General features: G+C 50.2%; 1 protein-coding gene and 1 long non-coding RNA gene across 2 annotated transcripts; both read right to left on the bottom strand.

Moving 5' to 3' along the window:
• Positions 1-21,370: 21,370 nt before the first annotated feature.
• Positions 21,371-46,803, bottom strand: LOC120374493 (zinc finger protein 271-like). Its single transcript, XM_039494240.1, has 4 exons — positions 46,749-46,803; positions 37,542-37,655; positions 36,159-37,121; positions 21,371-21,855 (listed from the first exon to the last, which is right to left on the bottom strand). Exons 1-4 carry the CDS (start codon positions 46,780-46,782, stop codon positions 21,371-21,373), a joined length of 1,596 nt encoding a protein of 531 aa, XP_039350174.1. The 5' UTR covers positions 46,783-46,803.
• An 18-nt stretch (positions 46,804-46,821) lies between these two features.
• On the bottom strand, positions 46,822-56,062 carry LOC120374621. The gene is made up of 3 exons (XR_005586176.1): positions 55,853-56,062; positions 51,951-52,026; positions 46,822-46,875 (listed from the first exon to the last, which is right to left on the bottom strand). It is a non-coding gene; the product is annotated as an uncharacterized LOC120374621 (long non-coding RNA).
• Positions 56,063-71,444: the final 15,382 nt, after the last annotated feature.

Here is a 71,444-nt window from a genome sequence, read left to right as displayed (position 1 = left end):
TGTCTCACCCACTCTGCTATCCGCTCCTCTGTGTCACCGACTCTGCTATCCGCTCCTCTCCGCCAGCCACCCTGCTATCCGCTCCACTCCGCCACCCACCCTGCTATCCGCTCCTCTCCGCCAGCCACCCTGCTATCCGCTCCTCTCCATCAGCCACCCTGCTATCCGCTCCACTCCGCCACCCACCCTGCTATCCGCTCCTCTCCGCCAGCCACCCTGCTATCCGCTCCTCTCCACCAGCCACCCTGCTATCCGCTCCTCTCCGTCACCCACTCTGCTATCCGCTAGTCTCCGTCACCCACTCTGCTATCCGCTCCTCTCCGCCAGCCACTCTACTATCCGCTCCTCTCCGCCAGCCACCCTGCTATCCGCTCCTCTCCACCAGCCACCCTGCTATCCGCTCCTCTCCGCCAGCCACTCTGCTATCCGCTCCTCTCCGTCACCCACTGTGCTATCCGCTCCTCTCCGCCAGCCACCCTGTTATCAGCTCGTCTCCGCCAGCCACCCTGCTATCCGCTCCTCTCCGCCAGCCACTCTGCTATCCGCTCCTCTCCGTCACCCACTCTGCTATCCGCTCCTCTCCGCCAGCCACTCTACTATCCGCTCCTCTCCGCCAGCCACCCTGCTATCCGCTCCTCTCCGCCAGCCACTCTGCTATCCGCTCCTCTCCGTCACCCACTCTGCTATCCGCTCCTCTCCGTCACCCACTCTGCTATCCGCTCCTCTCCGCCAGCCACCCTGCTATCCGCTCCTCTCCGCCAGCCACCCTGCTATCCGCTCCTCTCCGCCAGCCACCCTGCTATCCGCTCCTCTCCGCCAGCCACCCTGCTATCCGCTCCTCTCCGCCAGCCACCCTGCTATCCGCTCCTCTCCGCCAGCCACCCTGCTATCCGCTCCTCTCTGTCACCCACCCTGCTATTCGCTCCTCTCCGCCAGCCACCCTGCTATCCGCTCCTCTCCGCCAGCCACCCTGCTATCCGCTCCTCTCCGCCAGCCACCCTGCTATCCGCTCCTCTGTGTCACCTACTCTGCTATCCCCTCCTCTCCGCCAGCCACCCTGCACTCAGGTCCTCTCCACCAGCCACCCTGCTATCCGCTTCTCTCCGCAAGCCACCCTGCTATCCTCTCCTCTCCGCCAGCCGCCCTGCTATCCGCTCCTCTCCGCCAGGCATCCTGCTATCTGCTCCTCTGTGTCACCCACTCTGCTATCCACTCCTCTGTGTCACCCACCCTGCTATCCGCTCCTCTGTGTCACCTCCCTGCTATCCGCTCCCCTGTGTTACCCACCCTGCTATCTGCCCCTCCCTGCCAGGCATCCTGCTATCTGCTCCTCTGTGTCACCCACTCTGCTATCCGCTCCTCTCCGCCAGCCACTCTGTTATCTGCTCGTCTCTGCCAGCCCCCTTGCTATCCGCTCCTCTCCCCCAGCCACCCTGCTATCTGCTGCTCTCCGTCACCCACTGTGCTATCCGCTCCTCTCCGCCAGCCACCCTGTTATCAGCTCGTCTCCGCCAGCCACCCTGCTATCCGCTCCTCTCCGCCAGCCACTCTTCTATCCGCTCCTCTCCTCCAGGCACTCTGCTATCCGCTCCTCTCCGCCAGCCACTCTTCTATCCGCTCCTCTCCGCCAGGCACTCTGCTATCCGCTCCTCTCCGCCAACCACCCTGCTATCCCCTCCTCTCCTCCAGCCACCCTGCTATCCGCTCCTCTCCGCCAGCCACTCTGGTGTCCGCTCAACTCCGCCAACCACCTTGCTGTCCGCTCCTCTCCGCCAGCCACCCTGCAATCAGGTCCTCTCCACCAGCCACCCTGCTATCCGCTCCTCTCCGCCAGCCACCCTGCTATCCGCTCCTCTCCGCCAGCCACCCTGCTGTCCGCTACTCTCCGCCAGCCATCCGGCTGTCCGCTCCTCTCCGCCAGCCACCCTGCTGTCCGCTCCACTTTGTCACCCACCCTGCTATCCGCTCCTCTCCGCCAGCCACCCTGCTGTCCGCTACTCTCCTCCAGCCATCCGGCTGTCCGCTCCTCTCCGCCAGCCACCCTGCTGTCCGCTCCTCTTTGTCACCCACTCTGCTATCCGCTCCTCTGTGTCACCCACCCTGCTATCCGCTCCTCAGTGTCACCCACCCAGCTATCCGCTCCTCTCCGCCAGCCACTCTGCTATCCCCTCCTCTCCGCCAGCCACTCTGCTATCCGCTCCTCTCCGCCAGCCACCCTTTTATCCGCTCCTCTCCGCCAGCCACCCTTTTATCCGCTCCTCTCCGCCAGCCACCCTGCTATACGCTCCTCTCCGCCAGCCACCCTGCTATACGCTCCTCTCCGCCAGCCACCCTGCTATTTTTTCCTCTCCGCCAGCCACTCTCCTATCCGCTGCTCTCCGCCAGCCACCCTGCTATCCGCTCTTCTCCGACAGCCACCCTGCTATCCGCTCCTCTCCGCCAGCCACCCTCTATCCTCTCCTCTCCGCCAGCCACTCTGCTCTCTCCTCCTCTCCTCCAGCCACTCTGCTATCCGCTCCACTCCACCACCCACCCTGCTATCCGCTCCTCTCCGCCAGCCACCCTGCTATCCGCTCCTCTCTGCCAGCCACCCTGCTATTTTTTCCTCTCCGTCAGCCACCCTGCTATCCCCTCCTCTCCGCCAGCCACTCTCCTATCCGCTCCTCTCCGCCAGCCACCCTGCTATCCGCTCCTCTCTGCCAGCCACCCTGCTATCCGCTCCTCTCTGCCAGCCACCCTGCTATCCGTTCCCCTCCGCCAGCCACCCTGCTATACGCTCCTCTCCGCCAGCCATTCGATCCTCTCCGCCAGCCACCCTGCTGTCCGCTCCTCTCCGCCAGCCACCCTGCTGTCCGCTCCTCTCCGCCAGCCACCCTGCTGTCCGCTCCTCTCCGCCAGCCACCTTGCTGTCCGCTCCTCTCCGCCAGCCACTCTGCTATCCACTCCTCACCGCCAGCCACTCTTCTATCCGCTCCTCTCCGCCAGCCACCCTGCTATCCGCTCCACTCCGCCAGCCACCCTGCTATCCGCTCCTCTCCGCCAGCCACCCTGCTATCCGCTCCTCTGTGTCACCCACTCTGCTCTCCGCTTCTCTCCGCCAGCCACTCTGCTATCCGCTCCTCTCCGCCAGCCACCCTGCTATCCGCTCCTCTCCGCCAGCCACCCTGCTATCCGCTCCACTCCGCCAGCCACCCTGCTATCTGCTCCTCTCCGCCAGCCACCCTGCTATCCCCTCCTCTGTGTCACCCACTCTGCTCTCCGCTTCTCTCCGCCAGCCACCCTGCTATCCGCTCCACTCCGCCAGCCACCCTGCTATCCGCTCCTCGCCGCCAGCCACCCTGCTATCCGCTCTGTTGTTGATGTCATGACTTCCTTTCCCAGTGGGGAGCAGCCTCAGGGTCCCGGCGCCCCTATCTCCCTCCCAGCCTCCGTGTAGCGGAATGGGAGTTGAGTATCTGTTCTCTAGGGATGCTGCCACCCTGTACTCATTGGCCAGCTTGAAATTCACAAGGAAAACAAGCAAACCTGGGGATTTTTACCAGGTCTTCAGTCTCCCTGCTCTACAGTCCAGTGGACATTTCGGGTGGCTCTCAGTAGCCTGACCACGAATCAGCCTCTGGTTGCTGGTCTCTGTGGCTGACACACATGGCCCAGTGGCCACCAATACGGTTCAAAGTCTCCCTTTGTATAAGCATGGGAAGGTCAATGGGCACCTCCAAGGCTGTGATGTGTCTCCCTCCACTCCACCAACAGCCAACAACTGAATGTAAACCAACCCCTTTGTCTCTGAGCTCTGCCTTCTGATTGGTTCTGGTGGTAGCCAAACATCTAACCACACCAGCGTGTTCCACCTCCGCCCTCCATTCCAGGCATTCTGGGAAGCGGCATCCTGAGCCTCTGCAGTCATCGCTGCTGTAGCCCAGGGGTAAGTCCCCTCCAGGCTTAATGCAATGTCTAGGGAACCACCAGCGGCAGAGACGGTTCTAGGCCAGACTCCTAGTCTAGCCAATAGAGGATAAATACCACCAAAGACAGGGCTAGATCCCAGGGCCCCTGACTCCCCGCACCCTGCTGTAATCACTGCACCCCCCTGCTTCACAAGTTGCACAAAATCCTCCATCTTCCCACCAGATCATCCTTCCTAGGCTGGAATCATAGAAACTCAGGGTTGGAAGGGACCTCAGGAGGTCATCTAGTCCACCCCCCTGCTCAAAGCAGGACCAAACCCAACTAAATCATCCCAGCCAGGGCTTTGTCAAGCCTGACCTTAAAAACCTCTAAGGAAGGAGATTCCACCACCTCCCTAGGTAACCCATTCCAGTGCTTCACCACCCTACTAGTGAAAAAGTTTTTCCTAATATCCAGCCTAAACCTCCCCCTCTGCAACTTGAGACCATTACTCCTTGTTCTGTCATCTTCTACCACTGAGAACAGTCTAGATCCATCCTCTTTGGAACCCCCTTTCAGGTAGTTGAAAGCAGCTATCAAATCCCCCCTCATTCTTCTCTTCTGCAGACTAAACAATCCCAGTTCCCTCAGCCTCTCCTCATAAGTCATGTGCTCCAGCCCCCTAATCATTTTTGTTGCCCTCCGCTGGACTCTTTCCAATTTATCCACATCCTTCTTGTAGTGTGGGGCCCAAAACTGGACACAGTACTCCAAATGAGGCCTCACCAGTGCTGAGTAGAGGGGAATGATCACATCCCTCGATCTGCTGGAAATGCCCCTACTTATACAACCCAAAATGCCATTAGCCTTCTTGGCAACAAGGGCACACTGTTGACTCATATTCAGCTTTTTGTCCACCGTAACCCCTAGGTCCTTTTCTGCAGAACTGCTGCCCAGCCATTCGGTCTGTAGTCTGTAGCAGTGCATGGCATTCTTCCGTCCTAAGTGCAGGACTCTGCACTTGTCCTTGTTGAACCTCATCATATTTCTTTTGACCCAATCCTCTAATTTGTCTAGGTCCCTCTGTATCCTAGCCCTACCCTCCAGCGTATCAACCACTCCTCCCAGTTTAGTGTCATCTGCACTAAAGGCATCATTTACTGCTGTTCTTTGCAGAGAGAGTTCCAAAGGCTGCACAGACACTTGAATGGATCCTCACAGCTGCCCCACCCAGTGAGAGAGGTAGGGGAAGACTAATGTCCCCCATTTCTTGATGGAGAAACTATGGCAGAGGAAGGTGAAGTGACTTCTCTAATGTCAAATGGGCAGGCAGTGGCAGAGTCCTGCCTTCCCTTGGGAGACTTTCCCCAGGCTCTAGGAGGAATGGGACCCAGGAGTCCTGACTTCCAAACTTACTGACTGCTCAAATTTCAAACACCAAATGCTCACAATAAAGTGCTCTCAATGAGCTACACGAATTGTACATTGAAAATATGCAGCAAGTAATTTGGAAGAACTAACATACTCAAGACAATCAGATTCCTCCCAGACATTACTGGAGTGAAGGTGGTAAAACATCAACAAACATCTTTGTTATGAATTGTTGCTCAGTTTTCAAAGTGAAGAACTAGAGGGTGGAACACTTGGTTGCTACCAGAGGCTGAGCTGGCAGGGAGTGGAAGGGACAGGAACACAGTCTTTACCTTTGAGCCTGTAGCAATTCTTGTCTGAGTGAAGTGAGGCTACCATGCAACTCAGTGGCAGTGAGAGAGATGGTAATTTCCTGCGATATCCTTTTTCTTATGGCTGATGTAACAGTAGAGCAACAACTATAATTTTACATGGTCTGTTCTGAGGGAGCAGTCGCATGATGGAGTCTTTAATTTGGATTTGTTCAGTAAGTATCCACATCTACCATGGTTTGTGTGGACACGGCTTAGGATTGCCCATGAGCTTCGTGGGAGATCAAAGCCAGGGATCTGCTGCATCAGGTCTTTCATGAGGTGTTTGTTTGTGACTTCTTGTGAACGCCACGTGGCTCTCCAAGCTTCATCAGGGTTGAAGTTCCATTGTTGAAGGTTCAATGCGTGAGTTCAAAAGGGCTTACGCGACTTCAAGCGGTATATCAATGCAATAGCCTGAGTGATCCCTGCTGAATGATGTTAAACCTGATTGAACAGTGTTTTAGGAGATCATTGTATTGAAAAGGCAAACGTTTCTGTATTATGGTGGGTAAAAGAGTGACTCACAGATTCCTGGGTGTACTTGTTCTGGGCCATGGTGGTTATGGTGAACTAGTAACCACAGAAACCCACCTGGGAGGGGTTTGAAGGCCTGGTCACAGGCCAGAGCCTTTGCTGGAGTGGGGTGATCTCTGGGAGGCTTAGCAGTGCGTGTGTAGGTTCCTCATACAAAGGAAGCTGTTTTGGGGTACCCGCTCCAGGATAATGTACATGTGGCAGCTTCCACATTCAGTCATCTTCACTGTCTCACTCCCACTGCAGCCTCTGTATCTGTCAGAGCCCTTCCAAAAAAACAACCTAACCAACCAAACACCATCCACTCCCTCCCCCCAGCTCCCCTTACCAACTCCCACACAACCCCCCCCCCTGTATTCAGCTGCTTGCTAGCTCCTCTACTGAGACTTTTATACTTAATCATGTAACGCAGACGAGAGTACAATCATACAAAACAATGAATACTAACCCAGGTCCCTGCCTCAGTTTCCTCATCACTCCAGGGAATTATCTGTGCTGGGTCCAAGACCCTGGGTTAGTCAGAGTCCTGGTCTGGGCTCAGGACAGTAGGCAGCTCCTCCCCTCCACACTCCTCATGAGGCTTCTACATGTTAGGTGACCTCTCTCCTGGACCCTTCATCCAGCTTCTGTGACCTTGTTCTCTCTCCCACTCCCCACCCCTCACTTCCTCTTCCTGTCTGGCCCCTGGTCCTGTGTGTGTCTTTATTTTAAACCCCTCATTCTCACCTGGTCCCTTTTGTTCTTCTCCTTATAAGGTTCCACTTTTCCTGCTTTCCCTCCTCCCTTCAGGAGCCTTCTATACTTGTTTTCTAAGGATGCAGCTTACCCATTGTCCCAGATGTTTGCACCTCAATAGGGTCATTCTGTCCTAAGCACCTTGTAGCTGTTTGGTGCATGGTGCTACAGGGCTTGTCAGCACTGGGGGCTCCACATACTTACAGGCTCTCCTGAAATAGCAGATTTTCATAGCACAACTCCAGAAAAAGAACCACAGTCCATCACTTGTATTGCCATAGCCACAAACCATACAGATGTGGTGGGAAAACGGCAGCAAAAAGAGAAATAGAACCACTCGTGGCCTGACACTGATTAACTGACTTCAGTTCTGGGCGATGGAGGGAATGAACTGAACTGACTGAAACACAAATACACACCCAGCGCTATAACGGTACAATAGTATCACCTACCAGCAGTGCAGACAAATCACTGAGGCCGAACAGGCAGTGTCAGTGCCTCAAATGGCTTCCTGCTTCTCCTCTCTTTGTATTTCTCCTTCTTCCCCTCCACCAGAGAGGCCTGAGACACAGGACTCTGGGGAGTCAATACAGCCAAGCAAAAAGTAGGTTTAGCCTGAACTGGGAAGTTCCTTGTTCACCGGGAGATAGGAAGCTGGGGCATTGGAGCAGGGGGAAGGGGAAAGCAATGGACATTACTCATCAGCTCCTAAGCACATTGAAACTCTGGAGGGGGCACAGCTAGGGCGTGTTACTAGACGTAATTCAGAGCAATGGGAGAAGTTAATTATAAAGCAAAGGTGAGTGTGTGTAGAACACAGTTTGTTCTCAGGGGCCTGGGAGGGGAAGGAAATCTGCTAATTTCTTCCTGTTCATTCCGTTTGCTTTGCTTGTTCTCCTCTCTTATCCTAAAGACTCTCAGGGTGGAAGTGGTGAGACTTCTCCCCTGAGAGAATGGCTTTGAGTCACTTTCCTTTGCTTCTTCCCACCTTTACCAGGGCAGCTGGCAGGAAGATGATCCTGACTGATGGCTATTTTCATTATTTTCTTTCTAAGTGTTTTGCTCTGTAACTGGCCTTCCTAGATGGCTAATATCTAGTGAAAGCAGCAAAGAATCCTGTGGCACCGTATAGACTAACAGAAGTTTTGCAGCATGAGCTTTCGGATGCCGACGAAGTGGGCATTCACCCACGAAAGCTCATGCTGCAAAAAAGACGGTTACTCACCTGTAGTAACTGGTGTTCTTCGAGATGTGTTGCTCCTATCCATTCCATGTAGGTGTGCGCGCCGCGCGTGCACGGCTCTCCGGAACATTTTTACCCTAGCAACTCCGGCGGGCCGGCTGGCGCCCCCTGGAGTGGCGCCGCCATGGCGGCGTATATATACCCCAGCCGGCCCGTCCGCTCCTCAGTTCCTTCTTGCCGGCTATTCCGACAGTGGGGAAGGAGGGCGGGTTTGGAATGGATAGGAGCAACACATCTCGAAGAACACCAGTTACTACAGGTGAGTAACCGTCTTTTCTTCTTCGAGTGATTGCTCCTATCCATTCCATGTAGGTGATTCCCAAGCCTTACCTAGGCGGTGGGGTCGGAATGAGACGTGGCGGAGTGTAATACCGCAGAGCCGAAGGCTGCGTCGTCTCTAGACTGCTGCACCAACGCGTAGTGGGAAGCGAAGGTATGGACTGAAGACCAGGTGGCCGCTCGACAGATGTCCTGGATGGGAACGTGGGCCAGGAAGGCGGCTGACGAGGCGTGCGCTCTTGTCGAGTGTGCGGTAAGTCGGCATGGGGGGACGCGAGCAAGCTCGTAGCACGCCCGTATGCAGGATGTCACCCAGGAAGAAATCCGTTGAGATGAAACAGGCTCGCCTTTCATGCGCTCCGCAATTGCGACAAAGAGCTGGGAGGAACGCCGGAAGGACTTAGTTCGGTCAATGTAAAAGGCGAGGGCCCTACGGACGTCGAGGGTGTGGAGCTGCTGCTCACGAGGTGAGGCGTGCGGCTTTGGAAAGAAGACCGGGAGGAAGATCTCCTGATTAAGATGAAAGGCCGACACCACCTTTGGGAGGAAGGCCGGATGTGGCCGAAGCTGCACTTTGTCCGCGTGGAAGACGGTATATGGGGGACCCGCCGTCAGGGCGCGGAGTTCGGATACTCGTCTGGCGGATGTGATTGCCACGAGGAAGGCCGTCTTCCAGGTGAGATGGACGAGGGAGCAGGAGGCCATGGGCTCGAAGGGCGGGCGCATCAGCTGGGTGAGAGCCAGGTTCAGATCCCACGTAGGAGCCGGCGGACGCACTTGCGGGTAGAGGCGGTCCAACCCCTTGAGGAAGCGGGCGACCATGGGGTTGGAAAACACGGAGCGACCATCTACAGCAGGCCGGAAGGCCGAAAGCGCCGCCAGGTGTACCCTCAGGGACGAGATCGCGAGACCTTGGCCTTTCAGGTACCAGAGGTAGTCGAGGACCGTCTGGATCGGGGACGAGAAGGGGTTAAGACCTTGCTGATCGCACCAAAGGGCAAAGCGTTTCCACTTTGCCAGGTAGGTAGAGCGTGTGGACGGTTTCCTGCTTTCAAGGAGAACTTGCTGTACCGCCGCGGAACAGGTCCTCTCCGTCGGTCAACCACTCAGGAACCAGGCTGTAAGATGCAGCGACTGCAGGTTCGGGTGACAAAGCCTGCCGAGGTCCTGGGAGATGAGATCCGGCCATAACGGTAGGGGAATGGGATCCCGGATCGATAGCTCGAGGAGCAGGGTATACCAGTGCTGCCTCGGCCAGGCCGGAGCGACGAGAATGACGCGGGCCTTGTCCCTCCGTAGCTTGAGCAGTACTCGGTGGACTAGCGGGAACGGCGGGAAGGCGTATAGAAGGGGACCCGTCCAGGACATGAGGAACGCATCGGAGATGGAGTCCGGAGCCCGACCCTGGTACGAACAGAACCTGTGGCACTTCCTGTTGGTCCTGGAGGCAAACAGGTCTATTTGGGGAAATCCCCACCTTTGGAAGATGGTGTGGGCCACGTCGGGGCGAAGGGACCACTCGTGGGAAGCGAAGGACCGGCTGAGACGGTCGGCCAGCGTGTTCTGCACCCCTGGCAGAAAGAACGCTTCGAGGCGAATCGAGTGGGTTACACACAGGTCCCATAGGAGCATCGCCTCCTTGCACAGCGGGGAGGATCGGGCCCCGCCCTGTTTGTTCAGATAGAACATGGCTGCCGTGTTGTCCGTGTACACCGCTACGCAGCGGTCCCGGAGGTGTGCAAGAAAGGCGAGACAAGCCAGGCGGATCGCTCTCAATTCCCTGACGTTGATGTGCAGGGAGAGCTCCTGGGCCGACCAGAGGCCCTGAGTGTGCAGGTCTCCCATGTGAGCCCCCCATCCAAGCGCCGAGGCGTCTGTGGTCAGGGTGACCGACGGGCGAGGGGGGCGAAACGGAACCCCGGCGCAGACCACCTCCTGATGCAGCCACCAGGTGAGCGTCTGGAGAGTGGGGTCTGAGACCGTGACCACCAGATCTAGGGGGTCGCGGTGGGGCCGGTACACCGAAGTCAGCCACATCTGGAACGGACGGAGCCTCAGCCTCGCGTTCGCGGTCACAAAGGTGCACGCAGCCATGTGGCCCAGCAGGCGAAGGCAGGACCGGGCCGTCGTGGAAGGGAAGGCTTGCAAGGTGCGAATGAGCGAGGCCATCGTCTCGTGTCGAGAACGAGGGAGGCAGGCCCTGGCGAGGGTGGAGTCGAGGACCGCTCCTATGAACTCCAATCGCTGTGTCGGCAGTAACTGGGACTTCTCGGCATTGACGAGGAGGCCGAGAGACCGGAACAGGTGCAGTATCTCTGACACCTGAGCTGTCACCAGCTCGTGAGAGCGCCCACGGATCAGCCAGTCGTCGAGATAGGGGTATACGTGGATTCTGCGACGACGGAGAGCTGCGGCCACGACCGCCATGCACTTGGTGAACACCCTCGGGGCAGTGGAGAGGCCGAAGGGTAACACCGCAAACTGGTAGTGGGTCTCGTTGACCGTGAAGCGCAGGAAGCGTCTGTGGGGGGGGTAAATCGCCACATGAAAGTAAGCATCCTTCATGTCGAGGGCGGCAAACCAATCTCCCGGATCCAAGGAAGGGATAATGGACCCCAAGGTTACCATCCGAAACTTGAGCTTGCAGAGATATCTGTTCAGCTCCCGGAGGTCCAAGATGGGACGAAGACCTCCTTTCGCCTTGGGGATGAGGAAATATCTGGAGTAGAATCCCCTGCCCCGCCTGCAGGGAGGCACCTCCTCGATAGCACCCACGCTCAACAGAGCCTGCACCTCCTGTATGAGGACTTGCTCGTGAGAGGGGTCCCTGATGAGGGACGGGGAGGGTGGGTGGGAGGGGGGGGGCGAAAGAAACTGTAGGCGGTAGCCGTGCTGGATGGTGCTGAGGACCCAGCTGTCCGATGTTATAGCAGACCACGCCGGAAGGAAGCGGGCAAGGCGATTGGAAAACAAAAGGGATGGATCCTGGGGGGAGAGTGATGGGCCGTCCTCGGGCGTCCCGTCAAAAGGCCGGCTTTTGGCCTTGCGGAGCCTTGGACGAGTTCTGCGCCTGGTTGCGCCGCCCTCCTGACGGTCTACGGCGGAAGGGGGCCGTTCGGCGGTTGTTAAACGGCCGAGACCTGGCCTGGTTGAAGGGGCGGTAGGGCTGCTGGCGGAACGAACGCCTCTGCGTGGCCGGCGTGTGCATACCCAGAGTTCGTATCGCGACCCTCCCATCCTTTAGGGACTGGATTCTGGCATCCGTTTTCTCAGAAAACAGCCCCTGCGTGTCAAACGGGAGGTCCTGGAGGGTGTACTGGACCTCAGGTGGGAGGGTGGAAGATTGTAGCCACGCAATGCGGCGCATCGTCACCCCGGATGCTACCGTTCGAGCCCCTGAGTCTGCTGCGTCCACGGCCGCCTTGATCAGAGTTCTGGAGGCTAACTTGCCCTCCTCCAGCAGCGCTGAGAATTCAGGGCGGGATTCCTGAGGGGTTAGCTCTGTGAACTTCGCAAGGCACCCCAAGATATTAAAAGTGTATCTGGATAAGAGGGCCATCTGGTTGGCGATACGGAGTTGGAGGCCTCCCGCCGAATAGATTTTTCGCCCTAATAAGTCCATGCGCCGGGCGTCCTTCGCCTTCGGCGCAGCGGCAGGTTGACCGTGTCGTTCGCGGTCATTGACCGATTGGACCACCAGCGAGTCCGGGGCGGGGTGGACGTACAAGTATTCGTAGCCCTGGGGCGGGACGGAATACTTCCTTTCGACGCCTCGCGCCGTGGGGGCAACGGAGGAGGGCGACTGCCAGATAGTGGCACTGTTCTTCTGAATGGTGCGAATGAACGGGAGCGCCACTCTGACAGGGGCGTCATCTCCCACAACGTCCGTAATCGGGTCCTCGACTTCTTGCACCTCCTCTATGGGCAAGTTAATGGCCTTTGCCACCCTTCGGAGAAGGTCCTGATGTGCCCTGAGGTCAATGGGCGGGGGCCCTGATGGCGAGGCCCCCGCTACCGCCTCATCTGGAGAGGACGATGAGGAGTGGCCAGGCAGCACCTCCTCCTGTTGGTGCTCACCCCCCTGGCGATTTGGCGGGAGCGAGTCCTGGCCCAAAGAAGGGCCGTGGGCGGCGGCCTGCGGCGGTGGGGACGGGGGGGCTCGACTGACGGTGGCCACCGGTACCGATGGTGCCGAGCCCGGTTGCCTGGGTGGCAGGGGAGGCCCCTGTTCATATTGCGCCCAGGGCACCCAATGTCCCCAATACTGGGGTCCATGATCCGGGGGAACGGAACCGGCTCTGAAATCCACCGCACTGCCTTGGGGTGAGGCTACAGAGGGTTCCCTGGAGGGCCAGGGTGGAGCCGTGGCGGCGCCTGGGCGGGCGTCCAGCGCCGGCGTGAGACGATGCTCCGGTGCCGAGGTTCGGTGCCGGGCATCTCGGGGGTCCAGTGGCGAGCGGGACCTGTGCTGCACATGGTGCCGGGAGCCGGATCTCCGGTGCCGGGAGCCCGATCTACGGCGTCGGGAGCTGGATCTCCGGTGCCGAGAAGGGGAGCGGCGGCGGCGGGAGCTCGACCGGCGGCGGCGGGAGCTCGACCGGCGGTGCCGGGAACCGGACCTCGAGCGGGATCTGCGGCGCCTCGAACGGCTGCGCGAGTCCCGATGTCCACGGTGCCTGGACGCGGACCTGCTGCGGTGCCGGTGACTTCGTGACCGGGACCTAGAGCGCCGCCGGGAGTACGACCGGCACCGCGATGGAGAGCGGTGCCGGGACTGCGACCGGTGCCGGGACGCTGAGCGGCGTCGCGATGGCGATTTTCGGCGGGATGGGGAGCGGTGCCTCGGTGACCGTCGCCGGGAGATAGACCGGGATCGAGACCGGAATCTGGAGCCGCGGTCGCCACGGTCGCCCGGAGATAAGGGGCGCACCATCGCTGGCTTGCCGAGGGACTTGAATGTCCGCACCGGTGGTGCCGGCGGCTGATATGACGGGCCCGTCGCTTCGATCAGCTCTCTTGCCGTCGCGAACGCCTCCGGCGTCGACGGGATCCTCAGCTCCTCCTCGGTGGGCACCGGGGAGCTGGGCAGAACCGGACTCGACGGGCCAGGCGGCGCCGGAGTCAACGGTGCGGTGCACTTAGCGTGCATTGCCTCAGCCTGCACCGTTTTCGTCGGAGGCGGCTGGGCGGACGGCTTTCGCTGCTGTTTTGCGGCGGCCGTCTTCGGCGCCTTGCCGGAGCGGCTCGGTGCAGCCGGAGCGCTGCTCGTCGAGGCGGTTTTCGGTGCCGCTGGAGCTGGCGCCGGAGGTTGGAGCGCAGACTCCATCAGTAAGTGCTTCAGCCTAGAGTCTCTCTCTTTCCTCGTACGAGGCTTAAAGGCTATACAAATAGAGCACTTATCTGGCCGGTGCGATTCTCCGAGGCAGCGGAGGCAAGAGTCGTCTTGGTCGCTAACCGCATAGGCCGCTGGCAAGCCGCACAGGCTTGAAACCCGGTGCTCGGGCATAAGCTCGCACCGGGCGAAGAAGAGGGGCAACCCCTCTAATTCCGTAACTATTAACACTATTAACACTAAATATATATACAACTACAACAAGAACTGAACTAACTACTAAAACTATCTACACTAGAACTATGGAGAAACACTAGGGTTGTGGAGGTAAGGGAGCACTCCACTGTTCCAACTGGCCGTCACGGGCGGGAAGAAGGAACTGAGGAGCGGACGGGCCGGCTGGGGTATATATACGCCGCCATGGCGGCGCCACTCCAGGGGGCGCCAGCCGGCCCGCCGGAGTTGCTAGGGTAAAAATGTTCCGGAGAGCCGTGCACGCGCGGCGCGCACACCTACATGGAATGGATAGGAGCAATCACTCGAAGAAGAACTTCTGTTAGTCTATAAGGTGCCACAGGATTCTTTGCTGCTTTTACAGAACCAGACTAACACGGCTACCCCTCTGATAATATCTAGTGGGCAGTCAGGGGAAAAAACTTCTTCAATGCAGAGTTAAGGTTGCCTGGTGAGATGTCGTCATCTTGCAGAACCTTAACTTCACCAGAACTCAAACCTCTGAACACCAGGAAATGCCCACACACCCTTAACTCTGCCCTCTTTCGGCAATGTGCCAATATGCTGCTTTAACACACATACATTTTGCTCTGCCAACACCATAGTGGCTGAAATGTGCGTGTTTTTCACCTCCATTTACAGCCCTTCCAAACAAACCCACACACTCAGTTGGGCCTGACACAGCACAACCCCTGGGCAAGCCAGATGGGGGTGCAGGCTGGACCTGACCATGAGAGTGACTGCAGAGCCAGCCACCCCCCACTCAGAGGAATACCCCCACCTCACTGACCCCTGCTCACTCACCCACATTGCCCCCCTCAATTCTGAAAGCCTGGGTGGGGAAGCTTATTTTCTCTTGTGATGCTCTGAGCCCCCTGGGATGCAGCTGGATCTGAGAATGATGCCCCCTCAGCTGTTCCCCTGGGGAAACCAAAGGGTTAATTTTGAGATTAACTGATTAGGCTCCAGGCTGGACCAGATGATCTCCACCTACGCTCTCTATGGTCCTGGCCTATGTTGCTTATTGAAAGAACCATGATCCCTTTTATACAGTTTATTAAAACGAACCTTTGGTTTGACCCAGTATGGCCGTTCTTATGAACAAATCAAGACCACATATCACTAAGGCTAAATTACTGTAAACACTATACAACTAAGGGTTAAACAATACATTTATACAGTAGCGGCCAAATCAGTGAATTAACAATGATACTGCATTGGAATAAAGTGTCATCAATTTGGTGAAATCATCATCATAACACAGCAGAACATCAGCCCTTATAAACCCTAAAACAGGAATCCAAGGAAGTGGTTATGTATTGAGTTATAAACCCCACTCAGAGACCTTCACCCAGGCAGGGCAATCCAGAGCTAGCCAGATAGTTCAACACTGAAACCAAATTATTCCTTTATTTAAGGCTCAATCTCAAAGCCAGTTAAAGCTTCCTCTTTACCTTTCACCATTGTATAGCTAATCCTTCTCCTTGCCCTCCCTTCCCCACACCAGCACAGACACAGACCTTACTGAGACTTTCGTAAGGAGAAGTTTAAATAGCTCTCATTGAATAATTTATATCCAACAGCATAGTTTGTTTGAACACTAGCACAGATGAGCAACATGCATTCAGTGACTTCATAGGCTAGAGTTTAGGGCTATTTAGATGTGATGAACTATTGTGTCTAGCATCTTCCCTGGGTGGATTTCAGAGATGCCTCAAACATGCACACACACTGAGCCACATGGTCAAACCCTAACATAACAGAAAGGCTGAGATGTGCCCCATTGAATAAAGACAAATGAGAAAAGAAGGACCAATAAGTTACTAACAGGGCAAGGGGTTGAACCTCTGCAGCTCTCATGCTTTGGATTCATATGGAGGAGCTGAAGCTGCAGTTGAAGAACAAGGCGATGATGTAGCTGGTCCAGCCCTTCAGGCTAGTGAGGCTCTTCAGATACAGGGAGATTAGTCAAGGCGGGTGTAGTCTGTTGTTGATGTCATGACTTCCTTTCCCAGTGGGGAGCAGTCTCAGGGTCCCGGCGCATCACTCTCTCTTAGGCGGCCTGATGACCTGAAAGGCAAGGGGCTTCCACCTTTACCTAGATCTTTGTGGTTGTCAAGTCCAGCTTACCTCACCACACTGCTCCTCCACCAAGCTCACCAGGCAAATCGGGTGTGAAGTACTCCTCAGATACAGACATCGTGCCCCACCTCCCGATTCAGCTGAAGTGATGCTGGCTTTGGGCCAATGTCCGTTTGGAAAATGCACACTTAACCCAGCAGTCTTCTCAAAGTTTCCATTGTTGCACACCACATGCAGTGTGAATGTGTGAACCCAAAGACATCAACAAAGTCAAGAAAGAAAGACAAGGCCATATTTTAGGAGGTTTCTATACTTGGCCTGGAGCGTTAACAGCTGTGTTCTAACATCTGGCCTCCTCAAAAGCAAAAGGAGACTCTGCACCCATAAAAATAAACTGGTTAAAAAAAATTAACAGAGAAGCTACCATCATACATCCATCATCACCTTAAATTTAGACATCCGACAGATGTGAGATCTTGCTTTGCAAACAAGAGAACTCGGCAACTCAAGATATGTCTACACTGCAAAATAAGCCTGAACTTAGACTCAGGTTCAAGCCCAATTCCTCTTTCCATTCACACTCCAACCTGTGTGACTCGGGCTAGTAAGCCTTCATGACCTCCTGGTCCAGTTGTGGCATGTGCACTTTCGGGCTGAGTGTAGCAGTTCAAGAACCCATTACTGTCATGGGTCTGCTCCAGTGCAAATTGCTCCCTTTGGATTCACAAAGATTGTGAGGAGCACAGCAAGACACAATAACGTGGACAGCACGGACTATAGAGCCATTCAAAGGGTTCTGTGAAGACTGCCAGCAGAATTGCAATCTGCCGAATGCATATTGAACCACCACTCTACACCTACTGAGAGTGTAATGAAACCATCTTCTGCCAGGGCCTCTGAGACAAGGCTTCATAAGGGGTACGTGAATAACAGTTACTCCATTTACAACAAAGTCATTAGGTGGGCATAGTGCACCAGCCTGTCTATGAAGGTCAACTCCCCCGGCATCATCAACTTTTCCAGTGCAGCCCATGAATCAGCCTCTGTGGTCCACAAACATTTGCATAACAATGGAACAGTACCCTGTGTGGTTTATGTAGTCTTGTGCTTTTTGAGGAGGGAAAACTAAGGCCACGTCAGTCCTGTCAATGGCCCTGGTGCAGTTTGGAAACCCCATTCTCTCAAAACTAGCAATTATTCAAAGGACATCAGAAGCCGGAAGCCTGACAAACAATCAGTGGGACTACTGTATAATTGAGTTGCTATAAGAGCACTCAAGGAAGACATGGTCACTGCGGAGAAGCTAAATAAATTCTTTGCATCTGTCTTCACTGCAGACGATGTGAGGGAGATTCCCACACCTGACCCATTCTTTTTAGGTGACGAATCTGAGGAACTGTCCCAGACTAAGGTGTCAATAGAACAAATTGATAAATTAAACAGTAATAAGTCACCAGGACCAGATTCACCCACCTGGGAAAGGCTCATTTCACTGGGTCTGCGCAGTGCACTGTGGGCACGTGAGCACTGGGTGAGACTCAGGTCTTGAAATTCTAAACCCAGGGTCACTATCCAGTGTTAGGCTTAGACACACTGAGCCTGCAGACTCAAGTCCCACACACCCGGGCTCACATTGCAGTGACTGTTACAGTCTGATGGGGGAGACGCTTACACAACTTGTCTCCTTCCATAATTTTCCTCTTCCCAGAAAGTTTATTTTAAAGCTGATCAATATAAATTCCATTTGAAACAGAAATAATTAAAGTCTATATTGGGTGTCCATTCTCATATATGCTACTTCTCTCAACCTCTTTGGAGCGAGGTTTTACTTCAGCACTGCTTAATCCAAAGGGGCTGAATTATATCAAACAAACTTGTCAGAATTAGCCACCATTTTCTAAAATACGGACGCAACAAAAACAAAATCAAACAAACAAAACAAAAGAAATAAAAAACAATATAATTTGCAGTCTTACAATACAATTCCGGTTATCACATAATCAGTCTCTTATTCTGTAATAATTAACTTCATGTTTAATTCCATTATCATGGTAACAACAACAACATATTCAAAGATTACAAAAACATACTGGTTAGTTTTCTCTCAATCCTCATTTGCACCAATGAGCCCTGTGTAATGCTCTGTTCTCCACTCACACAGGTGCCTTCCATTTCTGAGAGTTCATTTGTCTCTGGGGTGTGTCTACATTGCAACATAGGACTGTGCATGAGCCCAGGCTCAAGCCTAAGCCCTTTTGCATCTACATTGCAATTGCGCTAACCCAGGGCTCAGACCCAGGGCCCCAGGACCCTGCAGGGCTGGAGGGCCCAAGCTCAAGTTAAGCTGGGCCCCAAGGCTGAGCCCCATTGCTTTGCAGTGCAGATGCAGCCCCGCTTGACTGGGGTCCCAGGAGTCAGCTGGAAGTATCCCACAATTCCATGGGACAAATTCCTTAGTCCTCTCTCCCCCAACAATCTGCAATCCACTCTACTGAAAACAGAAGCCTTCCCCCCTTTGCAAATGGCAGCAGCTCAGGTCAGCATTAACCCATTCGCTTCTGACTACTGAGCTGTAAGCACGCTATCAGACAGTCTCCTGAGTGTGCAAAGGAGATTGAATCCATCAAGCCTTTGGCAAAGCGAGCTGCTTCCTGGTAACATTTTCCCAAAGTGCACCACAGTCCTGGAACATTTGGGGGGTCAGGGGAACACAAGGGAGCATGGGATGTGGGTACTTTGACTCGGGTCTGTGCACTGCTGTGTGGACGCCAGAGCCCTAGGTTCCAGCACAGGTTAGAAAAGTCTAACACACTCAAGCCCAGGATGTCTTCACAAAGGTCAGACTCAAGTCCCACTAAACCTGGGATTACATTACAGTGTAGATATACCCACTGTCTTCTGCTGTAAATCTGAGGTATATTCTGTCAAACAAAAGTAATATCCATTTATGAGACCAATCTGCCTTAAGAAAAGAAAGGAAAAACCCACAACACAGAGGAGTAGAAGACACTTTCAGCTTCATATAAAATGAAATTCCAGAGCAGGATATAGCTGATAACTCAAAATCAAAACAGATTCTCCCATCTCCCCTGATCCATTCAAACTCTTTTCACTTCCTCATTATTATTGAATCATGTTATGTACAAAGGATTTAGCTTCATCACAAGGGGGAAAAACAGTCACACTTCCCATCTGCAAACAATCCCAGCTCAGCAGGAAAAAGGCCAGAAGCAGCTTTGCCAGCAGATGGAAGCAGAATGATTACTTGGTGTTTGGGATCCATTCAAATTCCCCTTCCAGGTCTGTGACACTTTCACATCTAGCTGCAGTGAGTCGAAGTTAGGATCAAAGTGTGATACCTAAGCACAGAGAGCACACAGAACACAGCATCACGTGACACACTGGGAGGTGCAGGGGTAGAACGTGGGGAGGATAAACGCTATTGTGCCTTACACAGAAGCTAATGCTGCTGGGGCGAGGGGGGATTGTGACACTGATGGGGAAGGAGGGAATCCCTTTGACTCACCCCATCTCCTTCTGGTGTCACAGAGGCTGAAATGACACATTTTTCCTGCCCTGCTCCTGTTCTTTGTTCTATTTCAATCTATTTTAATTGAGGAAAATGGTAGAAAAAATACTTCTGTCCAGTACAACCCTGAGCAAGGTGAGAACAAGTGGGATTGAGACAATCTGTCCCCCAAGGGGAACTCGGTGACTAACAATCACTTTCTAATGGGGGAATGGTATCAATGTGATGCCCGGGGTTTGTCTAGACTAGAGGAAATGAGGGAGGTGAGCTCAGGCCAAGGAGAACGCTAACCCCAGCCACTGTGCCCGGGTTATGTCTGCACTGCAAATGTAGTTGTGTTGATACAACACGATCGCTAAAATGAGCCACACGTCCATGCAAAATCCCAGTGAAGACAAAGCACAGGCCATTTTTAGCTCAGTGTAGCTAGTCAAGGTCAACCCCATCTCCCCCACCTGGTGCTGATGGATGTTTCTGGCAGGAGAAGGGCACACTCCCAGGACTTATAAGACAAAGGAGCTGATAAAGGATAAAGACAAGGCTGTGAGTCTTTCACAGAGCTCACGGAAGTCACGGATTACATCACTTTCTGTGACCTCCCCTGACGTCTGCAGCAGCTGGTGCGGCTGACCCTGGGGCTGCCTAAGCTGCACCATCTGCGGCTTGGTCAGCCTCAGGCAGCTGGCCACTCCCTCCCCCAGGCAGCAGCAGTGACAGGACCCTGGGCTGGAGCCCCCCACCAGCACCTGCAGTGCCCCGGAGGCCCCCCCCCCACCAGCACCTGCAGTGCCCCGGAGATCCCCCGCCACCAGCACCTGCAGTGCCCCGGAGGCCCCTTCCCCAGCACCTGCAGCGCCCCAGAGGCCCCTTCCCCAGCACCTGCAGCGCCTCGGAGCCCCCCCCACCAGCACCTGCAGTGCCCCAGAGGACCCTTCCCCAGCACCTGCAGCGCCTCGGAGCCCCCCCCACCAGCACCTGCAGCGCCCCAGAGGGCCCCCCCTACCAGCACCTGCAGTGCCCTGGAGACCCCCCCGCACCAGCACCTGCAGCACTCTGAAAGCCTCCCCCCAGCACCTGCAGTGCCCCGGAGACCCCTTCGCCAGCACCTGCACTGTCTCGGAGCCCCCCCCCCCCACCAGCACCTCCAGTACCCCGGTGGCCCCCCGCCACCAGCACCTGCAGCGCCCTGGAGGTCCCTTCCCCAGCACCTGCAGCGCCCCAGAGGGCCCCCCACCAGCAATGCCCTGGAGACCCCCCCGAACCAGCACCTGCAGCACTCTGGAAGCCTCCCCCCCAGCATCAGCAGTGCCCCGGAGGCCCCTTCCCCAGCACCTGCAGTGCCTCGGAGGCCCCACCCCGCCCAGCACCTGCAGTGCCCTGGAGGTCCCCTCACACCAGCCCCTGCAGCACTCTGGAAGCCTCCCCCAGCACCTAAGATTTAGTCAGGGGTATTTATAGTACAAGTCATGGGCAGGTCACAGGCCATGAATTTTTGTTTATTGCTCATGACCTGTCCATAACTTTTAGTAAAAATACCCATGACTAAATCGTAGCCTTAATCATGGGATTCACCACAAAGAAGGGGGAGGTGTGAAAGACAGACATGCAACTCACATGGAGCTGAGAGATCCCACTGAAGAAACTGGTGCAAATAATGTGGGAATTAGCTAATGTATTTTACAAAAAAAATCTTTGGCCAGCCCTAGTCAAGACATTTATGGCATTACTCGCCTGTGTGGGTTCTCTTATGTCTCATAAAGGCTGAGTCCTGTCTAAAACTTTCCCCTCACTCAGGGGCCTGTGAAGGATCTCTCTCGCATGTGGATTCTCTGATGTTTGTTGAGGGTTGAGCTCTGGCTGAAGCTTTTCCCACACTCGGAGCACTTGTAGGGTCGCTCTCCTGTGTGGACTCGCTGATGTTTGATCAGGTCTGAGCGCCGACTGAAGCTTTTCCTGCACTCACAGCACGTGTAGGGTCGTTCTCCTGTGTGGATTATCTGATGTGCGATAAGGTGTGTGCTCAATCTGAAGCTTTTCCCGCACTCTAGGCATTTGTAAGGTCTCTCTCCCATGTTCATTCTTTCATGTCTAATAACATCTGAGCTGCTACTGTAGCTTTTCTCTGGCCTTTGCTGACTCTCACAGGCTTTTGCCTCTGCACAACTCCAAGAAACTTTCTCTTTGGATCTTCCTGCTAATGTCCCATGTCGTTTTACTTGCTCAGCATCTTCCTGGTGGGGACTTTTCTCCTCGTTCTCACTCAGCATCCCATCTCCTGGAAGGATAGAGAGAGAGAATCCAGACATAGGTCACTCCCTGTGCTGTGGAGAGAGGAAACCTCAGTGAGAGGAATGGGAAAAGGTGGGAACAAACCAAAATAAGTGCAGAAGAGACAAAAGAGGATTTGATTTCCACCCTCTCCCCAGCCAAAGCCCTTCCCCAGATGACAGAGAGGTGGGCAGTATATTTTCACACAGTACACCACGGTCCAAGAGCTAGAGTGGCCACATTTGGGGTATGGGGGAACAAGGGACTCCGGGATGTGGTTACTTTGACTCGAGTCTGCACATTGGAGAGTGGATGCCAGAGCGCTAGGTTGCAGCACAGGTTAGAAAAGTGTAACATAGGGTTAAAATAGATTGCAGACACTCAAGCCTAGGGTTTCTTAACATGGGTCATCTGACTCGAGTCCCACTAAACTGGGGTTACACTGCAGTGTAGACATACCCAATGTCTTCTGCTGTAAGCCTTGGTGGAAGGGATCTCACACTATGTGAGAAGATTTGCATCTTGAGAAAACCACCTATATTTTATTTTCACATTTTCTAATCTGACAAGGAAGCCGGAGTTGGAGAAGTCATGCAAATGCATAAGACACAAGAGCAAAGCTGAGAGACGAAAGCATAGAATTGGGACTCAACATTCCTGTATCCTGCGGTTTGAACTTGGAGTCTGACACATTCGTTCCTTCACTGACCATCATCATGTGCACAGCACGGAAGTGCTTCTTGTCCAAAAAGCACTGGACAAGTGCTTCCAGATGGGGAAGGAATGTCCTCTGATGGCATCAACTATTTCTCTCTTTGCCCCATGAAGCTTTCAACTCAAATGGCAAGGGACAATTGTTCCCAATTTAACCATGGCATCCTTCGGGCCCAGAATAAATGCCACTGAACTAAGGGGTAGTGTTCTGAAAATAAATAGTTTAGCTGGGCTATAGGTCATCATAGTTTCCATCTCTAAGGTGAAAATCAACCACTGGGTACCTACTATTTCTACCTGAGTTCTTGTATAATCCTTGGCCTTGGTTGGGGTAACTTGACACTTCTCTGGATTAACATCCTTACCAAACCGCACCAAATGTGAGTAGTGATAGCTTCCCCAAACATGCCTGGTTTATTTATTTAATCTGGTGCCACAGAACTAAAATAGGGACTAGATCCAGGCCTGGATCAGAATCCCTGTAACCCAGGGATTTTGGGGTGTTTATTAAAAACAGGTATAATTTTGCAGCTGTCTCACATTCAACACTGATTTAATTTTATACACATTTGCAGCATCTACAAGGGATGAGCTTATTAGCGATTATCTTTGAAAAGTCATGGAAGACAGGAGAGATTCCAGAAGACTGGAAAAGGGCAATTATAGTGCCAATCTATAAAAAGGGAAATAAGGACAACCCAGGGAAATACAGACCAGTCAGCTTAACTTCTGTACCTGAAAAGATAATGGAGCAAATAATTAAGCAATCAGTTTGAAAACATATAGAAGATAAAGTGATAAGTAACAGTCAGAACGGATTTGTCAAGAACAAATCATGTCAAACCAACCTGATAGCTTTCTTTGACAGAGTAACAAGCCTTGTGGATACAGGGGAAGCAGAAGATGTGGTATATCTTGAATTTAATAAGGCTTTTGATACTATCTCACATGATCTTCTCACAAATGAACTATGGAAATCCAACCTAGATGGAGCTACTATAAGGTGGGTGCATACCTGGTTGGAAAACCGTTCCCAGAGAGTAGTTATCAATGGTTCACAGTCATGCTGGAAGGGCATATTGAGTGGGGTCCCACAGGGATCAGTTCTGGGTCCAGTTCTGTTCAATATCTTCATCAGTTATTTAAATAATGGCATAGAGAGTACACTTATAAAGTCTGTGTAGGATACCAAGCAGGGAGGGGTTGCCTTGGAGGATAGGATTAAAATTCAAAATGATCTGGATAAACCGGAGAAATGGTCTGAAGTAAATAGAATGGAATTCAATAAGGACAAATGCAAAGTACTCCCCTTAGGAAGGAACAATCAGTTGCACACATACAAAATGGGAAATGACTGACTAGGAAGGAGCACTGCGGAAAGGGATCTGGGGGGTCATAGTGGACCACAGGCTAAATATGAGTCAACAGTGTCACACTGCTGCAAAAAAAAAAAAAAAAAAACATAATTCTGGGATGTATTAGCAGGAGTATTATAAGCAAGACACGAGAAGTAATTCTTCTGCTCTACTTGGCGCTGATTAGGCCTCAACTGGAGTACAGTATCTCCTCACTTAAAGTCGTCCCGGTTAACGTTGTTTCGTTGCTGAACAGTTAGGGAACATGATCATTTAAAGTTGTGCAATGCTCCCTTCTAACGTAGTTTGGCAGCTGCCTGCTTTGTCCACTGCTTGCAGGAAGAGCAGCCCCTTGCAGCTAGCTGGTGGGGGCTTGGAACCAGGGTGGACTGGCAGCCCCCCTATCGGCTCCCCGCTCCCCTAAGTTCCCTGTGCAGCAGCTGCCTGCAGTTCAGCTGTGTCCCTCCCTCCATTGCCACGTGTTGCTCCTGCCCTCTGCCTTGGAGCTGCTCCCTAAGACTCCTGCTTGCTGTGCCGGGGAAGGAAGAGGGGGGCTAATGTCAAGGTGTCCCCCTCCTCCCTGCTTCTGCACCCCGCTTACCCCATCTTCCATAGAGCAGGGGGGACACACCAGGGATGCGGTCCCAGCAAGCTGATCTAATTAACAAGGCAGTGTATTTAAGGGAAATGCACATATCTCCCTCCATTCCTGCTGCCTTGCAGAGTGAGAGAATTATCCCTTGAGGGCTCAGCCAATTGCTAGTTCATCATTCAGCAGTAAGGGAAATATCCCACCCTCTGACTCCTCCACCTCAACCAAGCTTCACAATCATCATCACTGTGTACCAGTATTAAATTGTTTGTTTAAAACTTAGAGAGAGAGAGAGAGAGAGAGAGAGAGTGTGTGTGTATAGTTTTTTGTCTGGTGAAAAAAATGTCCCTGGAACCTAACCCCCTCATTTAGCTTAATTCATATGGGGAAACTGGATTTGCTTAACATTGTTTTGCTTAAAGTCACATTTTTCAGGAGCATAACTACAATGTTAAATGAGGAGTTACTGTATTGTGTCCAGTTCTGGGCGCTACATTTCAGGAAAGATGTGGACAAATTGGAGAAGGTCCAGAGAAGAGCAACAAAAATGATTAAAGGTCTAGAAAACCTGACCTGTGAGGGAAGACTGAAAAAACTGGGTTTGTTTACTGTGGAAAAGAGAAGACTGAGAGGGGACATGATAACAGTTTTCAAGTACATAAAAGGTTGTTAGAAGGAGGAGGGAGAAAAATGTTCTTCTTAACGTCTGAGGATAGGACAAGAAGCAATGGGCTTAAATTGCAGCAAGGGAGGTTTAGGTTGGACATTAGGAAAAACTTCCTAACATTCAGGGTGGTTAGGCACTGGAATAAATTGCCTAGGGAAGTTGTGGAATCTCCATCATTGGAGATTGTTAAGAGCAGGTTAGACAAACACCTGTCAGGGATGGTCTGGATAATACTTAGTCCTGCCATGAATGCAGGAGACTGGACTAGATGACCTCTCGAGGTCCCTTCCAGTCCTATGATTTTATGATTCTAAAATGCCACTTCCATTTTCTACATCACTACAGAGATAGGGATTGGGTTTCCCAAATAATAGGCAGCATGCACCTTATTCAGAAAGAAATATTTTCAACAGTAATTTTCTGTAGGGCCTGGACCACAATTGCTTTGGGATCCAAATCCATGGGCCTTTTGCCAAGTTCCAAGCCACTGATTGGGGCATACACTTCCCAGATCATCTGAAACACCGGGTTTCCCAGACTAAATTAAAACCCAAAATGCTTCATAACACTAGCTGACAGAACTGGACACAATACAGTAACTCCTCACTTAACGTTGTAGTTATGTTCCTGAAAAATGCCATCTAACTATTGAGCAAATTGAATTAGCTAAACTAAACACAAGTGGAACAATGCAGGTTGTGAAATCCTGGCAGTGCTGTTGCAATGACAGCTACCATGTAAGAATGGAATTTTACTGAAACCTGAGTTCTAACACGGAACTATTATTCTGGAATGTAACTTGCTTACCTAAACTCTTGCAATCAGAACTATTTTTCAGGGATGTAAATTGTTTGATTACAAACTACCAGTTTGTCTAGATAAGATATACTGAGAAATCAGTTCTTGTAAATACAAGGGTAAAAGTGAGATAACTGATAAAAATATAAATGTATTATCATTAGCAACTATAAGTGAAATAGTGGTGTTACATAATCAAAATAAGAAAGTAGTCAACAATGCATATGTAAATCATATTATATTTGAAGTCCTTTATATTCATGTTAAATTCCCTGAAACTGTATGGTAGGTAGATGCTGTAATCTTTGTATGAACTTCTCGTTTGTATCTGTGCTGGAGAATGCAAGCTTTGCAAAAACTAAGGGTATGTCTACACTACGAAATTAGGTCGAATTTATAGAAGTCGATTTTTAGTATGCAATTTTATATAGTCGATTGTGTGTGTCCCCACTAAGTGCATTAAGTTGGTGGAGTGCGTCCACAGTACCGGGGCTAGCATCAACTTTTGGAGTGTTGCACTGTGGGTAGCTATACCACAGTTCCCGCAGTCTCCGCCAGCCATTGGAATTCTGGGTTGAGCTCCCACAAACTGATGGGGCAAAAACATTGTCGCGAGTGGTTTTGGGTACGTGTCATCAGTCACACCTCCCTCCGTGAAAGCAACGGCAGACAATTGTTTCATGCCTTTTTTCTGTGCAGACTCCATACCACGGCAAGCGCGCAGCCTGCTCAGCTCAGCCGCCACTGTTGTGTCCTGGGTGCTGCTGGCAGCAGACGGTGCAGTAGGGCTGCAAACAATCATCACGCTTCTGCTGCCACTCTGCTCTCCTGCTGACGCCATATCACAGCAAGCATGGAGCCCAGTCAGATCACTGTAGCAGTTATGAGCACTGTTAAACACCTCGCGCATTATCCTGCAGTATATGCAGAACCAGAACCTGCAAAAGCAGGTGAGGAGACGACGGCAGCACGGTGACGAGAGTGGTGACAACGTGGACACAGACTTCTCTCAAAGCACGGGCCCTGGCAATGTGAACATCATGGTGCTAAGGGCACAGGTTCATGCCATGGAACGCCGATTCTGGGCCCGGGAAACAAGCACAGACTGGTGGGACCACACAGTGTTGCAGGTCTGTGATGATTCCTAGTGGCTGCTAAACTTTCGCAAGCATGGAATGTTGTGACTTGCTTTCCCCTGCCCTGAAGCTCAAGAATACCAAGATGAGAGCAGCCCTCACAGTTCACAAGTGAGTGGCAATAGCCCTCTGGAAGCTTGCAATGCCAGACAGCAACCGGTCAGTTGGGAATCAATTTGGAGTGGGCAGATATACTGTGGGGGCTGCTGTGATCCAAGTAGCCAACGCAATAACTGAGCTGCTGTATCAAAGGTAGTGACTCTGGGAAATGTGCAGGTCATAGTGGATGGCTTTGCTGCTATGGGATTGCCTAACCGTGGTGGGGCGATAGATGGAACGCACATCCCTATCTTGGCACCGGAGGACAAGAGAGCCAATACATAAACTGAAAGGGGTACATTTCAAGGGACGTTTCACCAACATCAGCATGGGATGGCTGGAAAAGGTACATGACACTCACATCTTCAGGAACTCTGGTCTGTCTGAACGACTGCAGCAAGGGACTTACTTTCCAGACCAGAAAATAAACATTGGGGATATTGAAATGCCTATAGTTATCCTTGGTGACCGAGCCTACCCCTTAAAGCCATGGCTCATGAAGCCATACACAGGCACTCTGGACGGTAGTCAGGAGCTGTTCAACTATAGGCTGAGCAAGTGCAGAATGGTGGTAGAATGTGCATTTGGACATGTAAAAGTGCGCTGACGCAGTTTACTGACCCGGTTAGACCTCAGCGAAACCAATATTCCCATCATTATTACTGCTTGCTGTGTGCTCCACAATATCTGTGAGAGTAAGGGGCAGACGTTTATGGCGGGGTGGGAGGCTGAGGCAAATTGCCTGGCCACTGATTATGTGCAGCCAGACACCAGGGTGGTTAGAAGAGCACACCAGGGTGCGCTGCACATCAGAGAAGCTTTGAAAACCAGTTTCATGACTGGCCAGGCAACGGTGTGAAAGTTCCGTTTGTTTCTTCTTGATGAAAACCCGTCCCCTTGGTTCACTCTACTTCCCTGTAAATCAACCGCCCTCCCCTCCCCCCTTCGACCACCGCTTGCAGAGGCAATAAAGTCATTGTTGTTTCAAATTCATGCATTCTTTATTACTTCATCACATAAATAGGGGAATAACTGCCAAGCCAGCCCGGGAGGGGTGGGGGAGGAGGGAAGCACCAGGTGGGGTGGTGGAGCAGGGAAGGACAAGGCCACACTTCACTTCAAATCTTACTGAATGCCAGCCTTCTGTTGCTTGGGCAGTCCTCTGGGGTGGAATGGTTGGGTGCCTAGAGCCCCCCTCCCCGTGTTCTTGGGTGTCTGGGTGAGGAGGCTTTGGAACTTGGGGAGGAGGGCGGTTGGTTACACGGGGGCTGAAGCGGCAGTCTGTGCTTCTGCTGCCTTTTCTGCAGCTCAACCATACACCGGAGCATATCAGTTTGATCCTCCAGTAGCCTCACCACTGCATCCTGCCTCCTCTCATCACGCTGCTGCCACTGCTCCTCTTGCTCCAGCCATCTGTCCTTGCATTCATTTTGTGCTTTCCTCGACTCTGACATTGTCTGCCTCCACGCATTCTGCTGGGCTCTTTCAGTGCGGGAGGACTGCATAAGCTCAGAGAACATTTCATCGTGAGTGTGGTTTTTTTGCCTTCTTATCTGCACTAGCCTCTGGGACGGAGATGATAGGGGGAGCGCTGAAACATTTGCAGCTGTGGGAGGAAAAAAAGGGAGAGTTGGGTTGACCATTTAAAATTGGTTGGCCATTTAAAAGGAGAGGGGGCGGTTTTTGGGTTAACTCCCCTCACACCCAATTCTCTGGGATGATCACTTCACCTCTCCCCCCACCACGTGGCTAACAGCGGGGATGATTTCTTTTCAGCCACAGGCACACAGCCCAGCAGGAACAGACACCTCTGAATGTCCCCTTAATAAAATTCCCCTATTTCAACCAGGTGACCATGAATGATATCATTCTGCTGAGGATAACACAAAGAGATAAAGAATGGATGTTGCTTGACTGCATTCCAGTAGCTTTACTGTCCGCAAATACATCCCACGTCTTCAGGGAAAACAAATCATTAAACATGCTTGCTTTTAAACCATGTATTATATTGACAAAGGTACACTCACCAGAGGTGCCTTCTCCACCTTCAAGGTCTGGGAGCCTGGGTTGGGAGGGTAATGTCTCCAGGGTGATAAACAGTCCCTGGCTGTTGGGAAGAACGGTTTCTCCACTTGCCTGCTGTGCCTCCTCCTCATCATCTTCCTTGTCCCCAAAATCCTCATCCCTGTTGCACGAGACTTCCTTGCAGGAGTCCATGTACAGGGACGGGGTAGTTGTAGGGACACTCCCTAGAATTGCATGCAGCTCATCATAGAAGTGGCATGTCTGGGAGGTCTGACCCAGAGCAGCCGTTTGCCTCTTTGGTTTTTTGGTAGGCTTGCCTGAGCTCCTTAAGTTTCACGTGGCACTGTTTGTGGGTCCCTGTTATAGCCTCTGTCCTTCATGCTGTTGGAGATTTTTTTCAAATATTTTGGCATTTCAACTTTTGGAACGGAATTCTGATAGCATGGATTCATCTCCCCATACAGCGATCAGATCCAGTACCTCCCATTTGGTCCATGCAGGAGTTCTTTTGCGATTCTGGGACTCCATGGTCACCTGTGCTGATGAGCTCCGCATGGTCACCTGTGCTGATCAGCTTGCCACACTGGCCAAACAGGAAATGAAATTCAAAAGCTCGCGGGGCTTTTCCTGTCTACTTGGCCAGTGCATCGGAGTTGACAGTGCTGTCCAGAGCGGTCACAATGGAGCACTCTGGGATAGCTCCCGGAGGCCAATACCATTGAATTGCATCCACACTACCCCCAAATTTGACCCGGTGATGTCAATTTCAGAGCTAATCCCCTCGTCGGGGAGTACAGAAATTGATTTTAAAACCCCTTTAAGTCAACAAAAATGGCTTTGTCGTGTGGATGGGTGCAGGATTAAATCGATCTAATGCTACTAAATTAGACCTAAACTCATAGTGTAGACCAGGGCTAAGATACAAGAAGCTTATAAAATACACTTAAGTACAACAGCTTCTAGGTGTTGTGCTATAGCAGGCTACTAAAACATAGATGAAGTTAGGTGAGAGAAAGACTGTAACGTCAATACTGTTAGCCAATATTAATAGTATATACAACATTAACATTTACTGTATATGATATCACTGTTTCTTGAATTGTCCTCATTTTAAGACCTTCCAAAATGCTTTTTTATTTACATTACAAAAAGAGATAGCTGAAGTATTGTAATTTCAGGGCTAGGCACAAACAGCAGAAAAATAGGTAATGCTATGCCTGCGCTATTTAAAACAAAGTCTTGCTTTTGTTTAATATCTGCATGACCGTCAAAATATAAAATCACCAAGGGGTCCTGTGGCACCTTATAGACTAACAGACATATTGGAACATGAGCTTTCGTGGGTGAATGCCCACTTCACCCACGAAAGCTCATGCTCCAATACGTCTGTTAGTCTATAAGGTGCCACAGAACTCTTTGCTGCTTTTACAGATCCAGACTAACATGGCTACCCCTCTGAAAATATAAAATATATGTCATGTTCAAACTTACAACGTATCCCCTACATGGAAGGTGTAGCAATTACTGTCTATGAAAAACATGTCATAGAAAATAGAGAAGAAAGATATATTAGATAAAGTGATGTAGGGAAAATTGTGAAACTCCCCCCGTTAGGTATAAAGCACAGAATCTCTCAGACATTGTGAGCACTGTAATCCTGTCTTCCACAGGGACTGGTAATGTAGGTATTCTTCCTTTCTGTATTAAACTGTATTAGTCTTTGACTAATAATCATTGATTAATCAATTGATTAAGCCTAGTTATTGACTCTCTCTTGTTTTTTATTCATAATGTACCCACAACAAGTGTGAACATGTCCAGTTACTTCAGTTCATTGCACAATTTGCAGTATGCCTTTCTTCACTGTTTCAGAGTACACATTTTAAAATGGTTTGTTTCCTTGGGAGCATGCCCAATAGTTTGCAGTATTCTTTCCCAGTTACTGAACTGCACTTGAATTTCCTCCAGTCACCATACAGGGGTGGGGAAAAGACACAGATAAAATAAAATATTGTCATTTTAGCAAACGGTCATTTGTCTCAAAGTCCCCAATAAATCTGAGGTACATTCTGTCAAACAAAGGTAATATCCATTTATGAGACCAAACCACCTTCAGGACAGAGAGGAAAACACACAACACAGAGGGGTGGAAGACACTTTCATTTTCATATAAAAATAAATTCCAGAGCAGCTTATATCTGATAAATCAAAACAGATTCTCCCATTGCGTTCGCCTCTGATCCATTCAATTTTCCTTTGCTCTGTGCCACCTCATTATTATTGAGTCATGTTATTTACAAAAGATTTAGTTTCATCACAAGGGGGAAAAGCAGCCAAACTTCTCATCTGCAAACAATCCCAGTTCAGCAGGAAAAAGGCCAGAAGCAGCTTTGCCAAGAGATGGAAGCAGAGATGAAAGCACAGAATTACTATTCTGTGTTTGGGATCCATTCAAATTCCCCTTCCGGGTCTGTGAAACTTTCATCTTTAGCCCCAAGGAGTCTGATTTAGGTTCAGAGTGTGACGTCTAAGCACAGGGAGCACACAGAACACAGCATCATGTGACACTTCGGGAGGTGCAGGGGTAGAACGTGGGGAGGATAAACGCTATTGTGCCTTACACAGAAGCTAATGCTGCTGGGGCGAGGGGGGATTGTGACACTGATGGGGAAGGAGGGAATCCCTTTGACTCATTCCATCTCCTTCGGGTGTCACAGAGGCCGAAATGACACATTTTTCCTGCCCTGCTCCTGCTCTTGTTCTATTTCAATCTATTTTAAATAAGGAAAATGGTAGAAAAAATACTTAATAATAATTGGAGATATACCAATCTCCTAGAACTGGAAGGGACCTTGAAAGGTCATTGAGTCCAGCCCCCTGCCTTCACTAGCAGGACCAATTTTTGCCCCAGACCCCTAAGTGGCCCCCTCAAGGATTGAACTCACAACCCTGGGTTTAGCAGGCCAATGCTCAAACCACTGAGCTAGCTCTCCCCCCTTCTGTCCAGCACAAGCCTGAGCAAGGTGAGAACAAGTGGGATTGAGACAATCTGTCCCCAAAGGGGAACTCGGTGACTAACAATCACTTTCTAATGGGGGAATGGTATCAACATGATGCTCGGGGTTTGTCTAGACTAGAGGAAATGAGGGAGGTGAGCTCAGGCCCAAGGGGAAAGCTAATCCCAGTCACTGTACCCACGTTATATCTGTACTGCTAACGTAGTTGTGTTGTTACAACAAGATTGCTAAAATGAGCCATGCACAATCCCAGTTGACACAAGACACGGGTCGTTTTTACCTCAGTGTAGCTAGTTAAGTTCACCCCATCTCCCCAACCTGGCGCTGATGGATATTTCTGGCAGGAAGGGGACACTCACAGGAGATACAGGTCTGTCGCATCTTATGCTGGGGTTACATTCTGCTGTCAGCGCGTAAAGCGAAAACTGCGTATAGTCAAAATGACCCTTGAAAATCTCTTAAATCACCCATAAAGTACAATTTTGTCTATACAATCCTGTACAGTACTATGTATTGTATACAGCGATGTACAGTACAGTATATAATAGACTACATATGCAAAATATAATTTTACAGTATTTTTAATAACATAACAGAGAGACAGACGAATAAAAAATGAAAACAGTACAGTACAGTACTGTAAACCTGAACAGTCACCAGTCATCCTGATATTCTTGCTAGTCTTGTACTGTACACACTCCAATGATTAGTCTTCCTCTTACAACACTATTATTGAGTCGTCAGGGCTTGATGTCGATCCAGGAGACAATGGGCCAGGCTTCGGTGATGGAGAGCGAGTCGTAGATGAAGTGGTTGGCTCTGGTTCAGCTCGAGAAGTTGATTGTGTAGGCTCTGCTGCTGCTGGTTGTTTTTTCGTTAAAAACATAGTAATTGGCAACTGTCGCTATTGTCTTTTGAGCTCCTCAAACATTTCTTGGTACAGCCTAAATCATCCGTAATACTACGTGTGATTTTGAGGTTTTGTTCCATAGAGGGATCATATTCAGAAATTAAATCATTCAAGTGTTTCGCTGCTTGGAACACTTCAGAAAATTTATGAAGATTCCAAGTTGCTTACTCTTCCTGTTCGACATCATCTTCGTCTTCTGTAGACAATTTTATCAGTTCCTCTAACACTTCGTTAGTCAATGTTTCTCTATGGCCCTCAATTAATTCCTCAATTTCTTCCTCGAGGATGTCGATGAAGCCATCACTACCCACTTGCCTGGCCACCTGAACAATGAGTTGCACTTCTTTATCAATGGTCGGGAAACCCTTAAAATCACTCACACAGTCTTCCCATAGGTTTCGCCAACATGCATTGACTGTTTCAGGCTTGATTGCATCCATTGTTTATTTAATATAAGAGATGCAATCAGCAATGTTGAAGGACTTCCAACACTCCATCACATTAACATTGGGATCAGTATCCATAGCGGTAAGGATCTGTGAGAATGTAAGCCTCGTGTACATGGCCTTGAAACAGCTAATGACGCCTTGGTCGAGAGGTTGGAGGATGGAGGTGGTATTGCGGGGGAGAAAGACGACTTCAACGTCGTTATGCGCAAGCCGGAGTGCCGCAGGGTGGCTAGGAGCATTATCTACAATCAGCAACACTTTAAAGTCAAGTCCTTTTTCTTCAAGGTACTGCTTGACCTCCAGAATGAAACACTTATGGAACCAATCCAGAAATAATGCTGCCATCACCCAAGCCTTTTTATCTGATTGCAGAACACAGGCAGGAGATTTTTGTTCTTGCCTTTTAGGGCACGGGGATTTGCAGCCCTGTAGAGCAAGCCCGGCTTTATTAAATGTCCAGCTGCATTCCCACAAAGCAACACAGTCACACGGTCTTTAGCTGCTTTGAAGCCAGGGGCTTGTCTTTCTGATTTCAAAATGTAAGTGCGGGTGGGCATTTTTTTTCCAGAAGAGCCCAGTCTCGTCAGCATTAAAAACTTGTTCTGGAAGATAGCCTCTTTCCTCTATGATCTTCTTTAATTGTTCGGGATAGGCTTTTGCTGAGTCCTCATTGGCAGATGCAGCTTCACCAGTAGTTTTTGAGGTTGAAGCAGTTCCTAAAACCGTTAAGCCAACCTTGGCTGGCTTTGAATTCCTTCTCATCAGAAGGTTGTCCCTCTTCAGCGGGAGGTTTGAACAGCGCATGGATGCTAAGAGCCTTTTCTCGCAACATGTTGCCATTGATAGGCACACGTTTACAGTTCATGTCTTCCAGCCATAAGTTTAATGCCTTTTCAGTCTTCAATAAAGTCTTATCACGCACCTGGCTCATCCCCTTAGCAGTTACTTGATGGGAAGGATCGCTCAGTGGTTTGAGCATTGATCTACTAAACCCAGGATTGTGAGTTCTAATCCTTGAGGGGGCCATTTAGGGATCTGGTCCTGCTAGTGAAGGCAGAGGGCTGGACTTGATGACTTTTCAGGGTCCCTTCCAGTTCTCTGAGATAGGTATATCTCCATATATTTAGGGAGGGATAGCTCAGTGGTTTGGGCATTGGCCTGCTAAACCCAGGGTTGTGAGGCCATTTAGGGAACTGGGGTAAAATTCTGTCTGTGGATTGGTCCTGCTTTGAGCAGGGGTTTGGACTAGATGACCTCCTGAGGTCCCTTCCAACCCTAAGATTCTATGACTCTATGCCACGGCTTGACAAATTTCCGTCTCTCGAATCTTGATGGCACGGATGCTAGATTCGTTGCGGCCGTATTTACACGCCACATTGGCGGTGGACATACCATCTCTCAATAAGTCCAACACAGCCAATTTTTCCTCCAGCATTGGAACACATCGCTGTTTCTTTGGTTGAGCATCAGATGAAGTAGGTGCCTTGTGTTTAGGAGCCATGTTGTACAGTTTGAAAAATACATACTGTCTCTTTAAACAGTAAAGGCACAGTAGAGTCTCACTCAGTGCGGCGAGATGCACACAGTATGAGAGGTACAGGGGGACTGAGTACTGTAGTGGGAACAGCAGATTCACTTCTCCCATCTCACACTCACTCCGGGGCAGACACATTATTTAAACTTTTTTTTTGCCAACCCGCCACGGTTATTATAGGGGAGAACTTTATCACAGGCCTAAAGACATGCTATTGCTGTCAAGTCCTCCCAAAAAAATATTTTAGTGGGAACAGCAGATTCCTGTCTCACGCTGGTGGAATTGCCCATTTTTTTGTTTTTTTTTCTCCCGACTGTGCAAAGCTGAAATCACGCATGTTAAATGTGCATACGATGCGACAGACCTGTATAAGAGAAAAGAGTTGATGAAGGATGATGAGATTCACCCCAAATCAGGGGGAGGTGGGGAGATGGAAAAGACAGAGGCCGGCAACTCACATGGAGCTGAAAAACCACTGTGGCAAAGTACCTGCTTCTCCTCAGCAAGCTCAGTCCTTTTAAGCCATGGAGACACCAGCTTGGGCAAAGCAAATCCTTCCAGGTAGCGCAGGGTCTGGCTGATCCTTACCTTAGTCAGTCCCTTGTGCTGGTTTTCTCCCCTTCTGGGGACAGGGCGCAGTCTTCCTTGCTGGAAGGGTTCGGAACCTTGCTGCACCTAACTTGCTGGCAGCTTCTCTGCTTCTCTCACTCTCCCCCCTGCTTCCACGCCAGGGAGGGTTTAAAAATGTCTCCAGCAATTGGGGCCAGCTGAACCTAATTAGTTACCTGGTAACTCCTTTTCCAGCTGAACCTTATTTCCTCATGGCTATCTCTCCTCAGTGGATAGGGAGAGGCCTTTTAACTCCCTGGGACTAATTACTACCCCTCCTTTTGTAGCCATTTGTCCTGGGTTTGCCACACCACACTGAAATGGTACAAACTGTGGGAATTAGCTAATGTATTTTACAAAAAATCTTTGGTGAGCCCTAGACAAGACATTTGTGGCATTACTCACCTGTGTGGATCTTCTTATGTTTTATAAAAGCTGAGCTCCAACAAAAGCTTTTCCCACACTCAGAGCACGAGTAGGGTCTCTCGCCTGTGTGGATTCTCTGATGTATGCTGAATGTTGAGCTCCCACTAAACCTTTTCCCACACTCAGAGCATGTGTAGGGTGTCTCCCCAGTGTGGATTCTTTGATGTGCCAACATGTGTGACTTGTGTTTGAAGCTTTTCCCACACTCAGAGCATGTGTACGGTCGCTCTCCCGTGTGGATTCTCTGATGTGTGGTGAGCTGTGACCTCTGGCAGAAGCTTTTCCCGCACTGAAGGCATGTATAGGGTCGCTCTCCTGTGTGCACTCTCAGATGTGTGATGAGGTGAGAGCGGAGTTTGAAGCTGTTCCCGCACTCAGAGCACATATAGGGTCGCTCTCCTGTGTGGATTCTCTGATGTGCGAGAAGGTGTGATCTGTTTATAAAGCTTTTCCCGCACTCTAGGCACGTGTAGAGACGCTCTCCTGTGTGGATTCTCTGATGTTTGTTGAGGCTTGAGCTCTGGCTGAAGCTTTTCCCACACTCAGAGCACATGTAGGGTCGCTCTCCTGTGTGGACTCTCTGATGTTTGATCAGGTCCGAGCGCCGACTGAAGCTTTTCCTGCACTCAGAACACGTGTAGGGCCGCTCTCCTGTGTGGATTATCTGATGTGTGATGAGGTTTGAGCTTTGACTAAAACGTTTTCCACACTCAAGGCATGTGTAGGGTCTCTCTCCCATGTTCATTCTTTCACGTCTAATAACGTCTGAGCCGCTACAGAAGCTTTTCTCTGGCCTATGCTGACTCTCACAGGCTTCTGCCTCTGCACAACTCCAAGAAACTTTCCCTTTGGATCTTCCTGCAAATGTCCCATGTCGTTCTACTTGCTCAGCATCTTCCTGGTGGGGACTCTTCTCCTCGTTCTCACTCAGCATCCCATCTCCTGGAAGGATAGAGAGAGAATCCAGACACAGGTCACTCCCTGTGCTGTGGAGAGAGGAAACCTCAGTGAGAGGAATGGGAAAAGGTGGGAACAAACCAAAATAAGTGCTGGAGAGATCAAACAAACAGGATTTGATTTGTACCCTCTCCCCGCCCTTCCCAAAGCCCTTCCCTGGAGGACAGAGAATAGAGGATCATTTGTGAGTCTACATCCCACTCAGGGGGAAGGAAGATTGGGGTGGGAGCTACAGCCAGATGTCAGTCAGGAGAGGTGGTAAATCATGAGTGACATCTGCCATGAGGATGCCACACCTGCTGGGAACAATTCTGAATTAGGAGAGCTCATAAGATCTTTGTAGAGAATCCCAAACATTTCCTTCATTGGTGGACAGTTTCTCAGTTGGTTTAACAGATGTCTCACCTATCTGGGCACCTTTCTGGAGCTCTCTTTCTTCAGAGCCCTGGACATCTTGGATCCACAGCTCTTCCCCTCGTTCCAGCTGGGAGATCACATCAGGTTTGGAAACTGGAAACCCTGCATAAGAGAATAAAAATGAAGAAGATCAGCTGAATTTGAAGGATACTTGTCATAAAGAGAATTCCATGATTTTACCCTCAGCTCATTTTTAAGCATCCCGAGGCCAACTTCCTGGGGTCCAAACAGCAGGACAGTTATTATTATTAATCATGTTCATTACATTAATGCCTAAGGGTCAATAAAAATGGGCCCTCGTTGTTCTAGGCATTGTATAAATACAGAGTAATAAATTCTCCATGCCCTGAGGAATTTACAATCCATATTGTAAACAGGACACACACCGGGTGATGGAAGGAATTAGAATACACGAGCAGAGTGAACAATGTAATGGCAGACAGATATGATAAACACAGGTATATCTTGATACTATTGTATTTAACTGTGATGGCGTACACAATCCCCACACTGGGCCTGAGGGGGTTAAAGGACACGACTGGGTACAGGCAGCCCTGCCCCCTGGCCTGTGGCACATGCTTCGGCTGGAGGAGCAGGTTAGAAGATGCTCAGAAGTCCAGAGAAATGGGGGAGAGGGAACAAGTTAAGGGAAAACAGGTCCTTCTCCTGAAGAGCCACATGGAAGGTTGAACCTGGGATGGAACCACTCTGGTAAGGCCCCCAGGCCGTGCCTTCTCCCAACCAGAAGACTCCACAGGGTCTGGTCTTTTGAACTCTGGGGGGAAGCTTGAGTGGGTGATGAGACACTCACCAGAGACCTCGGCAGAGGCCATTGCCATGGTGGAGAACTACCTGATGTCCCTTTGGTCCAAAGCTGAAATGCCAAAAGTCAGACTGGTGCACCTCTGGGGCCTCAAGTACCCCTGAGCCCAAAGCTCACTGACGCTATCCAGGGGGATTTGGGTACTGAATCCTAGTAGAGGGGGATACAAAGGCCAATAGAGGAGACTGGAAGCCCACCCTCAGCTAGCCAGGAGACATTTGGGCCAAGCAGAAGGGGCCATGCTACTCAGGAGAATTAATGCAAAACCTCTTTCTCTCATGGGGGCTGTTTTGCATATGAGCAGCCAGGCCATTTCAGGTGGGACTGCCCATTCATGGACTATAATTATGGGCAGGCCTGGATAGTGGATCACTGGACTCAAAAAAGGGGCACGGCAAAAACATTAGTCCCCTTGCTAGTGAATGGAGTAAACATAAAAGGATTGAAAGACTCTGTCTGCAGCCAGACCTTAGTCAGGGAGTGGTTGGTGGGGTCAGGAGGAGAATCTAGGTGCATGGTCCTCCTCCAGTGCAGGGGTCGGCAACCTTTCAGAAGTGCTGTGCCGAGTCTTCATTTATTCACTCTAATTTAAGGTTTCACATGCCAGTCATATGTTTTAACATTTTTAGGTCTCTTTCTATAATATATAACTAAACTATTGTTGTATGTAAAGTAAATAAGGTTTTTAAAATGTTTAAGAAGCTTTATTTAAAATTAAATTAAAATGCAGAGTCCCCCGGACCGTTGGCCAGGAACCGGGCAGTGTGAGTGCCACTGAAAATCAGCTCGCGTGCCGCCTTCGGCACCCGTGCCATAGGTTGCCTACCCCTGCTCCAGAGTATCCACGGGGACATGCAACCCTGTCCAATTAGACAAGTGCAACTGACTCTGCAAGACCACACTGAGACAGTGCAGGCCAGAGTGGCCAAAGACCTGGCCTCTCTGGTCATACTTCGGCATGACTGGAAGTTTTTCAGGGAGGATGTCCAGGGATGGCCTGGAGCATCTGTAGAGGGGCTAGAGCTGGACTAGAAGAACCAGGAGGACAGGAGATGGCCATGGTGGTCAAGAGGGAGTGCCATGAGGAGATGGCTCCATTGGAGACCAAAGATCCAGGAGAAGGACCACCCTCATGGGCAAATGACTTTTCACCTGAACTTAACCGGAGCAGTAGGGGACATGGGAAGGGCAGAACTCCAGAACAACCAATGTAGTGCGGTATGTTATACAGTCAAGAAAGAAACTGAAGACCCAGGGGGCACTTGCAAGGGAAAAGCTGCAAACGGCACAACACAGCCAGGAGCAGATCTACAACAAGGCCCATCTCTGAAAGTTCCAACCTGGAGACTGAGCGATACTTCTGCTGCTGACACTGAAATCCCTTTCTTTATCAAAGTCCTTACAGACCCATAAAAGGTGATTGATTGTTTCTTCCACCTTACAGAGCTCACATAATCCATCTTTGTGTCTATTTACTCTAAAAAGACTTTTGTTTATGCCACAGTGGCCAGTTAGTACTCTAAACAAAATCGTTTCATTTTTCCTAACCAGGCCCTGATGTACGTCCTTATGATCAACTCTAGGGCACAATTCAAAAATTCTTCTCTCTCTTCTTTTCTTAATCCAAAATTTTTGACATTCCTCTTTGTTGTATTTTTCTGTACTAGGCTTTCATTTCTAATTTATCTGCCATTTCATTTCCTGTTATCCCGATATGCTGCAGCATCCAAGCTAACGCTACATGTATCCCCATCTCTACTCTGTTCTTAGAAATATAATTTCATTGATTAAATCACTTCTACATACTGAGACATCCTTTTTTATCACCATAAGGCCTGAGACTGAGTCAAAAAAAATTACTGTTGGGCATCTATCCCAGATCCAATTTAATGCTCGTATTATTGCTAGTACTTTGACTGTCATGACAGCTGAAAAATCAGATATTCTTTTAGATATACTAATTCCAATTTTTGGTGTACAATATTTTACCTCTACTACTTCTGTTTTTTCTTGTTTGGACCCATCTGTATATATTTGACAAAACTGACTCCACTTTTTGTCTATGTATTGGTACATTTAATTTTTAATAGTTACTGTGACACTGTATGGAATATGTGGGACACTTTATGATATTGTTGATACCAATGTTACAAAACTGTAAGGAATCTGACCAGATATGCCGTGTGAGGTATCTGCAAAAATGTTATAATTTGCCGGGTATGATAATCTTGTTTATGTCACCTTTGTATTATGAGTTATAGGTATGTGGAGTATATCTGTATTTCCAAGCATGTGCTGTATTTCTGGGTGACACCCCCAGATAGATTGGCCTCAGCACTGCCCAGCCCTTGAAAGGAGCCGGTGTACACCTTACGACTCAGCAGGACTTGTAGGGGCATGCCTATAGACAGAGAACTCTAAGGCTTTTCCATGCCATGTGCTATGAAGCTTGTGTTTAGGGACAAAGGAAGTACAAGCCACATGGCAAAATTATATAAAAGGCAACTACATCTTCTTCCTTTTGTCTTCCTACCTCTAGAGTGACTTTTCTACAATGAAGCTCTGAATTTAGGGCTGAATGACCCATCCAAGCTGTGGATGTATTCCGGAGGGATTCTCAAGCCAGAAAACTCGTCACTCCTGCTAAGAACCTGATATATGGACTTTCAAGTCTTTATATGTACGTAACTGCTTTACCATTTAACATCTCTCTTCTTGTTCTTTGTCTTTATAGTAAACCTGTAGTTTTAAACACTAAAGGACTGGCTGGAAGCGTGGTATTTTGGGTAAGAGCCAAACTTATACTGACCTGGTAACATGGTTGACCCCTTGGGTCAGAAGAACATTTTGTATATGTGAGCAGAGTTTTTTAAATAAGGGTACGTCCAGACTGCGATCGATTTTTCGGGGATCGATATATCGCGTCTCATCTAGACACGATGTATCGATCCCCGAACGCTCTCCCGTCAACTCTGGAACTCCACCGGAGCGAGCGGCGGTAGCGGAGTCGACATGGGGAGCCGCGGACGTCAATCCCGTGCCATGAGGACCTGAGGTAAATCGATCTAAGATACTTCAACTTCAGCTACGCTATTCACGTAGCTGAAGTTGCGTACCTTAGATCGATACCCCCCCAGTGTAGACCAGCCCTAACTTCTCACTGTCCTGGACCTAGGTGCTGATTGGGAGCCAGAGATCTAGAATGCAATAAAGGAAGCCATGTGATTTCTTTTTTCAGCTTTTCGATAACCTGTGTGAAGGATCAGAAGCACAGTTGTAGTCCAGTGGGCCAGCTTACCTCTATTATATTCACTGCTTTGCATTATATTCTGCTTTATTATATTCAGCAGTAATGCAAGGACCTACAGGCTTGTATCCTGTAAGACACTGGCTTCAGCAGTTAGCATGAGGCTTGAGGCCTATGAACTTCGGTATAGATAAACTTACGTAACTCGTAAGTTTTGGGGAACTGGAAGAAGAGTGTAGGGGGTGGAATTTTGTCCATAATGACATCAGCCAACCACAGAATGTGAACTGACACCAGCTTCTGGAAGGTTTTGGACGGAACATCTGACTGCAAAAGTGTCATGGCAATGAATTGACATATATGATACTGGGGTGAAATCATTAATACACTAACCTATAGAAGAAAGACACTTGAACATTGGTAAGAGGAGAAACTACAAATAAGGAAGAGGGGAGAAACCCCTATTGAATATGCATTAGACATAGTAACATCAGAATAACGTATTATAAAAGTGACATCCCAGGACAGTAGGGGAGAGAGATGTAGCCCTTGCGAGGGGGCCAGGATGATGGCCACTGGTGAAGATAAGGAAGGTGACGGTGATGAGGAAGATAAGGGCTAACATTTCAGGTTGTTCTGCAAGGGATGGTGTGAGTATGGATGTTCAAATATACTTTCTGTATTATCTCTATCTACCTTACTGAGTTAGAGTGTGTGACTTTGCTAAATGTATTAATGTATTATTTATTTGTAAATATAAAAAAGTTCCTATAGTGTGAGTGTTGCACATCGGGGTTCCCAACTATATAATCATTTTAATAATACAGGACCGGATCTTGGGACAAGAACCTGTCAATCCTCAAAGTGATAACTGGGGGAATTTTTATTCATAATCTATAGATCAGGCTACACAATTTGTGGTTGGGAGATTTAGCTTCAGTGTTACCCATGAGTCTTGGGAGTATCTACTCTCCATTTTGCAACCTGCCCTGATCTTGGTGTTTTCAGTAAGGGCTACCCCAGGCACATAGGTCACACCTACCATCTCTTTTCTCCCCTTGAATTTATAAAATAAATCTAAATCCACCTTTGGACATGTGACTTTTTATCCATAACTAATTTTCCCAGGACTAAACGTTTTGACTGCATTTAACTTTTCCTTTCAACTTCTACACCCACATTTTAACTCAAATAGCATGTGGAGTTCTCAAGAGGTTGTGCTATACTTCATCTATTGAATTCCCAGCAATCCTCACTTTCATCATTGCAACCAAGGCTGATGGAAGCCAGAGAGGGCTGTGAGGCTGTAGACAGGCTGCTGGGGTCAGAACTGCTGAACCAGGGCTGTCTAGTGCACACACACAGACTCAGGGTGTGACCTGCATGCTGGTAGGCTGGCTATCAGCAGCCCAGGTTGGGAGCTACAGCAGCAAAGCATTAGGAGGCACCCGCGGTTGCAGGATTAGCGGTGACATAACACCCCACTAGTGTGAACTGCCCCGAACGTGATGACAGGCGTTGACTTCCTAACACTCTGTCCTCTCACACGCTTTTCCTTCTCTCATCACTGCTCAGTTCCAATGGTACCCTATACATCACCCCCCTTCGCTCCAGGTACCTACTTTCGTAACTGGCAACTTATTTTAAACTTTCCCTAGCATTGCAGTTTTTAGCAGTTTATTGACCTGCTCTTTGTTTTTACATTCAGCTACAAGATCCACATCTTGTAACCCAGTCAGCTACTTTCACAGGGTTAACGTCACCTGCTCTCATTGCTTTGGTGAGGGATCTTAGTTATAACAGTTCAGGTTAGTTACTTCCTCAGTTTGCTTCTTACTGGTATCATCATCTGATTCTGCTTCTACTTTAGTTTTCTTTTCTATCTTGGATCCATTTTCTCTCCCTACTAGGCTTTCCTTCACTTTCCAAAGTGAATTCATTTTAGGGTCAGAAAATATTCCATCTCCAGCCCTACCTGCTTCTCTCCTCTCCGCCAAGAAATGCCTCCCGCCCTGGTCCCCCTCCTCTGGCCAGCGGGCAATCAGTTAATCACCTCTCAGGTGCAGCACATAAATTAGGTTCTCTCCTTTGCCTTACAAGGGATGGGGAGGAAGCCCCAGTACATAGGCCATCCCCTTCCAAAACCTTGCTCCAACCCCCAATGAGGTCTACAAGCTGTGCCTCCACCAGATTACGTGCTTCATTGCTTCCACATCCCCCTTTAGCTGGCGCACCTTCTGGAGCAACTGATCCTTCTCCTGGAGCACCCCTATCAAGTCTCCTCTGTTTCTCTCAGCTGCAAATCACACTCTTTGCATGGTTTTATCTGTTTCTTGGGTCTCAGCTACATGTGTTACCAATACTGCAGAGACAGCTTTCTCCAGGGCCTGTGTATTCACCTGTCTTCAAGCTGCTTCCTCTCTGTGGTAACAATCCTGTCCCTAGAGCCCTGCACGGATACAAAAATGTGGATCCGTATCCGATCCGCATCTGCCAGGATCAACCCGCAACCCGCTAGCTGTCTTTTACCTCTATCTGCATCCGCACCAGCAAGCTGTCGGGGGAGGAGGGGAGAGGAAGGGAGCGGAGATGAGTGAGTGGGAGGCGGGATCTTGCAGGGAAGAGGCAGCATGAAGGCAGAGACTGGGGGTAAGGAGTGGTGTGGGGTCTCGAGGAGGTAAATGCAGAAAAGTGTCTTTAAATAAATAAGTGAAGGACTTTCTAAATGTGAAATGTAGCTCGGTGGAGGGCAGGCTTGGGTTCATTTCCTCTGTCCACACTAAAGAAAGAGTTAAATGTCAGAAACGGAGCTCCCAAGCCAGACAATAACAGACAGGAGGATTTCAAAGAGTTGGGAGTGAGGATGTTGCATATTTGGGTAATACCACCCTCCTCCACCACATACATAGACACCATACCCCTCAAGTTCTGCATCCCCAAGAGGGAGCAACTTTAAAAACTAAAGGCAAATACAGGTCTGCAGGAGGCTGATGTCTACAGGAGGCTAACTGCTTGGCGGGTGTGCACCATCGCAGGACTACAGACGAGTCAGGCTCAAGGAGGTCCTTCTGGGAGTCCTGTCTGCTGCTGCCGTGTGCCACCCAGGGGAGCCCCGGCTGACTGGCTGCCATGTCCAGAGCCTGCAGGCAGCCGTGGCAGCACTTGTGCTGAGAGGGTGGGAGGAAGGAGGCTCCACACTCTGGGGCGGCCCCAAGAACACGTGCAGAGGGGGTGCACCCACCCAGGAGAACGGCAGAGCTGCTGCTGCCTGTACGCTGAGCTTCTCTTGCCCCCATCCCTCAGCACAAGGGGCAGATTTGGGGGGCGCAAGCCTGAGCAAGAGCTGGAGAAAGGAGACAGTCAGAGGCTGCGCACAGCGGCAGGAGGACTAGACGGGCAGAAGAGTAGACCAGAGTCAAGAGGTGTTGCTTTCACACTCCCCACGGGATTTCCCTCAGAGGTAATAAAGAAATAACCCACCCCCTTATTTAGAGCCATGCACGGTTGTATCCGCAGCTGCTCCACTATCCACAAAAACAGTCCACAGATATCCGCATCCGTGGATTTGCGGGGCTCTACCTGTCCCCCCGTTTCTCCCCATCTCCTACCAAGTAGGTCTTCTGGGTGGATGTGTGCTCTCCCGCCATTTGCCTGTAACTACTGCGTTTGCACTGCGGGTTACCCACACACTTTCCTGCTCCCCCATTCCATCCCCGCAGTGGTCATCTAGGATCCCTTTGTAGGGCCCATCCATTCTCCACCCACAAACATCATATTTCGGTAACTTCCTTCTTGCTCCCTGACCAGGAGTCCCCACCCCACAACAGAATTCTGTAAACCCACACTCCTAGGGTGACCAGATGGCCCAGTATTTCTTTGTCCTGCGTCCCGACTGATGTACTATCAGGACACTATTTGTCCCAATATTGTAGGGTTGCTTGCCAGGCGTCCCATTGACACAGGCTCCCTACCTGGCTCTGCACAGCTCCCTGGAAGTGGTGACAGCTCCCTCTGGGTCCTAGGTGCAGGGATGGCCAGGGGGGCTCTGTGTGCTGCCCATGCCATAAGCGTGCGGGGGCAGCACCTGCAGGCAAGGCAGCACGCACAGCCGCCTGGCTGCGCCTTCACCTAGGACCCAGAGGGAGATGTCACCTCTTCCAGGGAGCTGCCTGAGGTAAGCCCTGCCCAGAGCCCGCACCCTCTCCCATACCCCAACCCCCAGCCGAGTCCCCTCCCACACCTAAACTCCCTCCTGGAGTCAGCACTCCGAACACTCTCCCGTGCCCCAACCCCTTGCCCCAGCCCTGAGACCCTCTCCCTGTAGCAGGGGCTGGAGCCGGGGCCATGTGCCCCCGACTGATCCGCAGCTTGCGAGGGGGCCGGAGCCCAGGCCGTGCGCCCCCAACCAACCCGCAGCTTGTGACAGCTTGCGGCGGGACTGGAGCTGGGGGCTGCAGACAGGGCCATGCGCCCCCAACTGACCCACAGCTTGAAGCAGTGGCTGGAGCTAGGGCACCACTGACCAATCCACGTGTGAAAGGGCTGAGATCCCCCACAGCTCCAGAACCCCAAAACCTCTTCCTCTTCCTACTGACCCACCCTGCCCCCTTCCTGAGTGCCCTTCCTCCCACTGCTCTCAGCCCTCCCCACCTGCTGGCACCCCAGCAATCTCTACTCCTCTTCCCCTCCCCTCCCACTGCTCCGTTTCCCTTTCACCCATGGACTCCTGAGAGGCACCTCCTATGCTCGCCTATCAAAAGATGGGCTCATCTGACTGTCACGCTGTCCATGCACCAAGTAGTTCCCCTCTTTACTGGACTGTATCTAGAATTGTACCAGCTGCACAGATTCCCCTCCAAATGAGAAAGAGGTGAAAGCTCTACTTATTCATTAGTTTTAATGCATCCAAGTATAAATTAAACTAAATTTAATAAATCATGTATTTTTCAAAATGGCCGACAAATACACACATGTCCAGAAATGACACCGAGGAACGACATGAAGCAAAAAGCGGGGCATGGAAACCTGTCAAAAATTACAGGCTGAATAAAGGCCTAGAGTTATTACTACTTGGGTTCTGTAGGGACCCCACAGCTTTTAATAACCAGGGGACAGGAATCCTTACCCAGTGAGGCCACAGTGGCATAGTTCTCCTGCATGACCTCCCTGTAGAGGGCTCTCTGAGCAGCGTCTAGCAGAGCCCATTCCCCCTCCGTGAAGTACACAGCCAGCTCCTCAAAGGTCACCAGCCCCTGAAAAAACAAGAGTCGCACACTCAGTGACAACACCATTATTCACAGGACAGTAGGACCAGTAAAATGAATGCTCTGGAAGAGACACGGTAGCAGAGTCCCTCCCTTTCCCACTCAGAGCAGCCAAAAGGGTGAGGGGAGTAAGAGAGAGCCCTTTGTCCCTGCCAGCACACACAGGAAGCAAGGGTCTTAGAATCATAGAATTACAGAATCTCAGGGTTGGAAGGGACCTCAGGAGGTCATCTAGTCCAACCCCCTGCTCAAAGCAAGACCAATCCCCAACTAATTCATCCCAGTCAGGGCTTTGTCAAGCCTGATCTTAAAAACCTCTAAGGAAGGAGATTCCACCACCTCCCTAGGTAACCCATTCCAGTGCTTCACCACCCTCCTAGTGAAAAAGTTTTTCCTAATATCTAACCTAAACCTCCCCCACTGCAATTTGAGACCATTACTCCTTGTTCTGTCATCTGGTACCACTGAGAACAGTCTAGAACAGGGGTCGGCAACCTTTCAGAAGTGGTGTGCCGAGTCTTCATTTATTCACTCTAATTTAAGGTTTCGCGTGCCAGTAATACATTTTAATGAAGGTCTCTCTCTATAAGCCTATAATATAGAACTAAACTATTGTTGTAAGGAAAGTAAATAAAGTTTTCAAAATGTTTAAGAAGCTTCATTTAAAATTAAATTAAAATGCAGAGCTCCCTGGACCGGTGGCCAGGACCCGGGCAGTGTGAGTGCCACTGAAAATCAGCTCGTGTGCCGCCTTCAGCATGCGTGCCATAGGTTGCCTACCCCTGGCCTAGATCCATCCTCTTTGGAACCCCCTTTCAGGTAGTTGAAAGCAGCTATCAAATCCCCCCTCATTCTTCTCTTCTACAGTTCCCTCAACCTCTTCTCATAAGTCATATGCTCCAGCCCCCTAATCATTTTCGTTGCCCTCCACTGGACTCTTTCCAATTTTTCCACATCCTTCTTGTAGTGTGGGGCCCAAAACTGGACACAGTACTCCAGATGAGGCCTCACCAGTGCTGAATAGAGGGGAATGATCACGTCCCTCGATCTGCTGGCAATGCCTCTACTTATACAACCCAAAATGCCATTAGCCTTCTTGGCAACAAGGGCACACTGTTGACTCATAACCAGCTTCCCATCCATTGTACTCCCTAGGTCCTTTTCTACATAACTGCTGCATAGCCACTCAGTCCCTAGTCTGTAGCAGTGCATGGGATTCTTCTGTCCTAAGTGCAGGACTATGCACTTGTCCTCATTGAACCTCATCAGATTTCTTTTGGCCCAATCCTCTTATTTGTCTAGGTCCCTCTGTATCCTATCTCTAGCCTCCGGCATATCTACCATTCCTCCCAGTTTAGTGTTATCTGCAAACTTGCTGACGGTGCAGTCCACACCATCCTCCAGATCGTTAATGAAGATATTGAACAAAACCGGCCCCAGAACCGACCCTTGGGGAACTCTGCTTGATACCGTCTGCCAACTAGACATAGAGCCATTGATCACTACCTATTGAGCCAACAATCTAGCCAGCTTTCTATCCACCTTATAGTCCATTCATCCAGCCCATACTTCTTTAACTTGCTGGCAAGAATACTGTGGGAGACCGTATCAAAAGCTTTGCTAAAATCAAGGAATAACACATCCACTGCTTTCCCCTCATCCACAGAGACAGTTATCTCATCTTAGAAGGCAATTAGGTTAGTCAGGCATCACTTGCCCTTGGTGAATCCATGCTGACTGTTCCTGAGCACTTTCCTCTCCTCTAAGTGCTTCAAAATTGATTCCTTGAGGACCTGCTCCATGATTTTTCCAGGGATTAAGGTGAGGCTGACTGGCCTGTAATTCCGCGGATCCTCCTATTTCCCTTTTTTAAAGATGGGCACTACATTAGCTTTTTTCCAGTCATTCGGGACCTCCCCCAATCGCCATGAGTTTTCAAAGATAATGGCCAGTGGCTCTGCAATCACATCCGCCAACTCCTTTAGCACCCTCGGATGCAGTGAATCTGGCCCCATGGACTTGTGCTCATCCAGCTTTTCTAAATAGTCCCGAACCACTTCTTTCTCCACAGAGGGCTGGTCACCTCCTCCCCATACTGCATTGCCCCGTGCAGTAGTCTGGGAGCTGACCTTGTTCGTAAAGACAGAGGCAAAAAAAGCATTAAGTACATTAGCTTTTTCCACATTCTCTGTCACTAGGTTGCTTCCCCCATTCAGTAAGGAGCCCACACTTTCCCTGACCTTCTTGTTGCTAACATACCTGTAGAAACCCTTCTTGTTACTCTTAACATCCCTTGCTATCTGCAACTCCAAGTGTGATTTGGCCTTCCCTGATTTCACTCCTGCATGTCTGAGCAATACTTTTATACTCCTCCCAAGACATTTGTCCAATCTTCCACTTCTTGTAAGCTTCTTTTTTGTGTTTAAGATCAGTAAGGATTTCACTGTTAAACCAAGCTGGTCGCCTGCCATATTTGCTATTCTTTCTACACATCGGCATTGTTTGTTCCTGCAACCTCAATAAGGATTCTTTAAAATACAGCCAGCTCTTCACATTTATCACACACCAGAGGCTGATACAGGACATGGAACCCCAGCAGGAATCCCAAACCCACACCATAAAAAAGAAATAGATACCAAAGGGAGGAAAGGGGAAGTGGACAGGAAAGAATATAAGTCAGCAGCTGGGAATGGTAGAAAATTCATAAGAGAAGCAAAGGGACAGAAGGGGAAATCTATGCCCAGCAGAGTTAAGGAAAATAGAAGGGTTTTCTTGTAAATATATTAACATAAAGAATCCTAACAATGGTATTGCTCAAATACTAGGATAGAATTATCAGTGATAATACAGAAAAGGCAAAAGTGTTCAGTGAATACTTCTGTTCTGTACCTGGGGAAGAGGCAAGATGATAGTAATATCATGATGATGATACTGACACTCTCTACATTCCACTAAAAACTCATGAGGATGTTAAACAGTAGCTACTAAAGTTAGACATATTTAAAATCAGCAGGTCCAGATAACTTGCATTCAGGAGTTTTAAAAGAATTGGCTGAGGAGCTGCTGGACCATTACAGTTGATTCTCAATGGGTCTTGGAACACTGGGAAAACTCCAGAAGAATGGAAGAAAAATAGTCCTGTGTCAATACTTAGAAGGTTTAAAAAGAGATGAAAAGTAATAATGTCAGATGGACAGTCCTATAGATACCAGACAAGATAATGGAGCATCTCATAATTGTATTAATAAAAAATTTAATTATATTACCCTCCTTTATCACCAGCAACCACACACCACAGAACAAAAACACTAACCCAGGAACCTATTCTTGCAACAAAGCCCAATGCCAATTCTGTCCACATATCTATTCAAGTGACATCATCACAGGACCTAATCACATCAGCCACGCCATCAGGGGCTCGTTCACCTGCACATCTACCAATGTGATATATGCCATCATGTGCCAGCAATGCCCCTCTGCCATGTACATTGGCCAAACTGGACAGTCTCTAAGCAAAAGAATAAATGGACACAAATCAGACATCAGGAATCATAACATTCAAAAACCAGTAGGAGAACACTTCAACCTCTCTAGTCACTCAGTAACAGACTTAAAGGTGACAATCTTGCAACAGAAAAGCTTCAAAAACAGACTCCAACAAGAAACTGCTGACCTTGAATTAATATGCAAACTAGATACCATCAATTTAGGCTTGAATGGAGACACTGAGAATGGCTGAGCCGTTACACACATTGAATCTATTTCCCCATGTTAAGTATCCTCATACCTTCTTGTCAAACTGTCTGAAATGGGCCATCTGGGTGCTGGCAGGTGAGTCTTGCCCACATGCTCAGGGTTTAACTGATCGCCATATTTGGAGTCGGGAAGGAATTTTCCTCCAGGGCAGATTGGCAGAGGCCCTGGAGGTTTTTCGCCTTCCTCTGCAGCGTGGGGCATTGGTCACTTGCTGGAGGATTCTCTGCAGCTTGAGGTCTTCAAACCACAATTTGAAGACTTCAGTAACTCAGACATAGGTTAGGGGCTTGTTATAGAAGTGTATGGATAAGATTCTGTGGCCTGCATTGTGCAGGTGGTCAGACCAGATGATCATAATGGTCCCTTCTGACCTTAAAGTCTATGAGTCTATCTTGATTATCACTACGAATGTTTTTTTTAATCCTGCTGATAATTGCTCATCTTAATTAATTAGCCTCTTAGAGTTGGTAGGGCAACTCCCACCTTTTCATGTTCTCTGTATGTGTATATATATCTCCTTACTATATGTTCCATTCTATGCATCTGATTAAGTGGGCTGTAGCCCATGAAAGCTTATGCTCAAATAAATTTGTTAGTCTCTAAGGTGCCACAAATATTCCTGTTCTTTTTGCAGATACAGACTAACACTGCTGCTACTCTGAAACCTATAATTAATCCCAATCAACATAGGTTTAGATCCTGGCAAACTAACTGCATGTATTTTTGGATGAGATTAGATGTTTGGCTGATTAAGATAATAACGCTGATATAATATACGTAGACTTCTTTAAGGCATTTGACTTGGTACAGAACAATCTTTTGATTAAACAACCAGAAAAATTCAAAATTAACATTGCACACATGAAATAAATTAAAATGTGGCTGACAGGTTTCAAAATGTAACTGTAAGTGAGGAACCATGGTTGAGTAGGTGTGTTTCTAGTGGGATCTCACAAGGATCAGTTCTTGACCCTGTGCTATTTATCAATGAGCTGGAAGAGAACATAAAGTCGTCATTGATAAAGTTTGCAGATGACACAAAGATTGGGGGAACGGCAAATAACAAAGTGTATCGGCTCCAGCACTGGGAGTCTGGGAAGTTTTCCCAGGAGGGTTATTTCCTGTTTCACAAACAGGAGAAGTCCTACTCCCAACCCCCATGTGTCTGTTCCTCGAAAGCAAGCCCCAGATTCAACTAGTTCCAGCAGGATGGTCACACCCTGTCCCCTCCCTTTCTCTACCTGGTCTATTTCCTGCCCCTCTCCCTCCCACCAGAACCCACCACCAGCTCCCAGACAATCCCTTACCTGAACCAGCTCCACTGACACCATTTCCTTTCCCCTGGGAGGATGGGATGATCCGGAGCAAAATGTGGATGTTATTCTGCAGGCAAGAAGGGCAGTTGGAGCGATTTCAGAAGGGGTTTTGTCCATTTCACATTCTCCATTCATTCAGGTTCTGTTGCACTGAGAAACACTTCGGGTATGTCTACACCATACCAATACAGCTTTTGATTTCCTACTTTTGAGAGGTTTGAATGTTGCTGAACTCGACATGCTGGAAGGGCTCAGGACAGCACTGGGCAATTTGAAGAGTGGAAAGGAAGGGGGATGGAGCTGGGAGGTTCCCTGGAAGAGGGAGGGGGTAGCAGCAGGGGATTACTGACAGTGGGGATGGGGGGAGCAGGGTTGGGTCATGGTGTTGGGGAGCAGCTGGGACTGGGTAACCTGGAGCTGGGCAGTCCCCATGTGGGAGATTTGCTTCTCCCCTCTCCTCATGTGCTCCTTCATCACCAACCTGGGGAATGGCTCAGGGCAACAATTCCCTACCAACAAGGACAAAGCACTGCAGATACAAGGGGTAGGAAACACACCAAATCTGAGATTTTAAATTGACATTGGAGAATTAAGAGAGAAATGGGGCAAAAGTTGAATGGAGAAATTGTCAATAATTTGAGAGAAAAGAAGGAGAAATCGACATAGATTTTATATCCATATTTGATAATTACAGAGAAATGCGACAGTCTTTCAGAGGGAAGTGGCAAAATCTCTTTCCCCCCCACCCCCCGGCCCCTGCAATTTCCTGACTGCTCCCAACTCACACTGTCTCTACCTCCATCTCTGTCCTTCCCCCACCCTTCCCTGCCTGGCACCTCCACACTCCAGACACATAAAGAAGAACACCACGGAGCCAGTCTCTTCCCCTCCTCAATCCCCAGTTTTGCTATTGAGTGGATCCTGGCAGGAGATCGGTGGCTTCAGTGCTATTATGGGAGCTAATTTAGCTACAACTAATCAAGAAAGAGATCTTGGAGTCATCGTGGATAGTTCTCTGAAGACATCCACGCAGTGTGCAGCGGCAGTCAAAAAAGCAAACAGGATGTTAGGAATCATTCAAAAAGGGATTGAGAATAAGACGGAGAATATCTTATTGCCCTTATATAAATCCATGGTATGCCCACATCTTGAATACTCCGTACAGATGTGGTCTCCTCATCTCAAAAAAGGTATACTGGCATTAGAAAAGGTTCAGAGAAGGGCAATTAAAATGATTAGGGGTTTGAAATGGGTCCCATATGAGGAGAGATTAAAGACGCTAGAACTTTTCAGCTTGGAAAAGAGGAGACTAAGGGGGGATATGATAGAGGTATATCAAATCATGAGTGGTATGGAGAAAGTGAATAAGGAAAAGTTATTTACTTGTTCCCATAATATAAGAACCAGGGGCCACCAAATGAAATTAATAGGCAGCAGGTTTAAAACAAATAAAAGGAAGTTCTTCTTCACGCAGCACAAAGTCAACCTGTGGAACTCCCTGCCTGAGGAGGTTGTGAAGGCTAGGATTATATCAGGGTTTAAAAGAGAACTAGATAAATTCATGGAGGTTAAGTCTATTAATGGCTATTAGCCAGGATGCATAAGGATTGATGTCCCTAGCCTCTGTTTGTCAGAGGGAGGTGATGGATGGCAGGAGAGAGATCACTTGATCATTACCTGTTAGGTTCACTCCCTCTGGGACACCTGGCATTGGTCATGGTCGGTAGACAGGATACTGGGCTGGATGTACCTTTGGTCTGACCCAGTATGGCCATTCTTATGTTATGTTCTCTGATCCCACCCACAGGTGCATTAACTAGTAGCAGATTCCCAGGGGCTGTGAGATCCGAGGCTCCCGGTGACATTTGCGCAGAGTCACTTTTCTGACCATCCCCACGGTCTCTCTCTGTCACCTGGAGTCTCCAGCTCAGCAGTTGGGGTTGGCAGAGCCTGGGGCTGCCTTAGGGGACTAGTTCCTGCCACTGGAGGAAGTACCCGCCTGGACTGTGCAAGGAGGAGGCTTTAATTAAGGTCTCTCCACAGCACAGAGCCTGCTGAGGAGCAGCAGCGGCTCAGCCTGGGCTCCCAGATCACAGGGGAGGCAGCACCATCGCACCCAAGAAACTCAACCCTGATACTTTGAGTAAAGAGAGACCTCCCTTAGCAACAGCCAGAGCCCTCTGGTGACAGCAGCTAAGGACACCACTTCCCGGATTTTACTGGCTCCCATGTTAATCCAGAGTCACTCTTTTTCCTTCCTTGCAGTGACTCTGATACTGGCGAGGGGAAGACATCAAAATCTGTTTAAACACATCCTGGGAGGAGAGGTTCCATGCCTTCCCCCCTCCCCTGCTCCCTACATCTGGGGCAAGGACTCAGGGCAACTATTTTCCCTCCAAACCCTGAACATCCTACAGTTCTGAAAGGGAAGTGAAATAAAATTTGTGGTGATTTTATATTAGTATTTGATCAATGGAGAGAAAGTTATCACTGCCCCCGACCGGCCATTCACACAGCCCTGGGCAATGCTGCTTTAACAGGAGACAGGAGGGGATGGAGGAGCCAGACGATTCAATAAACTTCCATGCCCTGTCACGGGCTAATAATGGCTGCGATGGATAGGGTCCCTGGGTTTGAACTTGGGGTAATAGCCAGGCCTGGGTTCCCCTGGCAACAGGTAAAATGGTGTGAGCTCCCAAAAGGAGACAGGCTACCTTTGGGAGCCTGAACAAAGGGCTGAATTAAAAGGACCCGGGGCCGGGGCTGGAGCTGAAGGCCCTAGTGAAGAGAAGTAGACTGCTTCTTTCCTGGACTCTAATGCCCTGGCAAGGACTCATTGAGATTTTGGGACTTGGCCAGAGGGCCGACAACGGAATTCCCACCAAGCTGGCCGGCGGCCTGCAGGGAACAGCAGGAGGAGAAAAGGTCTGGGATGCTGCACCCTGCTGCTTGGAGATCCTCCAGAGGTGACTGCCCCATTAGGAGATTATACTGCAGTGTACAACAAACAGCACAAAGAGCCGGGTCCCCCTTGTCTGACATTCACTGGGGCAGCAGGGAGCCCTGGGCAATGCTGCTTTAATAGGAGCAGGGAGGGTGGAGGAGCCAGAAGGCCATGGGGGTGGGCAGTGGGGTCTGGCAATGGGACTGGCAGCTAGTGGCTGAAGGGGCCTGGGGTGGGGGAGAAAGGGAATCAATGGGGCTGGGCAGCCTCCCTTCCATGCCCTGCTACTGGCTCCCACCCCAGATGCAGCCGTGCCCCACGGCTCTGCCAAACTGCACCCATCACCCCGTTCCTACTTGGCAAATGACTCCCAGCAACAATTTCCCCCCTGAACAAGGACAAATTGCTGCAGATAAAATGGGCGGGAAACCCCCCAAATCTGAGGATTGTAAATTCTGCACTGGGGAGCGAACGGGGCAAACGCTGTGGCCGAGAACAGAGACACTCAGGCATGGGAGAGAGCAGACGGGAAAGCGACCGGGGTTTTACATCCCTGTTTGCTAATTCCGGAGCGACGGGGCAGAGCCGGGAGGATCTGATCAGTCTGGGAGCGGGAAGAGGTGAAATCAGAGGGGATTTTACACCCCCCCCCGTGTGGGCACCCGCTCGTCTCCCCCCCCCCCCCGCGATGTCCCGGCTGCACAGAGATGGGTAAATCTACCCCGCCTCACATGGGCTCTCTGCCCCCCACCCTCCTTTCCCCTCCGCCCCCGCCATATTGTCACCCCCCCCCCGCCTGCCGAGCCCCCGCGCCCCGCCGCGTCTTTTCCCAGCTCAGCCCCCGGCCTTGTCCCGGGGCCGCCCGCGGGCGGCGCGGTCCCAGCGCGGGAGCAGATCCCGGGGCGGGGGGGACGCGGCGCAGAGTCACGGTCCGGCCCGGCCCGGTTACCTGGGTCTCCGGGCCGGAGCTGGTGCCGGCAGAGCCGGGCCCGGGGCTAGTCCCAGCTGCAGCGAAGGTCTCCCCGGCCCCGCCCGTGGGAGCAGCAGCGGCTCAGCCCCGGCTCGGGGCGGAGGGAGGGAGGCGGCAGCGCCCTGCAATGGCCCAGCCCCGGCCCCGCTCGGCCCTTTGTTCTCCCCAGCGCCGCCCCCCGCCCGCTCCCTGCTCCAGCCCCGTCCTGTGTCCCGCAGCAGCAGCGCCCCCCCCGCCCCCGGCTGCCTGCAGCGCGCCCCGCCCCGGGGCTCGCTCCGCCCGCAGCAGCTCCCGGGCCGGGCACGGCAGGGGGAGACCTCGGGGCAGGAAAGTGCTTCTGCCCCCTCGGCCCAGCTCTGCTCCCGGTCCCCGCGCCGCTGCAGGCGCCCGACGGGCTGGGCCGGGCCGGGCTCCTCCAGCTGCTCGGGCACATCTGCTGAGGCCCCTGCCCGGGGCTGGGCCCGGGTCTTGCTGGCCTGGGGCCACAGGGGGCAAACCGGAGGGGGGATGGGCAGAGTCTGTGCAGGGGCAAACTGGATGCCGGAGAGGGTCAACCAGCTGGGGGCAGGAGCGGGGCGGGGGAAAGCAGGGGCAGGGGGTAGGAGCTGGGGTGGTAATGGGGCACAAGCACTGCCTGAGACTGGGCAGGGGAAAGCCCGGGGGGCAAGAGAGGATAAAAGTGACCCCAAAGGAGGGGAACCATCTGCACCGGCTGACCACGTGGGTGGGTAGAGGGTTATGCCTGTAGTGTAGGAAACTACTCCCTGTAGGAATGTGCTACCTGGAGCAGTTACTGAAATGTAATGGCTTGTAGAAGAGGTTGTTGTGAAAAACTGCTATCTGATGTAACAGCTGCACTCATGGCAGGACTACGTATTATCTAGAAGATCATCCCTGATGTGTTTGTCCAACCTGCTTTTAAAAATCCCCAGTGATGGAGATTCCACAACCTTCTAGGCAATTTATTCTAGTGCTTAACCACCCTGACAGTTAGGAAGTTTTTCCTAATGCCCAACCTAAACCTCCCTTGCTGCAATGCTTCTTGTCCTATCCTTAGAGGTTAAGAAGAACAATTTTTCTCTCTCCTCGTTATAACAACCTTTTATGTACTTGAAAACTGTTATCATGTTTCAGTCTTCCCTCACAGGTCATGTTTTCTAGACCTTTAATCATTTTTGTTGCTCTTCTCTGAACCTTCTCCAGTTTGTCCACATCTTTACTGAAATGTGGTGCCCAGAACTGGACACAATACTCCACTTTAGGCCTAATCAGCATGGCGCAGAGCAGAAGAATGACTTCTTGTGTCTTACTTAAAACACTCCTGCTAGTATATCCCAGTATTATGTTCATTTTTCGCAACCGTGTTACCCTGTTGACTCATGTTAGTTTGTGGTCCACTACGACCCCCAGATCCCTTTCCACAGTGCTCCTTCCTAGGCAGTCATTTCCCATTTTGTATGTGTGCAACTGATTGCTCCTTCCTAAGTGGAGTACTTTGCATTTGTCCTTATTGAATTTCATCTTGTTTACTTCAGATCATTTCTCCAGTTAGTCCAGATCATTTTGAATTTTAACCCTATCCTCCAAAGGTGTCCCAAGCCTCTGTCTGTCAGAGGATGGAGATGGATGGCAGGAGAGAGATCACTTGATCATTGCCTGTTAGGTTCACTCCCTCAGGGGCACCTGGCATTGGCCACTGTCGGTAGACAGATACTGGGCTAGATGGACCTTTGGTCTGACCCGGTACGGCCTTTCTTATGTTCTTATGTTCTTAAAGCACTTGCAACCCCTCCCAGCTTGGTATCCTACGCAAACTTTATAAGTGTACTGTCTATGCCATTATCTAAATCAGTGATGAAGATACTGAACAGAACCAGACCCAAAACTGATCTCTGCAGAGAAAGGGAATCAATGGGGCTGGGCACCCTCCCTTTCATGCCCTGCTGCTGGCTCCCACCCCAGATGCAGCCCTTCTGCAGGACCCCACTTGTTAAGCCCTTCTAGCATAACTGAACCACTGATAACTACTCTCTGGGAATGGTTTTCCAACCAGTTTTGCACCCACCTTGTTGTAGCTCCATCCAGGTTGCATTTCCCTAGATTGTTTATGAGAAGGTCATGCAAGACAGTTTCAAAAGTTTTACTAAAGTCAAGATATACCACATCTACCGCTTCCCCTCTACCCACAAAGGTTGTTACCCTGTCAAAGAAAGCTATCAGGTTGGTCTGACACGATTTGTTCTTGACAAATCCATGCAGACTGTTACTTATCACCTTATTTTCTTCTAGATGTTTTCAAACTGATTGCTTAATTATTTGCTCCATTGTCTGTCCAGGTACACAAGTTAAGCTGACTGGTCTGTAATTCCCTGGGTTGTCCTTATTTCTCTTTTTATAGAGTGGCACTCTAATTGCGCTTTTCCAGTCTTCTGGAATCTCTCCCATCTTCCATGACTTTTCAAAGATAATTGCTAATGGTTTAGATATCTCCTCAGTCAGCTCCTTGAGTATTCTGGGATGCATTTCATCAGGCCCTGATGACTTTAAGACATCTAATTTGTCTAAGTAATTTTTAACTTGTTCTTTTCCTGTTTTTGCCTCTGATCCTCCCTCATTTTCACTGGCATTCACTATGTTAGACATCCAATCACCACCAATCTTCTTGGTGAAAACTATCAGAGGGGTAGCCGTGTTAGTCTGGTTCTGTAAAAGCAGCAAAGAATCCTGTGGCACCTTATAGACTAACAGACGTTTTGCAGCATGAGCTTTCGTGGGTGAATGCCCACTTCGTCGGATGCAAGAGTGGATCTTGCATCCGACGAAGTGGGCATTCACCCACGAAAGCTCATGCTGCAAAACGATTGTTAGTCTATAAGGTGCCACAGGATTCTTGGTGAAAACTGAAACAAGTCATTAAGCACCTCTACCATTTCTACATTTTCTGTTATTATCCTGTTGCCTTGACCGAGAGAGGTTTCTGATCAAAGGAAGCATAGATTCCAGCAAGCTCCTGGGGGGTAATATCTCATTGGAGATGCAAGGGCTTGTTCAGAAAGAGATTTTGAAGTCTGTAGGGTAAAGATGAGCCAGATGGGTTTGTCTCCATGCAGCTATGTTATTCTTTGGCGGGGTGGGTAAAAAGGAGAGGGAACTATTTTTCATTTCTTATTTCCCTTACTGAGGGCCATCTATGCTCACCTGAAATTTTTCCTGGCAGAAGCAGTTCCTATCTATTTATTACAGGGCCAAAATATGGCTGCCATCACACAGAGGCATTACTGGTGGTGGAGGTGAGAAGAGGGCCAAAATGTCCTTTCCTTCCCCCAAACACTCCCATGCACATGGAAGCCGTAATGTTGCTGCTGCCTAAATACCCTAATGGCAAACGGGTAGGGGCAGAAGGTCCTGCCAGCTATACTGAGCACTCCAGAGGAGCCAGGCACTGTGTGGCGTGTATGCTGCTACACCTATTCTGTACTCATGAGGGCAACCCTCACTCCACAGTGCTCCTGGTGGCCCCAGGGCTTCCCTGGCCTCCACCAGCACAAACACCCCTCCTACCACCACTGCCTGAAGATGTTCCACCTTCTCCTCCTCCATACCATTGCTCAAGCTTTAGAGCCATAGCTGAGCCTGCCGTCGGTAAAGTGCACCAAATGGAGGGGTCTCCCAGGGGTTTAAATAGACTTTCTCCTGTGGGTGGAGACCCCCTTCCTCACTCCTATGCAAAGTCCAGCTCCAAGATGGAGTTCTGGAGTCACCTGGGCAAGTCACATGTCCCTGCATGACTCAGTCTTTACAGGCAGAAGCCATTGTCCACATGGTATCTTGTATGTCTCCAGGAAAACTTCTTATGTAGATTGGAGCCTTCCAAGCTCTTTTGTCTGTTAAGTGTTTCCTGACTGAGCACCTAATTTGCACATTCCTTTCCCAAGAAGTGACCAAATGTTCTAACTAAGACTACTTAGAAATCAAGCAATTATACAGCCAATGTTCATAACTTTGAACACACAAAGGGTGCCTGCATATAACCAGGATGAACATAATCAGTAGTTCATAACCTTTACATAGATATGTTACATGGCATATGTAGCAAAACCCTATTCCAGTTATATCATACATACATTTATGAGCACCCCCACCCCATAAAGCCTTATAGGGTACACTGTCACACCCAGATCCTCTGTACCCAAAGCAACAGTTTAGCCTCAAGTTGCCAATTTGACTGTAGGCCACTGCTCCTCTAGCATATTGATTCAAGTGAGCAAACGAAAGGAAATGTATTTTAGCAGGATAACAATATAAACAGAAACGGTGACAACCCCCACTCCATATATCACCTACACAGTAAGAGTTACCTTTCCTATCTAAGTAGATTCTAACCACATACATCAGTCACAGACTCATAGAAGTTGCTGGTTGGAGGCGACCTCAGGACCTCATTTAGTCCAATCCGCTACGCACAGCTGGACCAGCCCCACCTCTATGATCCCAGCCAGGGCTTTGTCAAGGCGAACCTTAAAAACCTGTAAGGATGGATATTACTGCACTTCCAATATAAACATCATCCAAATAAAAAAAAAATTTGTATCCAACATAATTAACCCTAATTAGTCCTTAATCTTCAATCAATAACTTCAGCTATCATTTAGTTTTCCTTTTTTGAATAACATATGCAAAGATCACAAACTCTCCTCGTATATTTTAGGTTTATTTGATGCCCCACTGTTAACTACGTAAACCTTCACTCAAGTTGTGTTTGCTCCTAGGTAGCTCCCAAACATTTCTGGAGTTCATCTATCGCTGGATCTTTTGACATATGTGTCGCTCCAACTTGTTTCCTCCGTGGATATGTTTGCCTAAGGAGGAAAAACACCCCTCTACTGTTTTCACACTTTTTCATCTTTCAGGCCAGGAGAAGGTACAGAAGTGATGTAAATGCATAAAACGCAAGAGAAAAGCCACATCTGGTCTGCACCAAAGACATTTCTCAGTTTAACTCCATCACTCAGTGGTGTGACAAACCCCTAGGCCCTTGTGAAGGCAACGCTATGTCGACGGAAAAGCATCTCTTCTCAACGTAGCTATCGCCGCTTGCAGGAGTGGACTAACAAAGTAGATGGGAAAGCTCTCGCTCATTGGCTTACAGTAGCTAGCCTGCTATCGAAGGGCTACACCGGTGCAACTGCACCAGCATCAGCTTAGCTGTTTTGCATTTGTTCATTTGAGGTCCTGGAATTCTCTATAACCAAGAACTTTAAACAGGTAATGACGTGTCTAATGTCAAGTGCCTTCGAATCCACCGCTGTTATCATCTCTCCCCTTCCTATGCGAGTTGTAACCAGTGACACTAACATTCCAGTAATACACATCGTCCCACCAGGTTTCCCTGTTCTATCCACTTTCCCCTCCTCAATGAGAATTTCCAGCTTCTCTTCCTTCTTGCCTAGACTCCCCTGCTAAAAGCAGTGTTACTTCCCTTCATGCTTCCAGTGAGTATCTTGCAGGGTATGTACACTGCAGCACAGCATTCTCCTGAGCACACACTTGTGTTACTGCAGGAGGGTTATCGGCAGAGGCTATGTGTGGGGGAGGAGGCATCTAGTGTTCCATCCTCTCCCCCCCGCCCCCCGAGTTGCTGCTAGGTTTGTCCTCAGCATGCTCACATGGAGTGAGCATGCTCAGTAACACTGCTGAAGCCAGCTGCCCTTGCTCTGCCCCCCATCCCCACTATCGGCAGGCACAGGTTATCTGGAAGCCAGGAATAGACTCCAACTCATGTCACATTCTTCCCTCCATTGGAAGGTGCCATGGGAGAAAGACAACATGTCCCCATGCAGGGGCAGTAGGTTTGAATAATTTTTGGTGGTGCTCAGAACAGGTCCAAGTCCTGCCACACCCCCAGCCTTATAAGTCAATATACAGTAACTCCTCACTTAAAGTTGTCCTGATTAACGTTGTTTTGTTGTTAAGGTGATGATCAATGAGAGCAGCGGCTCTCAAACTTTTTTTTCGTGGACCACTTGAAAATTGCTGAGGGTCTTTGCCGACCACTTAATGATCTTTCCAAATGTTGTTTGTACCATTAGCTAACCATTGTGTAAAGCGCTTTGGATAAAAGTGCTTGTCACGCGGAGCCTCCTCTCTGTGAGCAGACTATCTCCAGGGCAAGAAGCTTCACAGCTTCGACCTTCCTGGGTCTGACCTCAGAGCATTCAGCATCCCCTTCCTCACCGTGTGCTTCCCACAGCAAACCCGCACAGGCGGGGCTCCCGGGGAAGCCAGAGGGCCCTGCACTCCAACTCTGCAGTCAGACGTGGCTCTCAGCCAGCCAGTAAAACAGAAGGTTTATTAGATGACAGGAACATGGTCTAAAACAGTTTGTTGGTACGAAGAATAGGACCCAGTAGCGTAGCTAGTGGGGTGCAGGGGAAGCAGCCATTTCCCCTCAGCACATTTTCCTGACGGGCTGGCACTGTGGGCAGTACGGCCGGAGGAGCCCTGGGGGCGGGGGGCAGCAGGTGCGGCCGGAGGAGCTCAGCGTGGCCCCAACATCCTGTGGCAGCTCAGGGCTCAGTGGCCAAGTGCTCCACACCCCTTGGTAATGCGGCACCAGCAACATCTCCCTGCAGCGGCTCACGGCCCAGTGAAATATTCCACGGCCCCCACATCCCATCGCGGCGGGCGAGGGGAGGCGAAAGGGCCCCTGCGCCTTTAAGGCTGCTTGGCTGGCGAGCCCCGCATGGAGCACACCAAACGCCGGGAGCGGGGTGAGCTTGTGGATCCGGGCTGGCATTTCCCCCAGACAGCGACGGGAGGCTCAGGGCCAAGCCTGGCCCAGCCCAGCAGCGCCATGGAGCGAGGCTTGGCCAGCGACTCATGAGCCGGAGCTGGGATCCGCCCGCGGCGCGGGGCCGGAATCGGCCGGGGACAGGCAGCGGTGCAGGATGGAAGGTGAGCGGTGGGGGTCCAGGGCCTTGCACTGGGGGTCCGGGTGAGGGGCTCCCTGGGGCTGGGCCCGCAGGGCAGGGGTGCAGGCTGCACTGTCTGTACTGGGGGCCCTGGCGCGGTGCAGCGCAGGAGCTTGGAGCCCGGGGTGGGGGGGACAGGACCCCGTGGGTGGGGCCAGACGGCGCAGCCCAGCTGGGGACACCTGCAGAGCGGGCTAGACAGGAGAGACTCTCCCGGGACCACAGGAGGACAGGGGTATTCGCTCCCCCAGGAAGCTCGCAGGAGTCCTGAGCCGGGCCTTGGGGTTAATCTGGGGAGGGGAACGGGAGGAGCCAAGCAGGGCATGGCCAGAGGAGGAGCCAAGGAGGCGCCTTTTTTATGTTTGCTCCCCCTACACTTAGAACCTGGCTACGCCACTGATAGGACCCATCAATCAGGTCCATCCTGGGGGGCAGGGAGGCCAGACCACGTCTGCACCTCCCTCAATTTCCTCAGCCAGCTCCAAGCTGAAACTCTCCAGCCCCTCCTCTGGCCTTTGTCTCTTTCCCCAGGCCAGGAGGTCCCTGATCTCTTTTTTTCCTCCAACACCTTCAGTTGGCACCTTGCAGGGGAGGGGCCCAAGTCATCAGTTGCCAGGAGACAGGGGTTGGCCAGTCTCTGTGCGGAAGGCATCACATTGGCCCTCTCTCGTATTTCAAACTTGTAAGTAATAGCCAGGCAAGGCGTGTTTCTCAACTTGTGAATGTTTCTTTGCTAGAGGGAGGTTGTGACGTTATTGATATAAATGGGAACCATATAGAACATGGGTTGCAACCAAGGTCCTGTGGTGGCACCAAATCCTAAGTAAAGGGGGTCATATACGGTGTCTAAGACCAGGTTCTGGGTTGCTGGTTATGATTATGCTGTCTGTATGTCTGTGTATCATTTTGTAGTTTAAGTATAAGTATTGCCTCTATACTGTCTATATTTTGTATTATGCTCTGCCTCTGGGAAGTGTCCCAGACAAAGCGGATGTTAGCCCGGCATAGCTGGCTTGATGGCCCATTAAAGGGCCATCAGCTACACAATTGACCCATGGAGAGAAGGCAGACACGCCTTGTGACTCAGCAAAGTATGCAGGGACTGGCCCATGTGACTCCAGGCTCCATATTATTTTTGCTGTAAGTTTCCACCGTGAGGACAAAGGGATTCTTACACCTGGAAAAGTCTATATAAGGCGGATGCATCATCTCCATCTTGTCTTCAATCCTGCTTCTGACCTCTGGAAGGACTTTGCTACAAACTGAAGCTCTGCACGAAGGACTGTTGACCCATCCCAGCGGGGGATGTTCCAGAGACTTAATCTAAACCTGCAGTTTACTCCAGCACTGCTGCAAGCCTGAACTAAGAACTTTGCCATTACTGTATGTAATTGATTCCATTTAACCAATTCTACCTCTCTTCTCTACCTTTTTCCCTTTGTAAATAAACCTTTAGATTTTAGATTCTAAAGGATTGGCAACAGCGTGATTTGTGGGTAAGATCTGATGGGTATATTGACCTGGGTCTGGGGCTTGGTCCTTTGGGATCGAGAGAACCTTTTTCTTTTATTGGGGTGTTGGTTTTCATAACCATTCATCCCCAGGACGAGTGCACTGGTGGTGATGCTGGGAGACTGGAGTGTCTAAGGAAATTGCTTGTGTGACTTGTGGTTAGCCAGTGGGGTGAGACCAAAGTCCTTTTTGTCTGGCTGGTTTGGTTTGCCTTAGAGGTGGAAAAACCCCAGCCTAGGGCTGTAACTGCCCTGTTTGAGCAATTGGTCCTGATTTGGCACTCTCAGTTGGGTCCCGCCAGAATTGCTCCGTCACAGAGGTTTATCCCTGTTTTACTGTAACTTTGAACCTGAGGCTAGAGGGGGTTCCTCTGGGCTCTTTGAATCTGATGACCCTGTAAAGTTATTTTCCATCCTGATTTTACAGAGATGATTTTTACCTTTTCTTTTTAATAAAATCCTTCTTTTAAGAATCTGATTTTTCCATTGTCCAAAGATCCAGGGGTTTGGGTCTTTGATCACTTTGTAACCAATTGGTTAGGATTATTATTCTCAAACCTCCCCAGGAAAGGAGGTGTAAGAGCTTGAGGGGATATTTTGAGGGAAGAGGAACTCCAAGTGGTCCTTTCCCCATTTCTTGTTAAATCACTTGGTGGTGGCAGCGTAGCAGGTTTTAACCTGGTAGGAATAAGCTTAGGGGGCTTTCATGTGGGTCCCCACATCTGTGCCCTAGAGTTCAGAGTGGAGAAGGAACCCTGACACCATCTCTGGAGGGAAAGCAAGCAGGTGTCCTAGGGCAACCTGCCTGTACTGGGAATTACACAGTGAAGGCCGGGCACTGTGCAGCCTGGACATACCCTTGACAGATGGGAGAATGATGTCGGTCTCCACCCAACAGAGGCAATGGCTGGGGAGCTGGGAGCCTGAGAGCGGTGCCTTTGTTGAATCACTGAGGGGAGACATAGGTGCAGTTGCCCTGAACTGTGACACCTATTTCTGTGAGAAAGGCAGGGCTTAGGACACACCCTTCTCATCAGCATCTCCCACTGGCTACATTAGGAAGTGTCACAGATTCACAGGATCAGTGCTAAGCCCCCAGCTTTGAAACAGTCTCTAAGAGAAATCAGTTCAGTGTGCCAGACCTCCTTGGGGTCTCACTCCTCCTCCAGGGTAAGCCACACGGCCTCACTCCAGCTTCACACCAGGAGCCACGTTCAGCAAGTCCAGCTGAGATAGACTCCTGGGGAAGACTTGTCCACTCTTCAAGGACGAATGCACCTCATCTGGCATTTGCAGTGACACTCAAAAGATTTATTAATCATCTGGAAACTGCATAGGAAGTCCTCAAGTTAGCACAGAGAACTGAAGGTTAAAGTATAGACCTTTCTGGTCAGCCCAGAGCCCAGTCAAGCTGCAGAGAACCCCATTGTTCAAGCTCTGTCTGTCTCTCCCTCTGACCTCCTTGATCAGATCCCAGGGGAGAGCCCCAACTCCTTCCACAGCCAACTCTTATTCCCCACCTGACGCCACTCCAGTCCTTTGTTCTCGAGATGGGGGATATTTGCTCCACTTCCCTGCTGAGGTGTGGGGGACTCCATCTGCCTCTGAGTGGTTGGTTGCTAGGTGTCAGTGTCTGGGTGTGACACTCTGTTCCTCAAAGCAGCACCCTGGAATCACCATATTCACCACTGTGATTACTATCATATGTTTTGTACTAAGTATGCCTTGCGAGGCACCATTCTAAAAGTCTTCATCTGTCATAACTATGAAGGGAAGGGAACAGCCCTCCTGTGTACAATACTATAAAATCCCGCCTGGCCAGAGACACCAAAATCCTTTTACCTGTAAGGGGTGAAGAAGCTCAGGTAACCTGGCTGACACCTGACCCAAAGGACCAATAAGGGGACAGGATACTTTCAAATCTTGGTGGGGGCAAGGCTTGTGTTTGTGCGCTCTTTGTGTTGGGGGTCGTTCGCTCTTGGGACTAAGAGGAACCAGCCATCAATCCAGGCTCTCCAAATCTTTCTGAACCAGTCTCTCATATTTCCAACTTGTAAGTACCAGCCAGGCAAGGCGTGTTAGGTTTCTCTTTGTTTTCTCAACTTGTAAATTTTCCTTTTTGCTAAGAGGATTTACCTCTGTTTGCTGTAACTGTGAACCTAAGGCTAGAGGGGGTTCCTCTGGGCTCCTTGAATCTGATTATCCTATAAAGTTATTTTCCATCCTGATTTTACATAGATGATTTTTACTTTTCTTTCTTTAATTAAAAGCCTTCTTTTTAAGAACCTGATTGATTTTTCCTTCCAAGGGGGTTGGATCTGGACTCACCAGGAATTGGTGGGGGGAATGGTTAATTTCTCCTTGTTTTAAGATCCAAAGGTTTGGATCAGTGTTCACCAGGGAATTGGTGGAGGGAGATATTCTGGGTGGAGATAGAGTTTTCCAAATAACTCTTGAATGACTTGGGTGGTGGCAGCCAAACCAGATCTAAGCTGGTAATTAAGCTTAGAGGTTCTCATGCAGGTCCCTACATCTGTACCCTAAAGTTCAGAGTGGGGAAGGAACCTTGACATCATCTGTTGAAAAATAATATCCTGTTGGATTGTCTGTGCTTTCATTGTATGGAACGTTATGAAGTGGTGTTGTATGTGTCTTTGAAATGTTGGGGAAAAACATAGTTCTCACTCTCTCTGGTTGGGTGCAGCAAAGTCAGATACTTTATTTCTCAAGCAACTGCATAGAGGGAGAGAGTGCACTAGGACACAGGGTTTCCCCCTCCTAGGCAGGTCTCTCTACAGGTAAACAATTACAGCAAGCATTTATACCTTTTGTTACATACAATAATAAGCAACAGCTGCATTTTGTTTATACATAGGTCATCTTGATATCTTATTTTTCTCACTTCTATTTAGACTACAGTCTACATTCCATATCTAACACAAGGTCGCAATAACTTCTCCCACAGTTCTTTCCCATTCGCCTCACACAATCCTTGCTTCTACAAATCTCGCGTTATTAGGCTTACAGCTAGCCTGACTCTTGCTAACAGAGACTGTCATGCATTGAAATCCCCTTCAAATCCCTGTCAGTTCTTGCTCTGCTTCCACAGAAATATGTTGTGAGGTTGGGAAAAGCCACAATCAGCCTTTCAGGTACAACAAAGGAGGAGCCTTCAATAGCCAAACAGCTTTTATGGCTCATCAACAAACAGTCCACTATCCCAGAGGCTTCTCAGAGAAGGCACGTACACCATGGGGGAGGACTAACCCACGTAAAGCAAAGATCTTTCTAGCAAGCTGGAAGAAAGCATAAAAGAGAGACAGTGACATCCTCCCTTGGCCTCTCTCCCCTTTGATCTCAACACCTGGCAGCATGGCTGAAAGACAAAGCTTTGAACTGGGGAAGCTTGGTCCCAGCCTGGAACGTAGTCCCAGCCTGAGTACTGAGGAACTGTAACCTGCTTTTACCATCTCGCAGGGTGAGAAAAGCTGTTTGATTCAACTCTTGCTTAGACTAAAAGTTTAGGATTTTGATGCATGTTTACTTTTTATTTTCTTAAGGTAACTATCTCTGACCTTCACGCTTACCACTTACAATCAATCTTTCTCTAGTTAACAAACTTATTTTAATGTTTTATCCCGACCAGTAAGTTTGTCTAAAATGCTTGGGAAACTGCTCCGGTTACAAAGGCTGGTGCATGTCCACTTTCCTTTGACGAAGTGGCAAACTAGGTAATGAACTTACAGTGACCAGGCTTCTGACCAGTGCAAGACGGTACAGTTCCGGTGTGCAAGACTGCGGAGCGGGGGAGGGGGGAATTGGTTGGAGCCTCCCTATTGATGGTTTATGAGTGGCAGGGAAATCATTCATGTAACACTGCTGGGTGTGTCCCTGCCTGTGCATGGCTGTGTGAGTGCAGTGCCTGCTAGAGGCTTGGAGCTTCACATCAGCATCACAGTGTGAGAGGCAGCCCCAGCTGGTGGGTTTGGAGGGCTCAGGCGTACCACAGTCCAGGTTGCACCCTAGGGACCCTGTCACACCGGGTAATGGTTTGCCCTTGTCTTCTAGGATTCTCCATTAATATGAGGGTGGCATCAGTGAGTCCTTTTCCAGTGACCCATTCAGTCTCAAGACAGCTAGACAACATTCAAACCTATGTCTTTTAGCCTGCCCTGAGAGCAAACAGTCCTTTCTCACCCACTGGGTAACCAGGCAGCGTATAGGGGAAACTGAGGCACACATAGGATTCATAAAAATATTATAGAAAATTCCCACTTTGTCACAGGAGGCTCCTGGCCTAGCATGCTGGCTTTTCTGGAGCCCCTTCTTAGGTATCTGTCTCTCTCCCCATGCACTGTATAAGGAGCCCAGGCACCTAACACAGGCTTTGTGGATCACAAGGCTGGTCCAGTGATTTTCCAAGTGCCTAAAAATTAGCCATTGCAACGTCTAAGTCCCTCTGTGGATCTGGACCACAGTCCACAGTTCTGTGGAGAACTGGCCATGTTGGATACTAGAGGGTAAAGGCTGGAGGGGGGCTTCTGCAGATTAACGTCATTCAGAGAGGTGCTGTTTCTACACCAACGGAAAAACCCCTGTTGCTGCAGGCTGTATCTACATAACAGGGTTGTGCCGGCATAGACTGAAATGTAGACACAGTCTGAGGGAGAGCAATGTACAGTGCTCACATGCACCATGGTTTCCTGTACAGCGTCCTCACCAAGAGAAGATGGAGTGACTGGCTGAAGCCGAGGAGAGTCCAAGCTGTAGAAACTGGCTAACATGAGGATGGGACATGTCTCTTTGTCCCTAATGACTATTCCCAACTCAGCCCACAGAAGGAGGCAGCTGGCAGAAGAGAAATACCCGATTGCTGTTAGGGCAGCACTTTTATGGGAACAGGGACGTGAAATTAAACCTGTTATTCCTGGTTCACACGGGGATGCGCAGGAGAATAGGGCCAAGTGAACTTTATGCAGCTGCCAAGTGACCTATGGCATCTGATAAGTCTGCAGCAGCTGCTCCAGAGCGGGATTGGGGGGACACCTCCTGACAGGGCTGGGCTGCTGTGGCTGGGGGTGGTCCTTCACAGGCCCAGGGATGGGTGGTACCTTTGGGCAGAGATAACAGAGCTGCTCAGGAAGCCCAAGGGGCCTGGCAGCTCCCAGGGACAGACAGAGCCTGGGGAAACTCTGAGCCCAGAGACGGACAGTAAGGACTGATCAGCCCCACCCTAACCATCTTCATTCAGGCCCTGAGCCTGCACAGAGCCCCACCCGTTTGTGCAGGAGCGGGTGTGGGCAGAGCCCAGAGCTGCCTCAGGAGCGTTTTCCAGCCACCACGGAAAGTTCCCCACCCCCTGAGGGAGTTTTAATGACCAACTCTTGAGTTTTCGTGAAAGCTCTGGGTGGCTCAGGGCTGGTGCTGAAGGCAACTGCTGTGGGAGGGGGCAGGGTCCAATCACTGCTCTGCTGGTCAGAGCAGCAGCAGTCCTAAGAGGGGGACCCAGCCTCCCAGAGCAGGGATTGAGGGGAGGGCTGGGCCGTGTCCACGGAGTCGCTGGGGCTGAACCAATGGGCTGGGTTGTGATAAATCCCATGATCCCCTCCCCCAGCCCCAGTAGCCTCCAGAACATGGAACAGAAGCAGGAGGGGGAGCAAATAGCCCATATGGGGCCATGTCCCTTATGCTCAGTTCAGACAGACACTCCCAACCAGAGACCCCTGCAACATTCCTCTCTGCCCAGCACCCTGCCCCCTCCATCCATCACTGTGTGCCCCTGACCCCTCTGCCCAGCACCCGCTGCCCCTCACCTCTCTGCACAGCACCCCCTGCTCCCTCTGCACAGTGCCCCCTGCTACTGCCCCCTCTGCCCAGCACCCCCTGCCCTTCACCTCTCTGCACAGTGCCCCCTGCTCCCTCTGCACAGTGCTCCCTGCTACTGCCCCCTCTGCCCAGCACCCCCTGCCCCCGACCCCTCTGCCCAGCACCCCCTGCTCCCTCTGCACAGTGCCCCCTGCTACTGCCCCCTCTGCCCAGCACCCCCTGCTCCTGACCCCTCTGCCCAGCACCCCCTGCTCCCTCTGCACAGTGCCCCCTGCTACTGCCCCCTCTGCCCAGCACCCCCTGCCCTTCACCTCTCTGCACAGCACCCCTGCTCCTCTGCACAGTGCCCCTGCTACTGCCCCTCTGTCCAGCACCCCCTGCCCTTCACCTCTCTGCACAGTGTCCCCTGCTCCCTCTGCACAGTGCCCCCTGCTACTGCCCCCTCTGCCCAGCACCCCCTGCCCTTCACCTCTCTGCACAGTGCCCCCTGCTCCCTCTGCACAGTGCTCCCTGCTACTGCCCCCTCTGCCCAGCACCCCTGCCCTTCACCTCTCTGCACAGTGTCCCCTGCTCCTCTGCACAGTGCCCCCTGCTACTGCCCCCTCTGCCCAGCACCCCCTGCCCTTCACCTCTGCACAGTGCCCCTGCTCCTCTGCACAGTGCCCCTGCTACTGCCCCTCTGCCCAGCACCCCTGCCCTTCACCTCTCTGCACAGTGCCCCTGCTCCTCTGCACAGTGCCCCTGCTACTGCCCCTCTGCCCAGCACCCCTGCCCCTGACCCTCTGCCCAGCACCCCCTGCTCCCTCTGCACAGTGCCCCCTGCTACTGCCCCCTCTGTCCAGCAGCCATTAGTCATGGCAAGACGCCACCACCACAGACCAATGAGATGATTCCCATGGGAGCCTCCCCTCACCCTCCCATGCACAAGCACACATGCCCATGTACACACGCGCACGCACACACACACACACACTCCCCCATAAAAAAACCCAAACTTTGGTATTTGCAAGAATTCCTTGTCAGTTTCCATATAAGGGACATGTCTGCATATGGTCTCACAGCTGTTCACATGTTTGTCTTATCTTCTGTTCTGGTTGCCTAAATCTGGTTCATGCCACCCACTGTGAATGTAGTTTCATTCAAATTAATCATATTATTTATGTTGCTCTTATAACATATCCTATGTTTCTATTGTGACTGTCATTTAGTATCTTTAATACTGAAGTTTTGCTTTTTTGTAATAGCACAAGTTTATTCCTTGGA

Source organism: Mauremys reevesii, linkage group 11, assembly GCF_016161935.1.
Source record: "Mauremys reevesii isolate NIE-2019 linkage group 11, ASM1616193v1, whole genome shotgun sequence".
Classification (NCBI taxonomy): domain Eukaryota; kingdom Metazoa; phylum Chordata; order Testudines; family Geoemydidae; genus Mauremys; species Mauremys reevesii.
The sequence above is the reverse complement of the archived record's forward strand: the minus strand, read 5'-3'. Positions and strand labels throughout refer to the sequence as shown.

What these genes read in the sequence shown, in the direction of transcription:
- LOC120374493 (XM_039494240.1), bottom strand. Translation starts at nt 46,782, where the DNA reads ATGCAGGAGAACTATGCCACTGTGGCCTCACTGG. An exon ending in CCAGAAAGGTGCCCAGATAG is followed by an intron (nt 37,122 to 37,541) that starts GTGAGACATCTG and finishes CTATCCTTCCAG; the next exon opens with GAGATGGGATGCTGAGTGAG. An exon ending in ACATAAGAAGATCCACACAG is followed by an intron (nt 21,856 to 36,158) that starts GTGAGTAATGCC and finishes CTATCCTTCCAG; the next exon opens with GAGATGGGATGCTGAGTGAG.